Raw genomic sequence first — 72089 nt, forward strand, 5'->3', positions numbered from 1 at the left:
GTTGCCATCTGGACAGCAAAGTCGCTAACTGATCTATTCATAGTCATTTCTTTTAAACACAAACATGCATTGATTATTGACAGGAAGTGGCACAGTTACTTAAGGAATAATGTTATCAGAAGCAGCAATGGTAATATGCAAGATATATGATTTTTTCCAGTCGGATCTCAATTTAAATGGCTTTAGTGAAATATTAACTGAGACACTCCCTTATTTTCCATGCCCCTGCTTAAAACTGTATGCACACTAATAAGAGTCAATCTTAGCGTTTCTTTCTTTTGTGTTTACTGTGTTATGAGTTAAATATTATAAATTGTTTTATGCTGTTTGGGAATGGTAGAGGTTATTCATCCAAGATGCTGGAAAAAAAGCATTAAAAATAAGCACAAAACATATGGCAAAAATGTCCAATCTATTTTTTTAATCTCTAATCAAGGGCAGTGTTTACCACTAAAAGAATTCCCCAGAATCTGGAAAATGTTCTTCTAAAGAAAGTTGGTAAGGTAATTGCCTTGAAGTATTGGACCAAAGGAGCCATGTTAAGGAGATTCTTTCTTTGCTTCAGAAAGCAACAGGAATAACTTTGAATTAAATTGTTTTCAGGTATTTCTGTCAAGTATTACAAAATACTTAAAACGATGTCATCGTTTAAAAACAATGGTCATATTTGTTCTTGTTCAATGACTAGTACTTCCCCTCTATGTAATAAGGTAATGAAGACTGATACCTCGAGGAGTAGGACAAATTGAAAAGACTGTTTGGCTTCTGTGCTGTTTGATGTGTTCATTTTATAGAAAATCATTTCCCTTCCACTTCTCAACAAAAATATTTGAGTGCAAAAACCTCCATTTTGTGGAGAAAAGAATGTTCAGTATCACTTAATGTCTGATCTCATAGAATATTCTTCCACAAAAATAGCTTATATAGGAGAGAATGACATTGAAGCAAGCAAGCAAATTCAATTTAGGTGACTTAAATATTTACATAGATGTTTTGATGTTCAGTATTTTATGGACAAATAAAATGGGAAGATTTGAAATCTACTAGAATGCTTTTTGCTATTCATAATTGAGAAGCTTAATAAATAAGAATTGTTTATTTTATAAACAGAGGACAAACTATGTTACCTAATAAGTGAAACATGATTGAAGACCAGTTTGTCTATTTAAACTGTTCAGACTCATAAAGTCTACATTTTGGAAGAGCATTTAGCAATTATCTCCAGTCCTCTCCAGATTGGAATACCATTTACAACATCCTGATTGGATATTCCCAGTGCCACCAAGATGAAATCTCATTACCTACAAAACTAGCTCCTTTTAAGTTTTTAGCTAAATCTTCCCTAGTAATCTCAGCTCTTCATAGAATGAATCTCGGCTCATTTCCATTGAACAACATATCAGTTATTGACGATAAATGTCTTGAGAGATTTGCCCATTCCCACAGTTTATTTTAAGTTATTTTAAGTTATTTCCATGCACTACCTTATTAACAGTTATCAATGATGGACTTTATGAGAGAGTCTAGAAAAATATTTATGTAATACTAGACCTGTTGGCAGAAAATATATGTAACTTGATACATATCAGAAGTCCAAAGGTATTCATTCTCTATTTCACGTTATCATTTGTTTTGATACCCTCCCCATTTCAATGTTTAAAGGTCTTTTGTAATGATGAATTCTTCAAATATGATCTTTCCATGAAGTCTACATGGGGAAGACACTTTCTAATTTCTTGATTTTCTTTACCTTCTATGGTAAAATTCCCACCTTCAGAAAGAACACTAAAAGAATAAAGGCCTATTTTTTTTTTATGTATACTGCTTATTATTTTGTTCTCAATAGCATTGATACCACCAAAAAATTACTTAGAATTTATGGGGATGGTGAATTTTTTATAATTCAATTTGTTGATGACTTCTATAAAGAAGCAAGTCAATTTCAGAGCAAAGATGCCCTCATTTAAGTATGCTCACAGTGTAATTTTCAAAGCACTCCTGCAAATACTGCTCCCTTTATTCTCAAATCAAAAAATCATGCACACAAGAGTGGCTAGGGTCCTTGTGCTGTAAGAAAACTAATATCCAAGTGTGTCAGACACTCATTTAGCATTTCTACCAATTAAAGGTTGTTAGTGCGTTCTTTTTCTGTAAGATCCACAAGATTTGTGAGATGGAACAGATATTGAGGATCTTTTCCTTTTTTTGATTGAGTTCCTAAAATAGAACAAAATAAATGCCCCCTACAGACTACAAAGTATTTTTAGAACTTTAAACATAACAAAATTATCAGTGTTACCCATTTGATATGATATATTCAAGGATAGGATGAATAAAACATCAATCTCATAGGTACAATTATGGTACAATTAAATTCATATGCCCAAGCTAGATGAATGAGAAATGACATTTGTGCTTCATGAACAATTGCTTTGAAAAACTAATGAAGTTCTTTCCTTTAAAAGTCTGCATCCATAAAAAAAAGGTCTTTGAAGGTTAATGCATTTCATTTTGACTGAAGCCTAATTAAGCATTCGTGTTAAAATGGGCACATGCTACTACACCCATTGCTAGGGTATAAAAGTGTCCAGTGTGGAAGGTAACACAATCATAAACTCCTCTTTGCAGCTCAGCTGAACTCAGAACTCCTATCAACATGTCTTACAACTGCAGCTCTGCGAACTTCTCCTCTCGCTCTCTTGGAGGTTGCCTGCAATGCCCAGTTTCCTTCTACAATTCTTTCCACCCCAGCAATGTAGTTTGCTCCCCCAGTTCCTGCCAGCTGGGCTCCTCTCTCTACAGTGGCTGTCAGGAGACCTGTTGTGAGCCCACCAGCTGCCAGACACCCTATTCTGTCTCCAGACCCTGCTTCCGCCCAAAGAATTCCATCTTCTGCAACCCCTGCCAAACAAATTACACTGGATCTTCGGGATGTGGAAATATTGGCCTTGGACCTTTTGGATATGGAAGTACTGGCTTCCAATCTCCGGGCTGTGGGTCCAGCTTCTACCGCCCAACTTACTTTCCTTCCAGGAGTTGCCAGTCAACTTGTTACCAACCAGCCTTTAGCTCTCGCTGTTTTGGATCAACTTACTGAGTATCTTCAATTATCTCATGGTTATATCTACACTTTATGAAACTTTAATATTCATTCTGTCCAATATCTGCAATTATTGACTCTCTGCTTCACCAGGACTCACCACCGCAGTCCTCCTGCAAGTATGTGATTCGCTGTGGACAAAATCACCTCGGCCTGTGATCTTTTCTAAATCAGACATGTGAGATCCACCTTACTTTTTCATTCTTACGCCAATGCTCAGAATCACTTCTGTTATTTTCTTCTAATGTTTTTCTCTAGGATTCTTTCGTGTAACTGTATTTCAAATAGATATGGCATCTAAAATAAACATTTCTCTAGGATGAATTATGGCATTATGGCATTCCATTTTTTATTCGTATGGCACATTCATTGTACCTTCAACTGTCTTCACTAGGAAAACATATTTTTGTTTTGTTTCTTTCATGTTCCATTAATATTTTGCCAGTTAGAAAACAGGAAGTTTGGAGGAGAATTTATTTTTATTTTTATTTTTTAATTTTTTTTAAAGGTTTTACTGGGGAAGGGGAACAGGACTTTATTGGGGAACAGTGTGTACTTCCAGGATTTTTTCCAAGTCAAGTTGTGTCCTTTCAATCGTAGTTGTGGAAGTAGTTGTGAAAGACGCAGTTCAGCTCCAGATCCAGTTGCCATTTTTGGTTGCAGGGGGTGCAGCCCACCATCTGGGAGTTGAACTGGCAACCTTATGGTTGAGAGGACTCGCTCCAACCAACTGAGCCATCAGGAGCTCAGCAACAGCTCAGCTCAAGGTGCCATGTTCAATCTTAGTTGCAGGGGGCACTGCCCACCATCTCTTGTGGGAGTTGCAGGGTCGAACTGACAACCTTGTGGTTGAGAGCCCACTTGCCCGTGAGGGAATTGAACCGGCAGCCTTCGGTATTAGGAGCACAGAGCTCCACCACCTGAGCCACCAGACCGGCCCTAGAGGAGAATTGAAATACATGGCATATCTTATGTCTTAATTTATATTCCCTCATAGGTGCATTTGTTCATCTAATTGCTTCAGAAAATTTTGTTTTTAGTTAGGCATTCATTGAAAAAAATTTATTGAGTTCTGATTATAGAGCAGGCATTGTGCTAAACAAAGTCATAAATTCCCTGCCTTCATGGAGTTCACACACGTACAATTCTAACTCACTGTCATGGAGCAAGTGCAGTAATGGGGATAAAAACGTAAGTTTCAATGGGAACACAAATAACAGGGGCTTCAAAAAAAGTGTGAGCAAATCACATAAAACTCATAGAAAGAGTAAGTTATCACTTCATATAAAAAATAAATCTTGCTGATCTAATGTGCTAGTTGTAGTCCTTTGAAAAATAGCTGCCAAGTAGTATTTGACATGAAAGTGATTTGCTGGGGGAAATATTTGTTAGGGAAAATGTGGAAGTAGCTGGAGAATTCTGGGCGAACCATCAGACCACCATGCAGGTCTGAACTCAATGAAGGAGAGAGAGAGGGAAGGAAAGAAGGAAGGAAGATTGGGTTAGAATAATCTTCTTCAGGATAGTTCCGAGAAAGTTTTGGTAAGTCACCCATTAAAGGAATTCCCTGTCTCACAGACATGGGCCTTCCAAGCTCAGCCACTGGCCAAGTGACCTTGGCATAAATGCTGTGATAATTTCAGAGACTGGCAGCTGGAGCTGTCAGTCAATTATGCTCCCTGCAAGGGGTGATATGGCAGCCACATTTTCATAACTTCCATGTTCATGACATTTATTCTGATTTTAAATAAATCAAAATAGTAATAAATAGTGACATGATAAATGAAAACATTGAATTTACCCTGAATTAAACTCAATGTGCTTTATTTTACTTACTTTGATGAAAAAAAATTAATTACTATATCAGGTCCTACACAGAACTCATTGAGTGAAAGTCTAACCCTACCACTGTATATGAGAAAGAATTGAGAATAAATGGATGGTCATCTTTCATTTTCTGGTCAACATTATTCATGTTTTCTTTATTCATTTGTTTTTGTCACCCCCCCCCCTTTTTTCCCCACGGTCTTTTATCATTCTGCTTTGTTTCCTGCACTTAAACCAAGCATTCACATTCTTCAGAGTTTGCATACCTCTTGGCAATATTGTCGTTTGGGTGGCATACTTCTTTGTTAGGGTAGGGCTGTCTTGTGCATTGTAAGATGTTTACAGCACCCCTGGCCCTGTCCCACCAGATGCTAGCAACATGAACACCACCTCCAATCCCCCAGTTGTGACAAATATGTCTCCAGACATTACAAAATATCCTCGGAGGCAAAATTATTCCTTGTTTGGAACCATTTATTTATATGGACATCCTGGGAATGAATTGTTTGGAATAGTTCTTAACTGTGAACATTGGATATATCCCCCACTTGGGACAGGGATAGGACAGTAAAAATTCAATATTATATTACTTCATGTACGAATCAGGTGTTATGAAGTATGATGCCAATAAATATATTTATACTTTAGAAACCTAAAATGTTGAGCTACTTACTTGGCAAATATATTCCACTATCGCACATTAATATAGTAGTTGTGATTATGTTTCCAAATTATAATGGCCTATTTAGCTGCAATTAGAGAACAAAAATGATTTCATTTTTGTAACAAACTTCTCAGTTCTAGAATGTCTAAGTTGTCTGTTGGGATCAAAACCAATCTATGATAATCCTAGACTAAGAAGTACTAGTAAGACTTATGTTTTTTTTCTCACTATATTTGAAATAATCATATCCAATTGAGACCAACTGTTGGTTTGTAGACTCTGTTTTAATATATTTTGGGCATTCTGAGAGTTTTCTTTAATTTTTCTGACTCCTTCTGTGTACTCCACAAAATAAAAGACTTTAACTCTTCTACTATCTAGTGTCAGTGATGAAGCTGACCATAAACTACATTTCCTTTTAATTTTGAATATTTGAAGCTGATATCACAGGTTTTAGTCTCAACATCTCAGTTCAACTCATCATAAGAGAATTTCATTGACTATGAACTGCATCAATTGTGTCGACCAAATATTTCATGCTAACAAGCAACTACTCAAAGTCATTTATATTTCAAATATAAGAAAATGAGTTCATTTAAACAAACATTCATTTGTCCCTGCTATATGCCAGGGTTTATGCTAGCTCCTGGAGGATACAAGTTTAAGTAATAACAGAAGTGACATGCAGCTATCAACAGTATTATAAACTAACTATAACTTTAGTTAGACTGATATAATCAATCTCATGAGGAAAGAAATAAAGCTTGGGGGATTTTTCCCAAAAAGGTAAAGCTCAAGTTAGGACGTAGAGGCCAATACATTTGGACAGGCAGAGTATAAACTCACTGGAAAGGAAATAGGACAGGAAAAATGTTCAAAGCACATGTTTGAGAAAAAATGAGGATTCTTTCTTGTTTTCAACATGTGAAAAAGAGCTTGAGCTTGAACTATGAAGGTTATTTGGCCATGGATGTCGTGCTAACAAGCTTGGATCATATTATATAAGAAATGGGAGGTGAGGGTAAATTTCTTTGTAGTAATTTCATAAATTTATTCTATGGCCTAAATTTAATATGCCTTTTGGGGGCAGATTTTTAAATAAAATCTTGGATTTGATTGTTTTAACTAATATTTCATTTCAATAATATTTTCAATTCACTTTTTTTGCCATGTTTTATCATTTGGACTCCTTTTGGCCAGAAAGATATTCAAAATATTTTGTGGTTTGTGGACCATATCCTATTGTCCAACTCTTGCCAACTTGCCTGAAAGAAACCCCCAAGATAGATAGGAATTGTATCTTCTATGTAATTTATTACTTTAAGAGTACGATTTCATAAAATGTTAGCAATTGATTCATTCTTCTTTCAAAGAAGCACAGCACTTTAGATATGTTATTTATTAAATATAGAAAATTAGGTTGATATCTTCTGTCACTCAGTTGTCATGATCATTATGCTAAGCAAAAAAAGTCAGACATAAAAAGTCAAGAACCGTATGATTTCACTGATATGTAGGATATAAAACTGAAAGCAACAAAGGAACAAAGAAACAGAAACTCATAGACAGAGACAATAGTTTAGTGGTTACCAGAGGGTAACGGGGGGACGAGTGGTAGACGAGGGTAAAGGGGATCAAATACATGGTGGTGGAAGGAGAACTGACTCTGGGTGGTGAACCCACAATGTGACATACAGATGATGTATTACAGAATTGTACAACTGAAATCTATGTAACTTTACTAACCATTGTCACCCCAATAAACTTTAATTGAAAAATAAAAGTTGTGATCAGCGAAATGTCTACTTACTATTATTCTCCACTGTTTCGATCCTGTATCTTATTATGTCACACAAAGATCATGCTTTTTGATGGACAGAAGAAACCTTATGGAGATGAAGCAATCCTCTCAAAAAAGGTGAGTATCCAGCTCAAAAGCAGCAGATATTTATTAATGACAATTTCAAGCATGTTTGTGTTAAAGAAATAAAAAATATTTTGAAGAATGTGTCACAGTTAATATCAAATTATATTGTTAGGTCTTTATTGCTGGCTGAAAACAAAATCACAACATTTAAGAAGTTTCATTGTGGACAAAAATAAAAATTAGTTATGAAAATTTAAATCATTAGTCTATTCACTTTTAGGTTATTTTTAAAAAGGTAGTCAAATTGTCTGGGCTTTCATTTTTAACCATACATGTTACAGTATACTCTTATAATCTGTAAAACAACACAAAAAGTTGGATTGGATATTAGCTGGCTTGTCTTTTATTTTGCTTTTTTTTGGTTTTCTTTTGTTTTTTAAATAAGACATCTGAATGTCAACTGCGCTACATTCACTATGCTGGCTTTGAGTTTACAAAGATGTAAAGACAGAGTTCTTACTCTCAAACAACTTCATGAAAGTTTTTCTTTTTTTTTTTTTTTTAGCAGTAAAAAGAAAAACCCCCATGTGTATTTAAGTGCATTAGAAACAATTAGCTTTATCAAGCTCAAAAAGAAAATTGTTTTCCAGGGCTGTAAGATTAAAATGGACACTTTGCACAGGAATTTTATTACTTTTTCTATGTATGTGGACCCTTAAAACTGTATCCAGAACAGCTCTACTATCAGAATACCCACACCATCCATGACACAGCGGGCTTCACCATGCAGCCAGGGCAGTGGGTGCAGGGAAGGCTCTTGTACGGGCAGAACACAGGCTTTAAAATTTGTGGGAACCTGACCCACACCAGGCACACATTTTACTTCAGAGCCTAGTTTACTCTGTCTCTCTCATTCTCTCTCTCTCTCTCTCTCTCTCTCTCTCTCTCTCTCTCTCTCTCAACATTTGGGAAAAAAGAGAAGTGTGAGAAGGCTCTGAAATTTTCTATTCCATCCTTTCCCAATTTCGTCCCATTTCACTCTATTCTTTCTCATTAAAAGAAGTACAGAAGTCATCAATAAATAGATTTTGTTACCCATTAATGACGCAAGACTCACATATTGAACACTTTTGCGATGGAGAGTACCACATGGGAGTTATTAAAGCAGCTAGTTCCAGATCTTCCTGCCTGACCTGAGATAGCAAAAACGTTCTATTCCTTTGTATAACAGCCCACTGCCTTTCTCCCAGGAAGTGGAACAAAATTCTTAACAAAACCATGGTTCAGCCACAGGTCCCTATATGTCCATAGAAGACATCTTAGATTTCTGGGAACTTTTTATAAAATGAAATTGCACACCTTGGACTGAAATATAGTTGAGGACAAAATCAATGACATATCACTTCATACCTGTCAGAAAGGCTCTCACCCGTGAGAACAAAGATTTGGTGAGGATGCAGAGAAAAGGGAACCCTCATGCTGTTGGTGGGATTGTGAATGAGTGCAGTACTTTTCAACCAAAATACAAATAGTAACATCCGCACTCCATGATTATTGAGCATTATTAACAATGATCAAGACATAGAAGCAACCTAAATGCCCATCAACTAATGAAAGGATAAAGATGGTATCTACAAAAAAAAAAAAAAAAGGAATATTATTCAGCCTTAGAAAAAGAAGAAAATCTTTCCATATGTGATAACATGGATGAACCTGGAGGGCATTCAGCTAAATGAAATAATCCAGGTGCAGAAGGACAATTACTACGACACATTTAAATGAGGAATCCGGCAGAGTCAGACTCATAGAAACAGAGTAGAATGGTGGTTGCTAGGGATTGGGAGGAGGGACAAATGAGGTATCAGCCTAAGGGTACAAGTTTTAGTTCCACAAGGTGAATAAAGCCTAGAGATCTATTGTATGGCACAGTGCTGTAGTTAACAATGTAGTTTCTATTGTTTACTTAATAATTTACTAAGAGGGCAGGTCCTATGTTAAGTGTTATCATCATCCTCATCATAATCATGAAGAGGATGGAGGAAACTTTTAGAGGTGGTGAATATATTTATAGCATAGATTGTGATGATGATTTCATGAATATATACTTATCTCCAAACTCATCAAATTGCATACATTAAACATGTACAGTTTTTTTGTATTTCAGCCACACTTCAATAAAGTTATTTAAAATAAAGAAAGAAAACAGTGAAGCAGGGAAGGGCTATACTGCAACAAATAAGGGCTAACAGAGATATACAAGATTTTTCTTAGGTCTAGAAATTTATACAAATTTCTCAGCCCTGTCAGGTGACTTTGCAGTTTTACAAGAACATTGCTTATATAAACAGGAGTTTATTGAACTTACCAGAAGCTGGTTTTTAAATACTAGGTGGAAGATGAATGTTGTGATTAATTCCTGGTGAGCAATCAGGTACATATGAAAAATTAGAACACTCCTTCCTACTATGATATAGTTTCCCAAAATTTGTATGACAAGAGTGAAAGCAATTTAGCAAAACATTTCTTCTATTTTCTCAGCACTTCTCATTTTGATTTCTGAAGACTCAATTATATTCCTTCAGAGACTCAAAGAAAAGACATAGAAGGGAATGCATTTAAATTTATGTCTCCATAATTTCAGTGACACTAGCTGATGAACACTCCAGCTGAAACATTTGACTTTAACACTTTATCAACTCGTATAAAAAAGTACTTTCTCTTCATTTTTTCCTCCTTTTAGGTTTGATTTTCAAAAACCTTTCAGCCATCCAAAACTGAGTATATTCCTCTTAATATTGATACAGATTAAGATTAATACAAATTTCACAGTTAAATGGGCTGCAAGGAATGTTCTTCACAGAACTTAAAATCTAATATAATATAAATATATTTATGCATTTGTTCAAATGCAAACACATACATGATAGTTACAAAAACAGAGATACTTTTGATACTTGTAGTTTCTTTCTAATATGTCAAAGAATGTTTAAGTTGATCCTGTGTAATTTTTATCATTTCCCATTAATTTAGTAACATATCATACTGTAGAAGAATTTAAGGAGGCAAACATGTTGGAAACAAATTCTTTTTGTATGTTTCACTAAGGGAAGTGCTTAATTGAAATGTTAGAGTGAAGAATGAGAAATTTGGATAAAGGTGTTAAGATAAAGTGACCTAAAGCAGATATAGTGAAGAAAGGAATGGACAAATGGAAGAACGTTGGTGAGACCAAGAAGAGTATTCTTGACAACTATTGCCTCGTGATAGAGGGGACAAAAGCTTTAATGAGTTTTATGAAGGGAGGAGCCTTCTTGCTTACTCTTTGATACATATATATATATATATATATATATATATATGTTGCAAATGGAATGTTGCATGTGAAATTGCATGTTTAAATGGTAAACTTTTTTACAGCTTTTTTGATAGATGATTGACAAACATTTCATATATTTAAGGTATACAATGTGATGTGTTAATATACATAGATATTATGAAATGGTTACTACAATCAAGCTAATATATTCATCACCTCACTTTTTTTATGGCCAGAATACTTGAAATTTACTAAGAGAGTAAATTTCAAGTATACAATACATTGTTATTAACCATAATCATTATGCTATACATTAGGTCTTCAGAATCTATTCATTTTATAACTAAAAGTTTATACCCTTTGACCAAAAGCTTCCCATTTCCCCCACCCCCAGTCCCTGGTAGCCATTCTATTCTTTGTTACTGTAAGTTTGACATTTTTCGATTCCTCATGTAAGTCACATCATGCAGTATTTGTCTTTCTGTATCTGCCTTATTTCACTTAACATAGTGTTTTCCAGGTTTATACATGTTGTTGCAAATTATTCGGTATTAAATGGTAGAGGTTTTATTTTAAATTGAAATAAATTGATCCCAGGGGATTAAATCTGAGGCCAGGCAGCCTAATTGTTAAACAGTATAACTCAAACTCATCAAAAAACATATGTTCACCTGTTTTATTTTTAACAACAAACATCACTTCATGAATGGAAAGAAACTATCTTCAAAATAAATGTTAGTTAACCCAAGTTACTGCCAGTCATGAATTTAAATACTCACTAGATTCTTCAGTAAATACTGAAGACAGTATTTTTACAGCTCTGTACTTTATATAAAGCTAGAGACATATTTGGCTTGAAAATTGTGGCATTTTTCTTACAGATTTTACAGGTTTCCTATCAGAACATCAGACAACTAATACAGATAGCTAATCAACATTTAAGGAAATTCTATTACGATAAAAATTTTAAAATATGGAAACATTATTATATAATAATTTGTAGTAGTCATAAGATTTTTAGCCATTTGTCTTAAACCAAAAGTACGTATTTTTAAAAGGTATTTGGCCTTTTATATATAAAAAATATATAAACTGTGAAATATAAAAATATATTCTATATTATATAAAACATAATATAACTGTGAAATAACTCACATGAAAGAATCCACCAGAAGAATTATGTCCTTTGAATAACTCCATCACACCTCATCTAAGGCATGAGGGTACCTCATGAGTTTTTTATTTTGTTTTTTTTCTAAATAAAATTTTAGCATTGAACAAGAAACTACTCAGTAGTAATGGTAAACCAGGGCATAGGTTGTGAAAATACCTTGGTAGTACCTTATTTTGCAGATGTAGAGAGTGAGGTTCAGTGAACTATGAAGGTAGTATACAAGACATGAGCACAACAGGTAAATGATGCATGATTGTGCTATGCTACCCTTTGGAATAAAGGTTGAAAAAAAATAACTCCACAGCTAAAGTCACAACTAAAGTCACCTTAGACTATCTATTGGTGGTTCTAAAAGGAACAAAGAGACACGTTTCTGTTAAGAGTAAAAGGAGTTTTATGTCTGCTACATCATTAAAATTGGCTTTCAAAAACAATTGTGTCTACCCACTCATTATAATCGGGTGTCTATGGGAACACCATATATTAGTACTAAAAATAAGAAATCAATTGATCATATGGAAGGTCCAATCAATACAAAAGAAGCATAATACTTACAAAACATTGTTCTTTGCAACAATAAGTAGATTCAGTGTGAACATACAGAAAGAAAAATAATATCTCACACAGTCATTATAAAAAATATAAACTAAATATTGGGGTCAAGCAGATGTTAAAAAGTTACTGCAAAAGTGCAACCACAAAGGTAAGTGAGGTAAAACTGACTTTCTAAATTGAAAAATTAATGTAATCAAATAGGTCGACTATGTTGTATATGGTGTCATAAGCTTGATTTATTTATTTATTTTTTTTGCTGTTAAATCTTTATTGAGATGAGGTTGCAATTTGTTCTTATAAGTCTTTTGTCATAAATAAAGATTTTTGGCCCAGACACTGAAGATTTAATGCATCAAAAATATTAGAGAAAATTTTAAAAATAAATGAGTACTGCTCTACATGTTGCAAAATCAACTTATTTGGTTGTTTGCTTGGACTGAGTTGTTTTAATTGCTATAGACTGAATTTTTCACTGCATCTTATGCTCCTAAGTACTAGTAATACATTTGCTTTTTGGGGCTTTAAATATCCTGGTGTTTCTATATTTCCTGCCAGTCAAAATAAAAATAAAAAAAATAAAAAATACTGTCCATAGCAACCAAATGCCTCATTAGAAAAAATATAACTGTGAAATAACTCACATGAAAGAATCCACCAAAAGAATTATGTCCTTTGAATAACTCCATCACATCTCATCTAAGGCATGAGGGTACCTCATGAGTTTGTGTGTGTGTGTGTGTGTGTGTGTGTGTGTGTGTGTGTTTTCTCATAAAAATTTTCTTCCACACGATATATCTGAGGGAGAAATTAAGCAGCCTGGAAGATTGCAATGTGATCTGTAAAGTATTAAGTTGAAATTTGTTCTACAACAGTTAAATAGTGAACTAGTCACTCACTGAATCATTTAGGGGAAAAAAATGTCTATTTTTAAAGATCCCAGTCTATAAATGTCAAAATAGTCCCCAGCGATGGGACAAAAAAAGTATTCACTCAATGAATGCAAAACCTTAGCCTCTTGTTATGGGTGTTGAAGTGATTACTGAGAACATATACCTTTCATGACCAGACAGAAGCCAGAATATTATTTTTCTCTGTCTCCCAAAGTCCTCATTTCCACAGCCAAAATAAGAACAGTGAGGTTACAATACCCATCGCAAAGCTTCCGCGGAAGCCTGGATTGTCTATGACCACAGCTTACTGTCTACGCAGGAATGAATTCAGGTGGTAATAAAAGCTGACTTACTTGGACTCAAACATCACTCTGCACAGTGACTTCACAAATCCTCAGAAGTGGGACTGGCAAAGCCCGCAGCCTTTACATCTCAAATGGCATTGGAGCCACCCAAACCCTTTAATATTCCCTTGATTCCAGGAAGGCAAGGCCTTCTTACATGTTAATATGTTTTAATTTAGTATTCCTTTAATCAGCCTGGTGCCTATTAGAGGTAATTTTTCGATCCTCAAAGCATAGGCTTTTATCTGACTCTGGTTAAGATTCCCATAAACTCACCCCACGACATGAGGTAATATCCCAACTGTATTTTGTGAAGATTATTTTGGTTCACTAATTATACATGACTGTTTCTGACGTTCTCTTGAAGAAGATGTTTTAAGTAAACTTCATGATGTGTCCACTATATTTCAAACCAACCCCTCTTACAGGGTTAACCACTTCAACTCAGTCCCTGTGACACGCACTTCTCTCAACTTGGCAGTAATAATGGTAAAAATTGTAAGTGTTTATTCATACTTATGATGTAGTACAAACTTTAAATGTATTAATTCATTTGATACAATCATCTCGTGAGGTAAATACTATTATCACCCTCATTTTACAAATGGCTTAGCGAGCTTAAGTAATAACATACCCCAAAGTATCACAGCTTTTAAATGTGCAAGCTGAATTTTTGAATTTAGGTAAGCAAACTCCAGAATTTTCCACTTGCCTGCACTGCTGATTTAGAGAACTTTCCAAGAGGGGAATAAGGTAGACACTTCTTTTTGATGTTTCTACAACACATTTATATCAACTAAAAGCTTGGGGCATAATTTTTACAGAGGTGATTGATCTTCGCTGACTTCTCATCCATTTCCTTTTGGTCTCTGCCCCTCACCCCTGACAGATCTATTCTTAGGAGCTCACTCACTACATGCTCCCTCCTGGGTTCCAGGTCTCTCACTGTGTCACTCCACATGATCCTGTCCTCTTGACACTACATGTTGTGCTCCAGATTTGTCCCTTCATTTTCTTTTCCTCTCAACATTTGTGTGTCTAGTATGTCAGGAAGAGGTTATGAGTAATTTACAGCCTGTCCGCTTCTCAAAACCCAGGAAATAAATTTTATCACATGTCATAACCCTAAATGTTAAGTTGTGATTTGATTTGATTTGATTTGATTTGATATAGGGGAATTTTCATCATCTATAGAAAACTGTAGGGATTCTTTGGCAGGAGTACCCATCAGGGTTTTCCAGATAAACTAAATCAATAGTACACACACACACACACACACACACACACACACTCATTTTCTCTCTCTCTCTCTCTCATATATATATATATGTATATGAGAGAATATATATATGTACATATATATATATATATACATATATATGTATGAGAAAGAATGAATATATATATATATATATATATATATATATATATATATATATATACACTGTGATGATGGCTTACTAACTTTTTCCTTTAACTACGCTCTTGCTTTTTAAATAGGGCTGTCCTAACATTTCCAAACAGAGCCTTGGAGTAAACCGGTGGAGAGAACTTGGGTTTGGGCCTCTTCATATGGTACAAACAATTGTTGAGATGGGGGTTCTAATAATTTATTGTACCTACAAAGTTCATGTACAATCTGCCTAGGAAGAAACCTGGTCTTCCAAATAAGCTGTTTAAATTTTTTTAGAAAACTATATCAGTTATCATTTTAACATAAATTATAGCATAAAAATATAACTCATGATAGGAACATGTCAAGTTTAATAGCCATCTACTAATCCAGCCACGAGTAAAGTAAGAAAGTAAGACATTGTGCTATATCAATCTGTGATGAATTTCAGCAGAGATGCATTAAGTTGAGTAATTCTAGATTTCACTGGAGGAACTCACTGTGGAGTAGAGGAGAAAGATAAGCAAACATCACGTTATATAATAAGTGTGGTTGTGGAAAAAAGAAAACATGAAAAAAGAACATATAGTTGAGCACAGGCTGGCTTTTTTCTTTCTTTTTCTTTCTGAAACATGATGTAACACTAGTTTTATATGCTAAGCCTTATAGGATAAGAAGGTGTTTCTATAAAATGAAATAGAGAAAAAAAAGTTACTATAAAGAGATAAAAGGATTAAGGTAATAATAATAGCAGTTAAAGTTAATGCCTATTATTTACATAGTATCTGGCCATTCTTTTGTGCTTTGCAAACATTAGCTCATTTAATCCTCATTATATTACAGAAAAAAATTAAAAGATCTTCACTTTGCAGGTAACAAAATGAGATTTAAGGTGGTAAAATAAATTGTCCCAAATCATGCATTTAATCAGCAGTTGAGTTGCTATTGCAACCGAAGCAGTCTGACTTCAAACTTTGGGTTACTAACCAATAAAATGCACATGAAGGAGAGTGGCACCTTAAGATATGAATGGAGTAAAAACTGAATTGGGAAGACCCATAATAGAGTATCTTTTGATGAGATGAAAAGACTTGAAATAGAGGAGAATGGGTGATAAAGAAGATGGGATGTCTTTGAGGAAGATTTAAATGGCAGAATTAAAGATAACTAGTAATTAACTAATGAGGAGAGGAGACAAATTAAGAATTATTTTTTGACTGATTTTTCAATCTTGGAATACTAGGTGGTTGGAAATGCCAGATGAAGTTCAGGAAAGAGAAAGGATACATGTGTGAGAAGAAAAATCTATTGATCAGAACATGTTGAGATTCAGTTGCCTACAGAGACACATTTGGAAACATTCTTCAAACAGAAAACTATCAGGAGGAAGGCCATATTGGGAGGCATGCTGTACTGTGCAAAAAAAATAAAAAATAAAAATAAATAAATAAATAAATAAATAAATAAATAAATAAATCCAGTTTAATTTAAATTTCAGATAAGTGAAATGCTTTTCAGTATAAAACATTTTACATATTCTCATTTTAAAAACGCATTTTTTATCTTATATTCAAATTTCATAAGTTGTCCGGTATTTGATCTGAAATCTCTCCAGACTAGAGATGTAAATTTGAGAGACATCAACTTACAGAAAGGAGAATGGCTTGAGTCGATGGCATTACCTAAGAAAAAGAAGTTCCAAAAGCAGAGTCTAGACAGTGGGGTCTATGACAGAATGCATAGCTCTGGCCCTTTCCTGATTTTCTTTCGTTGCCTTACAACTCTGTAGTGTTCTCCCACTCTGACTCCTGGCTCAGCCATACACCGTGCTTTGACCAGTAAAACAAGGTAGAATTTATGGTGTGCCTGTTCTCGTTATGGGTGTCCAATATCCTTACAGGTATCTGTTTCGTTCTCATACCCCTGCCATCTCCATGAGAACACATCTGGTTTCGCCTATTGGCAAGTGAGAAACATGGAATAGAGCCTAGTCACCCGCTTACCTAAGCCAACAATCAGTCAACTTCAGTCATGTAAGTGAACCCAGCAAAGCCGTTTTACTCCCCTCAGCAACTGAATGGGTAAACATTATGGTTGTATAGCAGTGAGGTTCATGGTTGCTTGGTATGCAGCAATGTAACAGAAGCATTCACGTAGAATTTTATAACCATCTTGATTACATGCGCTCAGGTATACGAATGTATACTTAGATTGAAAACTCTTCACTTTTTAATTTATCATTGGTTATTATTATTTCACAACTCACTAATGTAGGATTTGGAATAGGAATTTAAGCTTTCCAAACTGCAATTTTCTCATTCATTCACTGCAATACCAGTATCTATCTCTTAAATTCTGAAGTGTAGCTGTGATGATGTATGTGAAGCAAAGTAAGTATGTAATAAATATGTTATTATTATTAGCTACACTGAAGTTGGCTTATAGTTATACTTTTATACCAAGCAGAGGGCCTAGCATATCATACATAAATATCTACGAAAAAGATTAATATGACATTTAAAATAAAAATAAATGCTTATTTTTTCATTAATAGAATCATATAATTAAAAGGACTCTTAATTTAATGGAGAATCTGGGGTATAAATAAATAATAGATTGGTGCTATCATAAATGTATTCAGTACGTATTCTATGAAATACTTCCTGTGGATCAGGCATTGCTCTAGGCACTGTGGAAACATTAGTAAGTAAAACAGATTAAGTCCCTGCCCATATGGAGTTTACAATCCCTGGGGAAGACACATAATATGTGAGTAAACAATGAAATATATAACACTCATTGGTGGTAAGTGCTATGAGAGAAAAAAAAAAGCTATGTAAGGGACTAGACGCCAATGGGATAGTCAGGAAGTAGCATTTGTACATGATGCTGTCAGATGCTTTGTGGAATAAGGCAAGGCACCCCAACATAAATGATAGGTTGACTTTTGAAGATAAGTAGGAGCTCATCATAAAAGGGAAGAGCATATCATCTGAGGTGAGAAAGGAGCTAGTATAAAGTCAAATATTTGGGAAAGATTATGGATTATTTAGGTAATTACACTTATTAAATAAGTTAGTGTTTACTGAGCTTCATGTCTGGTGGACCAACGTTATGGACATACTCTTTGGCAAAGTTATTTTTTAACTGAATTCTATTTTATTTATTTTCATATCAGAATACGGAGAGTTGTATAATTTTCTCAATAGTAGCAGCATATGTGTCACCCCAAGAAGACACATAGGGAGCCATTTTAAACAAAAAACTTTTAAACTAAGGAACTAAAAGGTGATGGAGGCTTTGAGTCCTGGAAACCAGGTAAGAATAGATGAGAAGGTATAGCCATAGGCCCAGTGACAGATGATGACTATAGTCATTAAAAATGAGAATATTTATAAGGAGATAGCACAAAACGGTTATATTTTTGGATATGTTATTGGATATGGAAATGATAGGAGAGACATGGAAAGCCTTTCCAAATTAAGACCTGTGTGATTTTATGGATTATGGTGACATTATCGACCAATGTGACAATAGAATCCATATGGTCTGTATAGTCCATAGCAAGGAGCTTGGCAGAAACATAATTAACTATATAACAGTATTAAGCCTCAAAATGTCCAAGTTCATTTCTAGAGTCGTAGATAGATCCATAGCTTCACCCTAGTAATCCAAATTTTGGAGATCAGCAATTATATCTGTTCGATAGATGATAGATAGATAGATAGATAGATAGATAGATAGATAGATAGATAGATAGATAGATAGATGATAGATAGATAGATAGATACATACATACATACATACTTACATACATACATATTTAAAATTAAAAAAAATTATTCTTCAGACTTGGGAAGTTGATCAGGTATACATATATGATAAAATATTCACTAAACTGTCCTTTCATAGCAATAGAGCATTTTTGATTGTTTAAAGCGTTTTTATATTGATTTGCATCAGTAGATTGCTTGTGACCAATTTGAGCTCAGTAACGAGATGTGATTATAATTATTATGTCCCTAAAACTCTTTTACTATTATGTCCCTAAGTTTCAAGAAATTATTCTCCTTCCAATTTTACCCTTTAACATTAATACTGGGTCCTAAATTATGCAATCTCTATTCAATAACATACCAGGGGTACACTTAACATGACTATACCTTCATCAAAATCAAGACCTATATCTTTAATTAGAAGATTTCTCCCCTACTTCCATTGAAAAGAAATATATGTTCTAATGTCTTACTGATATAATAAACATAAAATTCTCCCAACAGAATTATTTAGTGACCAAAAATTAGAAATATGTTTTATGCTCCCAGCTTCCAATTCTTTAACTATCAAACTAAGAACATAAACATAACTTTTACAATATGCTTCTAAAAGCCATGACATTCAGGAGAATCACTAATTATATTTGGGCACAAGTCAATTTTAGTAGCTCCTGGAGAGTTCAGATAAAAAAATACAGAAGACCTTCAAATAAAACCAAATTTAAACTTAATATGCATGGTAGATAGGGTTATACTTAGTAGGGTGTACTGTCTATCTGGGGAAAATTATTTTGAATAATCACATATTATATATTCCAAGTAATGGTGATCTGAAAGACCCACAGAATAATTTTTATATGTTTATCAGGGCAAGCTATAAATACTACAAACTGTATATATACTTACACCCATAAGAGCACATGTAAATGAACAAATCAGTTCACATATTATTAAATTTTAGACAGTGAAAACTAAAAAAAATAAAATTAAAGATATAAATCATATAGAATAGTAACTATAGTTACCCTACAGGGATTATTCTACTGAACTTTTTGGTTAACGTATAAAATAACAATCTGAAGAACTATTCTATTATATCCCAGGGATTTAGAACATACCAAACTCTACATTTCAAAACCACCCTAGCAAGAGTAAAAGCCTGTGAAGGGGATTTGCTGGAGATTCTTTGAATTGATGTCTTCCAATTTAAGAGCACTTGGACATGTATACACTCTGGTTCTCATATCATCCTTACAAAATCATGTCAGGAATATTCCATGTAAGTGCCTGGGCCCTTGGTCTATACATTCTTCTCTTTTATTTGATTTTATATTTCTCTTGCTTCCCTTGTTCGCTTTTCTGATGTGAAATCAAAACTACAGTATAGGTAAAGAGGTAACAGTTTTTCTCTAGGAAATTGTTTATACAGTACTGTTTCTGCTTTAGGTTTATAGAAGGATAAAAAGAATTTCTCAAGAGATAAGTAGTCGGGGACCAAGTATGAATTTAAGTGAATTCAGACATGTCTGATCATGTCAGACAAACTAGTGAGACAGGTTGCTCTGATACTTTAAAAGTTGGCTAGGAAACCTTCTATAGGGCGATTTATTCTGTGTTCATTGCTGATGTTCCAAGAGACTTGTTTCAAGTAGTGAACCAGTGAAATAAGCCGAAAAGAAAGTCCCTTTGGAAAAATTGAGGAATTTCTGGGAGAGAATAAATTTTTATGGAAGAGTCAGTTTCCTTGACCTTGACTGTTGACAGCCATGAGAGACTCTTATCAGTAAAGCATCTTGTGTTACTAAGGTTTCACTTTGTACCTTCATCCATTCATGAGATCTATAGAATATTAAGAGCCCTCTAATGAAGTGTAAAAAGAAATCAGAAAAGACTCCCCACCCTATTATCCATAATACACTGTACCACTGTGTTCCATGTCATGGCAGTGGTAGGTGGATCAGCCCTCTGAGGGACAGTGGCCAACATAGATGCCAACAATAGAGTGCAGTCCCTGCCCAGGAAACGAGTGATGCTTCTCAATATCCTCCTCTACTTCAAGACAAAGGTTGTAAGAAAGCAAAGGCACATCTGGCCGGAGCAGTGGTCCCAAGAAGATTTTCAGTGGGGAAACGGATAAATAAGAGGAGTATAGAGGTTATTTTGGACAGTGAAAATACTCTGCATATCATAATGATGGATGCACATCATTATACATTTTTCCAAACCCACAGAATGTACAACACCATGAATGAACCCTCAGGTAAACTACGAACTTTGGGTGACGATGTATCAATGTAGGTTCATCAGTTGTACCAAGTCTACCACTCTGGTGGGTGATAGTGAGGGAGGCTGTGCAAGTGGGGAAGAATAGGGAACATGGGAAATCTCAGTACCTTCCTTTCAATTTTTCTGTGAACCTAAAACTGCTCTAAAAAGAAGATATTTAACAAACATCACTGTGACACACAAGCATGCACTTGAATGTAATATGAGAATGACAAAATCTTTAGCAATTCCAGCAACACTTGAGGGACATTTGAGAGGCTGATATCCTGAGTGGCCAGGGGCCACTTATTTTCGTTTGGTGTTAATATGACATCGTATATGTTCTCAAGCTTGTATAATGTGGTGAACTAGAAATATTTGCATTATACTATACCACATAGCCACAGACCTCATTGCTTCCTAAGTAAATTGTTTATATTAGTTGCAGAATAAGACGTTAAAATAATAAAAATAGAAACATGACAACAAGCCAATATATTTACATTTTAAGTAATCAATTATTAGACAAAAGCAAAATATAAGTTTTCTCTCTCTCGTCTTGCTAGAAAGATAACATCATGGTAATTCATGGTGGCAAGAAGAGTAGACCCAAATGACGAGATCAAGCTAGAATAGTTATACATATTAAATATGCATTTAGATGATGGGTTTCTAGCTGAAAAGTCACCAAATATTCATAGAAGCAGTTTAACCATTTATAAATAGTTATCAACTTATCCTGGGGAAAATAGGATGGATGTTTTGGGAATGAAACAAACAAGATAAGACCAAACATATTTGGAGATTTTCCAAATGCATCCGCTTTAAGCAATTTTTTAGTAGAAGCCAGAGAATCCATATTCTCCGTAGCACCATGGGCGACAGCAGCCAGATTCATAGCCTCTAGAGCCACAGCCATAGGCCAGTCTGTGGAAACTGCTACATCCACAGCCATAGCCAGAGCCCAGGCCACACAATTGAGTTAAATGACGCCCCCTCCCAAAAAAAAGGCCATATTTTCTACATCAAATTAGGTCATTTATTAGGTATTCAGCATAAATCATTTGTTACTGCCCAAGTTGATGATACCAGGAGACATGATACAGATACGCTTAATTCTTGGAAATTCTGAGAGTTCTTTTGATAATAGGCCTAGGGTAACTCAGTCCACTGACAGAAGATGTTTTGGCAAATCCACTCATGGCATCGGATGTCAGGTTACTAGGGAAGTTTAGTAGAAGCCAGAGAATCCGTATCTTCCATAGGACCATGGGCGGCCCCAGCCATATCCGTAGCCGCCATAGCCGTAGCCCAGGCCACCGAAGCCTCCATAGCCGTAGCCCAGGCCTCCGTAGTAGCTGCCGTAGTAGTGCATGGTGTCAGTGATGGTACGTGCTTTGCTGTTCAAGGCAAGATCCTGAGTGTGAATGTCAGCATGTGTAGGAGGATGCTTATATACCCTGAGCAGAGCATGTGATAAAACATGTGCCCCTGCTCTGGTGTCATTCCATGAATTATACTTGCCTGAGACAACTCATTAAATCTATGGTCCCCTGACCACATTCATTAAGAATGTCTGAACTGGCTTCGCCACCTTCTTAGGTTGTTCCTGAGCTTGTTGCTTTAATTTTGTTAGAAGCAATTGCTGTTTCTTCAAATTGCTATTTTTTTATAGATGTAACAAACTTAAATCAAATTCTTTATTACCAGCCACTTAACATCAGTCTCATTAAATATTACTGAATTTCTAATCAAATATCTTTTCATTTGGGGGAACTGTTATCATTATCTTTTCCAGGCATTTTGGGGAATTGTTACAATTGATATTACTAAATATCAAAAAACAAAGTCAAAACTCTTAAATTTATCAAAAAGCACACACTTTGCATCATGAGAAGCAAAGGATGCACCTCTCTTCAGAAAAACAAAAACATATCAAGTCAAGAAATACTTTGTTTACCTGCTGTGTATACCAGAAAACCACAACAAACGCTCACCTGATTTCTGTCTAGAGTCTCAGAACTTTTACCATAAACAATTGATAGATTTATTTTTGGCTTTACACACTGGCATACTATTTTTGATCTAGAAAATATAGCACAATTGGAGTCAGAAGTGGAGAGACGATGGCAGTGACCAAAAATCCATCTTGCGGGAAGCTTTTCCACATTGCTCTTTTTTATGTCCTCAGCCCTTTCTCCAAAATAACTTCTAGCTTCCAGCTACCACAAATGCAGATTATATTTGCCTCCATACACCATTTTTTCCTCTTTCCCTACCCTTCACCATTTTATCCAGGTATCTTATGTCATTTTCAAATTGCACTTCAAACATCACCCAGCTTCCTTCTTCCATGATTCATTAACTGTATCCAGGCAAAAATGTGAAATGGCTAAATGGTTTTGGCTCCAACCTACATATTCAAGTCAATGCTACACTGCTTCCATCACCCATCTCCTTAGTCAATGTATGTTTGCCCCTGTCTTCTCTGCCTAATCTCTGGCCATTTTTTTTGTCTTCGGGCAATTTTTAACTAAACCTTTCCTAAAATATCATCAGACCTTTCTAAAATATTGATAATGTTACTTGCTTAAAATATATTTCAACTCCTAAAATTATCTGAAAATTTTAAAAGACGTGTACAACCTGGAATACTTAAGAAATTATCTAAATGTATGACACAAATGTGAAAAAGACAGAATAAAAAAAATACTCTTTGGAGATATTTGGCCTGGTATTCACAAAGTCCCTCACCTGAGCCCAGGGAGTTACTCACCAACACCCAAAGCTAATCCCACACCTGATTAAGCCCAATGCAAATGTGCCCATGTCTTGAAAATAGTTGTTTTAGACGACTATGCCCATATGATCACATATATTTGTGTGTGTGTTCGCTGACTTGACTGAGTAGTCTAAATAAAACCTAGCATTCAGTTTGAACTAAACAATACATTTTGAAAAAATTATATGACTTTAGTAACCTTAATAAAATAAGGACCATGTATATCACAATCTGAGCAACTGATTGGCTCTTCTAGGAAATGTTTGAAGGCTGACCTAAGTGCCAACAGGCTTCTCTGGGTTTACAGTAGCATTTAAACCAATATTGGCTTTTCATCCATGCAACTCCAACCTAACTTCATTTCATTTTTATTTCTCATTTCAGGAAACCTATCAATTGATAAAATGAATTATTTTCATGTTTAATGAATCATTTACAATTATAAATAAATTACATCATATTAAGACTTTCACACTCTTTCTGTGTAGCTCTGTCAGAGCATGTGACCATGATTAAGGGCTAGTTTTTGTTTTTAATGCATAAGACTCTCTCTACTTTATATATAGAAACAATGTGGGACACAGAAAAAACTTCAATAATACAACACAAAATTGTTTTCAAAGAAGAAGACATATGACTACGATATGCATAACTTATAAATGTCCTTTAGCTAAAAAAAACAAGAAAAAAATCAGTGAAAAATATGGGACAAATTTGTATGCTTTTTGTTTTTATATGCAGAAGTAAAAAAGTCACATTGGAAATTTCTTTGGGGAGGAGGATTATTTTTCTGTCTATTCAGTGGACCAAGAATACATATCGTTTTTTCATTATTTTTTTATAAAGTTCAATCTCATGACCCAAGTTTCTATTCATGTTGATGGATAAAGGAGCAAAAACAGTTTTAACATTTTCCATGGAGGAACTCTTTTTGTTATAAATTAAAAACATTTTCTCTCACCTCAGATATAAATCAATACAATCTTAAATAGAATAAAATTATGATAATATTGATTATACTAAGAATGTCAACAGCAGTAATAATTATATTGATTTCTGTTTGTCAGCCCCATGGAACCTGTCCCTGGAGATATTAGCCAAATGAGAGGAAAATAGAAATCCTGTTCTACTGGATCAAATGATATAGCTACCCTTCAATAGAGTTAATTGGCTCTGTATCCCTTGCTCAGCCTACTGTGATGTTATGTATATACATTAGCCTCTAGAAGCTTTGATTGAAAGAAGAGTTCTGGATAGTTGTTTTTATTCAGTATTGTTTTGGCTTTGTTTGTTTGTTGTTTTGACCTAGAGTTGAGTTATAACATTGTTTATTATCTAGTTATATTCAAAAGCAGATAAACTAAAAATTGATAAGTATAATTCTTGTTGTCAAAACAGTAAAAATGTTAGAAAAACATAGGTGTTAACCTAAGTAAAGGGACCAATCTCCATTTAATCAGTTGTGACAATCTAGCTTTTCTTACAACCAGGAACAGAACTTACAAAATGGTTTATGTGACAACATTCAAAGAGAAAGGCAGCATAGTATAGTTGAATACCTGGGACTCTACTCTTGACTAATTATCAGGGAAAATCACATAATCTGAGTTTTCCTGCCTGTAAGACCATGGGACAGCATTACAGAGGTTTTTTTTGTTTTGTTTTTTTTTTTTTTTTTTTTTTGGTGTTTGACCATGTTGGGGAGGGCAATTTCCCCCTCTTTTTTATTTCAGTTCTTCTGGCTTATCTAAGAATCAAATTGACATGAGACAGATTAACAGGAGAAAATCATATGTCATTACATATGTACATACAGAGGTCCTGTAAGAATATGGGACCTGGACAAATCAGGCAGTTGAGGTTTATATGCCATTCTGGACTAAAGAGGAAGAAGTAGTGATTTGAACTTCAAAAGGAAGTTAGGCAGTTCACATGTAGACGAGAAGAAGCAAACATTTGGTGAACAAATTCCTTCCTGGCCACCCAGAAACAATGGGACACAGAAGGGAGTCAAACAAACAGACTTCCCTAGGTTCCTCCCTGTCTGCCATAGTAGCATTACAGAGTTTTAATGTACCCTTTCAGGTATTTAATTCTATGATTTCATTTTTCCCCTTGTTTTATTTCATTTACCCAGCTTATTATACCAGATATCACTAGGATGATATCATTACCTTTAAATATCATTCAGTTTTAGAAAAACAATATTGTTGCAGCTATTTTTCAATTCCTTCTTTCTTATACTGCCAATAAAGTGGTTATTTTTAAAGGGATAATATTTTACTGAAACTCAGCTTTATATAATTAAAAAGAAAAAAAATTGAGTGGTATTTTTAGTCACTTGAAGCCCCACGACATTTTGCTTCAGATGATATTTTTGTTTGTTTATTGTTCTACCTGATGTCCTTACTTCAACCTGATAAGGAGGAGGAAGAGAATGCTGAAGAAAAGTGCAACTGTGTTGCTTTAAGAGGCCAAGTGAGATGAATGAGTTGAATGACCAAAGATTATATTTTAGCATCAAGTTAATTAATGACTTTAAGTCACTCTTACTTTATATGCATAACACACTAAAAAAAAAACCCAGAAAATTATGAATAAAGGAAGGTAATATATAATTCAAAGATTCATGGAAAAACAGAGCTTACTTTCTCTAAAAATTTATGAATATGGATTATAAGATTTGTGGAAAGTTGGCTATGATTGCTGTTTTAATGATATGAATGTCTAGCAACTACAGTAGATATATCTAACACTACCTGTTTTTATGAAAAAATATAAAAGGAGACAATCAAAATTTTGGAAGTAGGCAGGGTATTAGTTCCAAATTTTGAACTCCATTAAGTAATATAAATAGATAAAATATGAACTATGTAAAATAATTATATTTCTTAAATACTTATATATTTATAACTCCATAGTTGATATTTGCTGTGAAATTCAATTCTGAATGTTATATAACTAAAATGAAGAAAAGGAATAACAGTCTATTGTTTTGAGTTACTAATTCTCAAGCTACAGTTTTTTACGATATAATTATATACATATATATATATGTAAACATGCATATATAACCATGTGTGTATTGCATTTCTAATTGACAAAGGGTAAACCTTACATATAAGAATGTACACATACTTGAGTTACATGAACCAAAAAAAAAAGGCCATATTTTCTACATCAAATTAGGTCATTTATTAGGTATTTAGCATAAATTATTTGTTACAGCCCAAGTTGATGATACCAGGAGACATGATATAGATATGATTATAAATAGTAAATTCTCTGGAATTTTGAGAGTTCTTTTGATAATAGGCCTAGGGTAACTCAGTCCGCTGACAGAAGAATGTTTTGGCAAATCCATTCATGATAACGGATGCCAGGTTACTAGAGAAGTTTAGTAGAAGCCAGAGAATCCATATCTTCCATAGGACCATGGGCGGCCCCAGCCATATCCGTAACCGCCATAGCCGTAGCCCAGGCCACCGAAGCCTCCATAGCCATAGCCTAGGCCTCCGTAGTAGCTGCCATAGTAGTGCATGGTGTCAGTGATGGTACGTGCTTTGCTGTTCAAGCAAGATCTTGAGTGTGAATGTCAGCATGTGTAGGAGGATGCTTATATACCCTGAGCAGAGCATGTGATAAAACATGTGACCATTCTTTTGTATCATTCCAAATTATTCCTTTACACGAGGCAACTCATTAATTTGTTTGCTGACACAAAGAGAGGCTCAGACTCATTAAAATTTTTGAGCTTGCATAGCTGCCTAGTTAGAACACCCTTGAACTCATTACATTTTTTAATGAGAAAAAAAATCTGTCTTCAAAGTTACAAAATAAAATTGCCCCAAACAGAATTTTTTCATTGCTAAGCATATTGCATCATTAAAATTTGATGGTGTCCTCTCATTAAATATTTTATAATTTCTAATGTTCATATCTTTCTTTGGGTTATTGTCTTACTTCCCCTAGATTTAAGTACCCTGATCAAGTCTAAAATTCTGAAATCTATCAAATTCTTTAAATGTCAAATTTATTTCTTAAGCTGAAAATACACACGTGCACGCGCACACACGCACACACACACACAAGAAAACTATTTTGGAGTTATATATCCTTTTGCAAAATATCCTTCTGGTTTATCAACATAGGAAAATTTATTTTAACAACTGAAGGACAAACTCACACTCATAACCAATCTGAACACCTGTTCAAAAATATTTTCTTTAAATCATTCACCTATTTTCCAGAATAGAAAAGTATGATCTAAAAATATAGATGATCTTGGCACCCTGCTTTACAGTTACCATTTTTCTTCCTTCTCTACTCTCCCTGCAAATGCATACATCATTTATCAAACCTCTCTTTAAGACTTCATTCTGCACTATTCCCAATACAGAGTTCCACCAGCGAGGTCGTTCGCTCCTATCCATTTTTTCCCCAAACATTATTTCATCCCTCTACTCACATTTTTCATTTTAGCATGATATTTTTTTCCTTACAATTTCTTTACCAATTCTTGATGACTCACACCTTATTTTCTCTTAGGCAATCAGCAATTGTTTTAAAAAGATAATCTAATTCATTAAGTTTTTAAAATTTGATGGTGTACTCTTAAGAGTATGTGATATTTTTAACAGAGTCCCCTAAACTCTTGATGCCCGAAAATCTGCAAAATAAATGTGCAGTGGGGAAATGACTGAGACAAAAAACAAAGATATGAAGGTTAGTTGGCCAGTCTTTGTGGATTTCTTTGGCTCACTCTGGGAAGATAGTAAAGGAAACCCAAGATTAAGACCTACTGGAATGTGAGCATATCTTGGGCTTGGGTCTTTACACTTTTGTTTGCTTTACATGACTTAAACATGTAACTGAGAGTTTTGTTTTGCTGCTGTTATTTTTGTTTCATTTCATTTTTGAGTGTTATAAGTAATATTTTTGATAATACATTTCCCAACTGAATTTATCCACTGTCCTTCCAAACAAAACATATTTGTTGAATTAATGAAAGAATGAATTTGGCTTGCCACAATTTGTAGTAAACTTTAAGAAGGAATAAGGACTCAAAGGCTTTCATATTTTAAAGAAATATTTAACCCAATATTTGCCTTGGCTGTTAAATCTCTTTTCCTCCTTTATCAAAATTTATTCCATCTTTACATTTCTTTATATTTTATTCTGAAAAAAAAAGTTGGCAAAATTTTTCATTCTCAATGAGCCATATATACATATTTTTGGAGGGTATATGAGTGTTTATTGTACTGTTTCAAATTCTCTTTTTTATTTATTTTTTAATTAAATTTATTGGGATGACATTGATTAGTAAAATTATATATATTTCAAGCGTACAATTCTATGATCCATTATCTATATATTGCATGGTGTGTTCACCACCCAAGTTAAATCTCCTTCCATCACCACGTATTTACCCCCATTACCCATTTCTACCTCTTTCCTCCCCAACTTACCCTCTGGTAACCTCTACATTATTGTCTGTCTATGAGTTTTTGCTTTTTTTTTTTTTCCTCGTTTTTTGTTGCTTTCAGTTTTATATCCCACATATGAGTGAAATCATTTGGTTCTTGACTTTTTTCTGTCTCACTTATTTTACTTATTTTACTTACTCACTTATTTTATTTTAATCTCAAGATCAATGAGTCATATTGAAACCAAACAATCACAAATAAACCTAACAAATTTAAGAATCTCATGAATCACAGAAGTCTGCTAGATTGTTTGACTGTAATAAAGGCTAGTTTATGTTGTTTCTGATACAAACACCTATGTCCACATGACATAAAAACTAATAAATTTTACCATTTTTTAAAAAAGCTTCATAATGAAATATACTGATTTATTTATTTTCAAAGAAGAAATAGTAAAATATACATATTTCACAGATATATACACACATATACATACACACTGTTGTGATATATATATATATATATATATATATATATATATATATACAGATAACTACATATACAAAATACATACATATGTAAGATTGAAAGCACTAAGTTGTGAAATACATGAGCCAAATATTTATATTGATTTTTTTCTGGGTTGAAAAAATTGAACAATGATGATATCCTTTGGACATTAATCATTTTTGGAAATTAAGAAATGTATTTTTTTCTTAAATTAGTGAACTGAAAAACTTGACAATTCTTTCTTTGTCATTATGTTTTTGAGAGCTTTCTGTAAGAAGACAATGAGTTGATTATGATATTCAGATCTCATGTTGATGTATGAAATAATGAAAATATATTTTTCTGTTGATCAAATAATAGTTTTTTATGAAATGATAACTGATGGCTCAGCAATTTATTATTATGTAGAATAAACAAGCCTGTAGCTTTCAAATGTAGAGTTTTAGCTTTTTATATATACATATATATATATAGAGAGAGAGACACACACAAATGCAGAAATATATAGGTGAAATTTAGATAAAACTAACATTGAAATTAAAAGTTTTCTATATCATAACAATAAATGCTGTAGAAATGGTGAATCTATCTAAAAAAGAGAATGCTCCTTCACATTCCCCATAAATCAATTATATTTAAGGAAGCTGATGAGATCGTTCAAGATACTCTATTAGGCTGAAGTAGGGAGAAAAATACACTGAAAAGAGGCTGCATTGTGGCATGCAGTGTCAGAAAACCTTGGCTCTGGTTCTGATTCTGTTACTAAAGCCAATATAATTCTATAGAAGCCAATTAATTCTCTGAGATTTCTTTTTCTGCAATATAAGGTTCGTGGCACTGCTGCAACTTAATATCTGTTCTAGATCTGAAAATGTACGATACTATTATTTGACTGAATTAAACATATTTAACAAATTGTGACCAATTTAAGCAAATTATATTAATTGTATATTATCACCTGAATATATCATTTGATTTTAGGAAAATATATTGATATTTGATTACATTATTTTTTAAATTTCATAAAATACCTTGCCCTGCCCATTTTTATAGGGGAAATTCAGATTTAACTGAAATTTAGATTCAGAAGAAAGTTCTTTGGAGTCACCTCTGTTTGTCATCAGTTTAAGCTAAACAGTTCACAATTCTGTCTTATTGTTTCTTTCCTTTGTTGGATTGGATACAATTTTTGAGTATGATGATGATGGTAAAGAAAATATCATGTCAAATCCTGAATATACAGTAAGATATAAGACAGCTAACAGAAAAATTTTAGTTAAAATTTGAGTTAAATGACCTCATATGAAACAAATTTACTCCAATTCATTATAGACTTATAGAGCAGCTGCTTGATGAAAATGTCCAGTGAAATAATGTGCACATGGGTATAATACACAGGATGAGATTATACAAAATAAAAATTATTGGAAATGTGGTTTACTTTCATAATAAGCCTATGATATGGTTTGATCTATTACCATTTGCTTGTACTTACAATAAAAATACCAAATAAATAAATTTTGAATAAATGGAAAAATACATTACGCACTAGGACTAAATTGAGAAATGTGAGTTGAGTTAAATAAAACACATATTTGGTAAGTAAATATATAGGTATGTTAAATTACCATGTCTTTTTTTGTTGAGTTAAATCTGAGTATTATCTAAATAAAAGCAAGAGATTGAAAAATATTAAATCACTAACCATTTTGAAACCATTTTTTCATCTCAGTCCAGAATTATTAATTTTCATATCTTTCTTTTGATCTCTGTGCGTGCTTGTGAGGTATTGAAAATAACAGTTTCTTAGCCAAGGAGATAACTTCCCACATTGACAATTGAGTAGACTATAACCATCGTCATTTCTACATAACTGAGTTTCTTAAACAAAACAACAACCATGTTGTGTTTTCAAATTTAATGTTTTATTGGAAGGAGAACAGATAACATGATCAATTATAAAAGGGAAAGTAGAGGATTCTAGGATTATGATGGAGATACAGGCATATGGAAAAATTATCCATAATTCTGAGATGCTAAATACTTTTGTGCAAATAACTTCAGCATGATATTGGTTATCCAAATATCGAGCTCACATCTGGGAAGTTTCTTATAATTTCAGATGTTGAGTTCCTGGGGCAGTAGTTTAGTAGAAGCGGGAGAATCCATATCCTCCATAGCATAATGGACGGCAGCAGCCATATCCATAGCCTCCATAGCCACAGCCATAGCCATAGCCTAGGCCACCGAAGCCTCCGTAGCCATAGTCCAGGCCACTGTAGTAACTCATGAAGTCAGTGGTGGTGATTTGGTTTACTGTTCAAAGCAAGATCCTGAGGGTGAATATCAGCCTCTGTACTGGTATACTTTTACACCCTCTTCAGAACATGTGATAAAGCACATGCCACCTGTTTTTGTTTTGCATCATTCTATGTGTTACCCTTAGTTGACACAATCCTAATATCATTGGTGACCCTCCTGCTCATTAAAGTGTTTGAGGCGCATTGTTGACTAGTCAGGGTGCCTCTCAAACATACTGCATCTTTTTTATGAGAAGAAATTGCTGTATCTTCAAAATCTGGACATATTAGACTAATTAAAGTTCTTCATAGCCTAGTATATTACATAACACATTTGATAGTGTTGTGTTTTAAAATTATTGCTTTATCTCTGGCTTTCCTTGAATGATTATTCTTCACTTACCACTAAATGAAAGAAATTGGTTAAATCAAGTTTACAGTTTACCATATACTTTCAAATACTGCATGGTGAAGTCTCTTTTCAAAGCTAAAGAATTTTTTGAAAACCTGTAAGCATCAGCTCACCTGCTGTGAAAAGTAATATGGAACTTCAGGAAAAAAAAAAAGTTGAAATAGAACCATGCTTTTTCTGTTATTTTATAGCATTAGCTATCACAAACAATATTCTTTTCTTTTCATGTTGCATACTAGTTTGCAAAATAAAAATATTTGGATTAATAACATCGGGTTATATTGTTCAAATAGCAAAGGAAAATTACAGTAATCAAAAATCTACTTTATAAGCAGTCTTAAAAACTCTTCAAAATTCTTTTTTCACATCCTGACTCCCTTTCTGGCATATCATCTGTTCAAAGTACTACCAAAAATGGAGATTACATCTGCTTCGCTGTCATTATAGACACCATATCCTCCGTTTCCTCTAATCCATATATCGGCCCTCTTATTTAATCTATTTTCAAACATCACTTCGCCTCAGTTCCTCCCAATACCCATTAGGATTGGGAGTAGGTGAAACAGTGAAATATATACAATTTCTCTTTTGATCCCATACATTTTTATCCAATCCTTACTTAAATTCTTCCATATATATCTTCACTATTACCACAATATTTTTGCCTTGGTATTCTCTTTGACCACTGAGTTCATTTCTTTTTTCCTTTCAGAAAATAGCTAACTAGCCTCTACTAAAACGTTAAATATTTGGTAAGATCTTTGATGTTGAGAATATATGCCATCTCCAAAAACCCAGGAAAATTTCATAAGAGACTGTTAACACTGGAAATATCATCCGAATCTCAAAAAAACAAAACAAACAAAAACCAAACTGTGTATATAATATAAAAAGGGAGGGTGGAGAAAAATACTAATTGAAGACAGAAATTCCTTCATGACCTAAAGGAGCTTACTCCATGAATTAAATCACCCGTACCAAGACTGACCGGAACCCTGTCCAGTCCCTCCAGATATGCTCTTAACTTGAATTAAGCATCTAAATTCTTGTTAGCTTTTTATGAGTTCAAATACACCGTTCATCTTTTGTTGAGTTTCTAAGCAATTATCAAATGATGCATTTTCCCAACTGGACTTACATAACTGCTGTTCAATGACTAGCAGGCAGTAGAAACTCAATAAATAAAGAAGAGTTGGCTGGATGAATGCATTCCAAGATCCTTACCTATGAGGATCACATCTTTCATAGACATAGATAACATTATAAGTGCATCTAAGAATTTAAAGGAGGAACTGGCTCAAATAGCTTTCTTGTTTTAAAGAAACATACAACCCATTGTTTCATTTATTTGCTGTAGTTCAAAGCATATTGTGAAAGACACACATTTTCAGTGTAAAAGCTAATGATATTTTGCATGTATTCCCAGATCACCTAGATCAATCATGTTCAAGTTCCCCCAGTTTTTCGCTTGACCCTATCCATTAGCATTATTCCCTAGACGTTTGCCTGGTCTATATGTCACATGAATGGAATCAGACCAGATACCAACACTTTCCCCTATACATCCCTGCTGCTGTAAGATACATCTTTGTTGCTCATAGCATTAGTTTATTGTGTTCGTTGCTAGAAAAGAGCCTACTCTAGTAAAATCTATATTTGAGCAGTTTCTGTTTTCTTTCTCTCTTTCCCTCTCTCTTCTTTCCTTTTTTTTAATTAAAATTTATTGGGGTGACAATTGTTATTAAAGTTACATAGATTTCAGGTATACAATTCTGTATTACATCATCTATAAATCACATTGTGTGTTCACCACCCAGAGTCAGTTCTTCCATCACCAAATGTTTGATCCCTTTTACACTCATCTACCACCCTCCTCCCCCCTTACCCTCTGGTAACCACTAAACTATTGTCTGTGTCTATGAGTTTTTGTTTCTCATTTGTCTGTCTTGTTCTTTTGTTGTTTTTGGTTTATATACCACATATCAGTGAAATCATATGGTTCTCTGCTTTTTCTGTCTGACTTATTTCGCTTAGCATTATAATCTCAAGAACCATCCATGTTGTCCATCCATCCATAGGACAAATGGTCCTATTTCATCATTTCTTACCACCGAATAGTATTCCATTGTAGTATTCCAATAGTATTCCACAACTTCTTTATCCATTCATCTATCGAAGGACATTTTGGTTGTTTCCATGTCTTGGCCTCCGTAAATAAAGCTGCAAAGAACATTGGAGCACACTTGTCTTTATGGATAAATGTTTTCAGACTTTTTGGGTAGGTGCCCAGGAGAGGGATTGCTGGGTCATATGGTAATTCTATTCGTAGTTTTTTTTGTTGTTTTTTTTTTTAAGGATTTTATTGGGGAAGGGGAACAGGACTTTATTGGGGAAGAGTGTGCACTTCCAGGACTTTTTTCCAAGTCAAGCTGTTGTCCTTTCAATCCTAGTTGTGGAGGGTGCCGTTCAGCTTCAAGTTGTTGTCCTTTCAGTCTTAGTTGTGGAGGGCGCAGCTCAGCTCCAGGTCCAGTTGCAGTTGCTAGTTGCGGGGGGCGGGAGGGGTCGGGGGTGTGTGCAGACCACCATCCCTTGAGGGAGTCGAACTGGCAACCTTGTGGTTGAGAGGACGTACTCCAACCAACTGAGCCATCCAGGAGCTGCCGGCTCAAGGTGCCGTGTTCAATCTTAGTTGCAGGGGGCGCTGCCCACCATCCCTTGCAGGACTCGAGGAATTGAACCAACAACATTGTGGTTGAAAGCCCACTGGCCCATGTGTGAATCGAACTGGCAGCCTTCGGAGTTAGGAGCATGGAGCTTTAACTGCCTGAGCCACTGGGGCCGGCCGTATTCTTAGTTTTTTGAGGAACCTCCACACTGCTTTCCATAGCGGCTGCACCAATCTGCATTCCTACCAAAGTGTATGAGGGTTCCTTTTTCTCCACAGCCTCTCCAACACTTGTTACTATTCGTCTTGTTGATGTCTAGCCGGGGTGAGGTAATATCTCATTGTGGTTTTTATTTGCATTTCTCTGATGATTAGTGATGGTGAGCATTTTTTCATATGTGTATTTGCCATTTGTATGTCCTCTTTGGAGAAATGTCTCTTCAGGTCCTCTGCCCATTTTTCAATTAGGTTGTTTGTTTTTTTGTTGTTGAGTTGTATGAGTTCTTTGTATATTTTCGATATTAGCTCGTTATCAGAGAAACTGTTTGCAAAAATCTTCTCCCATTCAGTTGGTTGCCTCTTTACTTTGTCGACGGTTTCCTTTGCTGTGCAGAAGCTTTTAAGTTTGATTTAGTCCCATTCATTTATTTTAGCTTTTACTTCCCTTGCCTTTGGAGTTTTTCTTTCTTTTTTTTCTCTTTCTTTCTTTCTTTCTTTCTTTCTTTCTTTCTTTCTTTCTTTCTTTCTTTCTTTCTTTCTTTCTTTCTTTCTTTCTTTCTTTCTCTCTCTCTCTCTCTCTCTCTCTTTCTTTCTTTTTTCTTTCTTTCTTTCTTTCTTTCTTTTTTTCTTTCTTTCTTTGTTTCTTTCTTTCTCCCTCTTTTTTTATGGCTAATGTGTATGAATAACACTGATGTGTGTCTTTTAATAGAGATGTTTTTGTAGATTCAGTTATGCTTTGCCTTTGGTATACATTATACATAGCCCATGGATTGCAAATATATCTTCAGTAGATTCTGCCAAACAATTTTCCAATACACTTGTTAAATTTATAGTACCAGCAGCAATCTATAAAAGTTCCAGTTGTTCCAGGTCCTTAATCACATAGGTCATTTCAGATTCCTTAATTTAATCATTCTTCTAGGTATCACTGATATCTGAATATTGTTTTAATTTGGTTTGACAATGACATTGGATCCTTTACATGTTTATAGGCCATGCTTCTCTTTGAAGTGTCTGTTCATGTATTTGGTCCATTTTTAATGGAATGTGTTTGATCAGTATTTTTATTATTGATTAATATGAGCACATTACATTTGTGGGTACCAGTGTTTTGTCAGATTTATGTAATGAAAATATTTTCACCCAGTACTTGGTTTGGTATTTTTTTCAACTTTAAGATGCTATTTATATATAAAAAGAACATTGTAATATGATGAAATCCAATTTATACATCTTTTCTTCTATGTTTAATTTTTTGTTCTAATTAAGACATTTTACTCTCTCACACATTAGTTACTTTTGTCTCCTCTCTTCAGAACTTGTTCCATTTTAATTGATCCTTTTAAAAATAAAAGACAGTTGATAATTTGAGTATTTCATTTTCATTAAGCCAAGCTGAAGACATAAAATTACAAATAAACCAAACTGGTTTCAGTATGTCACATTCTGCCTATTTAAGTCTGCCAGATATACATCAGTTTTGGGGTTGATGAACCTGTTGTGACGTGTTCTCCCTAAGATAAGCAGTAGTTTTTTTCCTGGAAGTAAAGATATGATTCAGTTTTTCCTCTATATTCAGCAGAGATCCATAAAAGCAGTAATGTCAAATTCTATTATATGCTAATACTGCTTTACATTAGGAGTGTCCAACACTTTCTCCAAATGTATTGATTATTATCCTTCTTTGAGGCTTTTCCTCAAATTATGGAGAAATGCAATTAACCGTTAAAAATAGAACCATATGGTTTCACTCATATGTGGGATATAAAACTGAAAGCAACAAATGAACAAGACAAGCAAACAAACAAAAACTCATAGACACAGACAACAGTTTAGTGGTTACCTGAGGGTAAGGGGAGAGAAGGGAGGTAGAAAAGGAAAAAGGGGATCAAATATATGGTAACGGAAGGAGAATTGACTTTGAGTGGAGAACACACAATGCAATATATAGATGATGTGTTATAATTGCACACTTGAAACCTATATAATTTTACTAACCAATATCACCCCAATAAATTTAATAAAGCAATAAATAGAATAGTTATAGTTGTACTCTGTCAAAGTAAGTAGTATTGTTGTCCAATGGAGTCATGGCAGATCTAGTCTATGTAAAGCTAATATACTATGTATGACACACAGGATTGGTAAAGAATATATGTCAATGTAAAGATAATATACTACTACTAGATTGACTGAAAGGGTAGGTTTTACTAACTGACTGAACAACTTTATTCTTATGTTTACTAAACAAGCCTGAGTCTTTAAAATGCATTTTAATATTTTAATAGCATTTAGTAAACGTTGTTTACTAGTTTGTTTTTTTTCAGATCCAGCTAAACTATAAATTAATAGGTTGAATATTCTAAATAAGAAATAAATGAAAACACTGCTAAGCAAAATGAGGTAATTAATGGGTAAAGTGAAGTAGTCCTTATAAACTTTTTATAGTGCGATAATAATTATAGGGACATATAACCAAAACATCAGGACTGTTTCTTTGGAAGGATTCCAAAAAGGAAATACACCAGGAAAAGGAAAAGTAAAAATTAAATGAAATAAACAAATAATTAAAGCTGTGTGTACCGTTTTGAATAAGAATAATTTATTGCAAAGGGAACAGGAAAAATTCACATTAATGAAAGTACAAATAGAGGAGACATGACAGGTAAATATAATATTAGATGATGGATATTCTTAAAATCTAAGAGGCTAAATGTTCTTGATCTTGGCTTGATCCCAGTGATCTTGTTTGGTTCAATTTTTTGTTAATTAGACTAATCATCTCATAGCCTCAGATGTTGGGCTCTTGGGGCAGGATTTCAGTAGAAGCCAGAGAATCCATATCCGCCATAGGACCATGGACGACAACAGCCATAGCCATAGCCTCCATAACCACAGCCATAGCCCAGTCTGCGGAAGCTGCCACATCCGCAGCCATAGCCATAGCCCAGGCCACCAAAGCCTCCATAGCCATAGCCCAGGCCTCCGTAGTAGCTGCCGTAGTAGCGCATGGTGTCAGCGGTGGTAAGTGCTTTGCTGTTCAAGGCAAGATCCTGAGTGTGAATGTCAGCATGTGTTGAAGGATGCTTATATACCCTGAGCAGAGCATGTGATAAAACATGTGACCATTCTTTTGCATCATTCCAAATTATTCCTTTACACGAGGCAACTCATTGATCTGTTTGCTGACACAAGCAGAGGCTCAGACTCATTAAAATTTTTGAGCTTACATAGCTGCCTAGTTAGAACACCCTTGAATACATTACATTCCTTCTTTTTTAATGACAAAAGCATCTGTCTTCAAAGTTACAAAATAAAAATTTGTTAAATAAAATTCTTCATTACTAATCATATTGCATTATTGTTATTTGATGGAGTTTACTCATTAAACATTTTGTCATTTCTAATGTTCATATCGATTTTTAGGTTGTTGTATCTTACTTCCACCTAGATTTAAATACATTGATCAAATTTAAAATTCTTAATCTATCAAATTTTAAATGTCAAATGTGTTTCCCAAGTTGAAAATACACACACACACAAACACACACACACACACACACAAAACTATTTTGAATTTATATATCCTTTTGTAAAATATCCTTCTGGTTTACCAACATAGTAAAATTTATTTTAAAAGCTGAGGGACTATCCAAACGAACAAACTCACACTCATAACCAATCCGAACACCTGTTCAAAAATATTTTCTTTACATCATTAATCTATTTTCCAGAATAGAAAAGTATTATCTAAAAACATAGATGATCTTGTTGCCCTGCTTTACAGTTACCATTTTTTTTCCTTCTCTGCTCTTCCTGATAATGCATATACATTTCTCTTATCACACTTCTCTTTAAATCTGCACTCATCCTCAATACATACTTAGACCAGTTAGGTCTTTTGCTCTTATCCGTTTTTCCAAACAATATTTCATCCCTCTACTCATATTTTTAATGTTATCATGATATTTTTATCCTTATATGTTCTTTACCAGGCTTGTGTTTCATACCCTTTATTTTCTCTTAGGCAATCAGCAAACATTTTTTTTTTTCAGAAGCTATTACTTATTGATTAAGGCTTAAATTTCAAAAAAGTTCTATACTTTTAAGGTCATATAATATTTTTAACAGTGTCTCATAATGTCCTCATGCCTTAAAACTCTCCAGAACTAAATGTGGAGAAATGACTGAGACAAAAAACAAGGATAAGATTAGTTGGTCCTGTCATACATAGTATATTAGCTTTACATAAACTAGATCAAGACTTTGTGGATTTCCTCAACTCACTCGGTGATGATAGTAAACCAGATTCAAGTTTAAGCCCGTAGTCCAAGTTAAAGCCCCAGTAAAATGTGACCATATCTTGGGTTTGGGTCTTTATCATTATGTTTACTTTACATGACTGTAACATGTAACTGAGTGTTTTATTTTGTTGTTACTGTTGTGTTTTGTTTTGTTTTGAAGTTTGTAAGCTGTATTTTTGATAATACATTTTCCCATCTGAATTTGTTCACTGTTCTGCAAAACAAACATATTTGTCATGTGAATGAAGGAATGGATTCTGCCTGCCACAACTTATAGTAAGTCTTTAAGAAGGAATATGGACTCAAAAGGCTTTCAGGTTTTAAAAGAATACTAAATCCAATGTTTGCCTTGGATGTTAAATCTCTTATTCTCCTTTATCAAAATTTATTCCATCTTTACTTTTCATTCTGAAAAAAATGGCAAGATATTTCAACCTCAATAAGTCATTTTGAAACCAAACAATCATGAATTAATCTAATAAGTTTAAGAATCTCATGAATGGTTAAGTAAATTTGCTAGATTGCTTGACTGTGATAAGGGCTAATTTTGTTGTTGTTTCTGATGCAAATAGCTATGCCCATATGAGATAAAAACGAATAGATTTTACAATTTTTTAAAAAACTTAATAATAAAATATACCTTGTTTATTTATGTATTTTAAAAAAAATAGTATAAAATAGTACTTCTCTGATATATATCACAGAAGTAGATACGCACATATACATACATATATATCTCTATGATATATACTCACATATACATACACACATGTATATACCTATAATATATATGATTAAGAACAAAAAATTGTGAACTACATAAACCAAATATATTTTATTAATTTTTTCTGCATCAAAAAAATAGAACAATAGTAATATCTTTTGGATACTAATTATTTTTGGAAATTAAGAAATGTATATTTCTTTTTATTTTTAATTTAGTGAACTCATAGACTATGACAATTCTTTCCCTGTCATTCTGTTTTTCAACACTTTTTACAAAAGAAAAGGAGTTGATTATGAAACTCAGATCCTGTGTTGATGTGTGAAATAATGAAAATATATTCTGTTATTGGGCAATGATCGCTTTTTGTGAAATAAGGACACTTCTGCTATAAATTCAAATGTTCCTTCTTTACTCAGACAAAAAATAATGAAATCATAAAATAAGATGTAATAAAACACACTAATGTATTTTATTAAGAGTGTCATATTCAATGCTACTCCACCTAATGACATTAATGGCAATTTTTATTTTTAGCGCTATAGGGCATGTCCATAGATTGTAGAGCTATTATGATTATGTATGAAATAATGGAGCTATACCTTGTCTGCTCTGGACAGTGAGATTCTATAAGACCCAGTCGGATTGACTCAAAGTTAGGTGACAACTGATAGCTGAGCAAATTTATCGTTATGTAGACTAAATAAATTTGTATCTTTCAAATGAAGACTTTGACTTTTTGATACAGATATGCATAGATATATGGATATAGAGAGGGAAAAGCATGTAAATATAGGTGAAATTTAGATAAAGCTAACATTGAAATTAAGTTTCAATTCTCTATATCAAAACAATAAGTGTTATAGAAATGGTAATTCTAAGAAAGGGAATCCTCCTTCATATCCTGCGTAATTCACTTATATTCATGGAAGTTGAGGAGAACTTTCAAGATACTCTATTAGGCTGCATGAAGGGAGAAAATACACCAAAAAGAGGCTGCATTGTGGCATGTAGATGCAGAAAACCATGGCTCTTGTTCTGATTCTGTCACTGAAGCCAATATAATTCTATAGAAGCCAATTAATTCTCTGAATTTTTTTTTTTTTTTTTTTTTTTTGCAATATAAGGTGCACGGCACTACTCCCATTTAATATCTATTCTAAATCTGCAAGTTTATGAGACTGTTACTTGGCTGAATCAAACATATTTGATCAATTTTGACCTATTTAAACAAAACATCTTAATTGTATATTATCACCTGAATATATCATTTGATTTTAGGAAAAATAATGGTATTTATTTACATCTTTTTTTATTTCATCAAAAAATACCTTGTCCTGCCTATTTTTATCAGGGGAAATTCAGATCTAACTGAAATTTAGATTTATAAGAAAGCTTTTTAGAGTCAGCTCTGTTTGTCATAGCTTAAGCTAAATAGTTCACAATTACGTCTTTTTGTTTCTTTCCTTTGTTGGATTGGAAAAAATTTTGAATATGATGATGGTGGTGAAGAAAAATGTCATGTCAAATCATGAATATATGGTAAGATATAAGAAAGCTAACAGAAAATTTTAGTTAAAATGTTTTGAGTTAAAAGACCTCATATGAAATAAATTTACCCTGATTCATTATTGACTTATAGATCAGCTGCTTGATGAAAATGTCCAGTGAAATAATGTGCACATGGGTATAATACACAGGATGAGATTATACAAAATAAAAATTATTGGAAATGTGGTTTACTTTCATAATCAGCCTATCATATGGTTTGATCTATTACCATTTGCTTGTACTTACAATAAAAATACCAAATAAACAAATTTTGAATAAATGGAAAAATACATTATGCACTAGGACTGAATTGAGAAATGTAAGTTGAGTTAAATAAAACACATATTTGGTAAATAAATATAATATATATTTTAAAATGCCATGTTTTTTTCTGTTATTGAGTTAAATCTGAGTATTATTTAAATGAAAGCAAAAGATTGAAAAATATTAACTTACTAACCATTTGAAACTTTTTTTTCATTTCAGTCTAGAATTATTAATCTTCATATCTATCTTTTGATCTCTGTGCATGCTTGTGAGGTATTGAAATTTTTAGCCAAGGAGATAACTTCCCACATTGACAATTGAGTAGAATATAACCATCATCATTTCCACATAATTGAGTTTCTTGAACAAAACAAAAACCATGCTGTGTTTTCAAATTTAATGTTTTATTGGAAGGAGAACAGATAACACAATCAGTTATAAAAGGAAAAGTAGAGGATTCTAGGATTATGATGGAGATATAGGCATATTAAAAAATTATCCATAATTCTGAGATGCTAAATACTTTTGTGCAAATAACTTCAGCATGATCTTGGTTGTCCAATTACTGAGCTCAAATTTGGAAGTCCCTTATAATTCAGATGTTGAGTTGCTGGGACAGTACTTTAGTAGAAGCTGGAGAAGCCATATCCCCCATAACAACAAGGACGGGAGAAACCATATCTGTAGCCTCCATAACAGGAGGGACGACAGCAGCCGTATCCGTAGCCGCCATAGCCATAGCCCAGGCCACCAAAGCCTCCATAGCCATAGCCCAGGCCTCCGTAGTAGCTGCCGTAGTAGCGCATGGTGTCAGGAATGGTGAGTTGGTTTGTTGTTCAAGGCGAGATCGTGAGTGTGAATGTTAGCCTGTGCAGAAGGATGCTTATATACCCTGAGCAGAGAATGTAATAAATCACGTGCATGTTGTTTGTGTTTTTCTTTTTTATTATCACACCTACATAACTCATTAATTCTTTGTTCCCTGACTCAGAGAGAGGCACTCACACTCATTAAAATGCTTGAGATCACTCTGTTGTCTAGTCAGGATGGCCCTTAAAGGTTATTGTATCATTTTATCAAATTGTTACTTTAAATATATGATTTTATTTGTCAATTATACCTCAAGAAAGCAGGATAAAGAAGTTATTGTATCACTTTATAAGAAGGAATGCTATATCTTCAAAGTGTGGGTATACCAGTCCCCAAAGAGAATTTTTTCATATCCAGACATACCAATCATATCTGATTATGTTTTTCAATCAAATATTTCTTCATCTCTAGTTTCCTTTACATTGCTATACTTCACTTACAAATTAAAAAAAAGATACGGATCAAATTCAAAGCTCTACAATCTATCACATCTTTTCATAGCACTTTTTCTTCAGTTTAAAAAGTGAATCATATCTCTTTTAGAGATAAGAAAACAAAAACATTTGAGAGACAGAAACAATCTGGTTCACTATTGTGAACACCAGGAAGGAACTTTAGGAAGAAACAAAAAGATCTATTTGGTCTTTAAATTTAGAAAATTGACCATTATACCTGGCATACTTTTTACTCTTCATACTACCTTGAAAAATACAAACTACTTTTCTTGTTACAATTAATGAATTGATATCAATATGCAATTATTAACTAAAATCCATAGTTTACTATTTGGGTTATACAGTTCTGTGGGTGCTGACAAGTGTGGGATAAAATTATTCAGAAACTATGAGCAAATGACAGTAATCAAAAATGTGTTTCAGTGTGTGAGGGTTCCTTTTTCTCCATGGCCTCTCCGACACTTGTTACTATTTGTCTTGTTGATGATAGCCATTCTAACTGGTGTGAGGCGATATCTCATTGTTTTTTATTTGCATTTCTCTGATGATTAATGATGTTGAACATTTTTTCCTATGTCTATTTGCCATTTGTATGTACTCTTTGAAGAAATATCTCTTCAGGTCCTCTGCCCATTTTTAATTGGATTGTTTGTTTTGTTGTTGTTGAATTGTATGAGTTCCTTATATATTTTGGATATCAGCTCATTATTGGAGGCATTGTTTGCAAAAATCTTCTCCCATTCAGTTGGTTGCCTCTTTATTTTGTCGATGGTTTCCTTTGCTGTGCAGAAGCTTTTTAGTTTGATATAGTCACATTCATTTATTTTAACTTTTACTTCACTTGCTTTGCGATCAATTTCATAAAATGTTCTTTGAACCCAAGGTCCATAAATTTAGTATCTATGATTTCTTCTATGCATTTTATTGTTTCAGGTCTTATGTTTAGGTCTTTGATCCATTTTGAGTTAATTTTGGTACACTAGACCGATAGCAGTCTAGTTTCATTCTTTTACACATGGCTTTCCAATTCCCCCAGCATCATTTATTGAAGTAGCTGTCTTTTCTTCATTGTATGTTTTTTGCTTCTTTGTCAAAAATTATCTGTCCATATTTATGTGGTTTTATTTCTGGGTTCTCAATTCTGTTCCATTGGTCTGTGTGTCTGTTTTTCTGCCAATACCATGCTGTTTTGATTATTGTTGCCTTGAAGTACAAGCTGAAGTCAGAGAATGTGATACCTCCAGCATTGTTCTTTCTTCTTAGGATTGCTTTGGCTATTCAGGGTCTTTTGTGGTTCCATACAAATCTGATGATTTTTTGTTGTTCTATTTCTTTAAAAAATGCCATTGGGATTTTGATGGGGATTGCATTAAATCTGTATATTGCTTCGGGTATTATGGCCATTTTAACTATGCTGATTCTTCCAATCCATGAGCATAGAATGTCTTTCCATTTCTTTGTGTCTTCTTCAATTTCTTTTAAAAATGTCTTACAGTTTTCAGTATATAAGTCTTTCACATCCTTGGTTAAGGCATCAACAAGAAAATAACAAGTGTTGGAGAGGCTATGGAGAAAAAGCAACCCTCATATACTGATGGTGGGAATCAGATTGGAAGACAGTGTGGGGGTTCCTCAAAAAATTAAGAATTGTCATATGACCCAGCAATCCCTCTCCTGCGTATCTACCCAAAAAATCTGAAAACATTTATCTGTAAAGATATATGTGCTCCAATGTTCATTGCAGCTTTATTTACAGTGGCTAAGACATGGAAACAACCAATATGTCCTTTGATAGATGATTGGATAAAAAAGCTGTGGTATATATACACAATGGAATACTATTCTGTCATGAGAAAAGATGAAATAGTACCATTTGCAACAATATGGACGGATCTTGAGATTATTATGCTGAGCAAAATAAGTCAGACAGAAATTGTCGAGAACCATATGATTTCACTGCTATGTGGAATATAAAACTGAAAACAACAAAAGGACAACACAAACAAATGAAGAAACAAAAAGTCATAGACACAGACAATAGTTTAGTGGTTACCAGAGGGTAAAGGGAAAGAGGGGTGGTAGATGAAAGTAAAGGGGGTCAAATACATGGCGATGGAAGGAGAACTGATTCTGGGTGATGAACACACAATGTGATATATATAGATGATGTAATACAGAATTGTACACCTAAAATCTATGTAATTTTACTAACCATTGTCACCCAATAAACTTTAATTTTAAAAAAAAGGTTTCAGATGTTGAAAGATAATCCAAATCCAAAGGCTCTTTTGAATTAATAAGATACCATTAACATTGGAAATGTTTTCAGAATCTCCGAAAGTAACTAGAACGTTAAAATATGAGGGAGGAAAAAGATAATTGAGGGCAAAAGTCTCCCAGTTGACACTAAGAGGTTAGTCACTTATAGACAAAGCTGATCCCAAACTTGGTTAATCTCTTCCAGTTGTGGCCTTTAGGTTTGAACTTTTAAGTTTTTGTTAACTCTGTGTATGTAACCTCAACTACAGAGTTCAGGTTCTTTCAGTCTTATAAGTAATTTTCAAATGATGTATGTTCCCAACTGGGTTTGTTTAAATGTCTTTAATAATTATCACATTGTATGAAACACACACACACACAAAAATGTTGAAAGGATGAATAAATTCTAAGATCTTCAAAAGTTAGCATAATATTTCTCTTAGGATTGGATATCCCACTGATTGCTTCTAAACAATAAGGATTTAAAGTAGGTATAAGTTCACATGGCTTCTTGGCTTTAAAAGAACATATAACTATTATTTCATTTAGATTTTTAAGCAAAATAATGAATTTTGTTACATATAAATTGAAGCATAGAATTTGAGGAATTTTTGCAAATACTCCACATAATAGTCTTGCTTCATATAACCACATGACAATGGTTTGGTCAACGACAAACAGCATATATGATGGTGGCCCCATAAGACTATAAAGAGGCTAAAAAATTTCTATCATCTAGCAACGTTGTATCCATCATAACACTGCAGAGCAATTCACATGTTTGTGGTGATTCTGGTATAAACAAACCTGCTGTGCTGCCAGCAATATAAAAGTATAACATGTACAATTATGGACAGTACCTAATACTTGATGATGATAATAAGCAACTATGTTACTGGCTTATGTATTTACTGTACTTTTTAATCATTATTTTAGAATGTACTCTTTCTACTTATAAAAAGTTTGTTGTAAGACAGTATGCCATGTTATGCTGGCAGCAGCCTCATACATATCATGTTTACTACGTCTCTTGACTGTTTATTATTTCTCAACCTGAACTAGAACAGTTGATAAGCTGAATTATATTTTATTCTCAATGAGTACTTTTGAAGACATAGAATCACAAATAACTCAAACTGGATTAAGGATATCACATTTTGCCCATACAACAGAGTGCTTTGTGGATAATATTTGTTTGTTTGGGGTAGAAAAGGATGCATCCACCAGAGATAGAACATTAAAAATATATAAATGGAAAACCTCAACAGTCAAAAAATAATCAATATAGTTTTAAGGAATAAAACACAATAGTGTTACACAAAACCTTTTAGTAATCATTAGCAGTAAAATGTCAATACTAAAATTTTATAAAACATACACAATAAATTTTTGTCTTGTTTTGTCTTAAGTGGGGGAAAAAAGGAAATATAGATTGGAAAATGAGAGACATATTTCTTTTGAAAGTATTGGTTTTAGGCTCAGTTATTAGATCCAAAGTAGATTGAACAATGATCTTGTTATTTTTTCCATCTTTTCACTTTTAAGAAGTTTTCTTTGAACTGCTAAATGATCTATGATAATGGGTAGGAAAGAAGAAAAATGTGTTTTCATTTGTGATAAGTAATAGCCTTTATCTATGTAAAATGGAAACTTTTGTTATAAATTCCAAAGATTTTCCTCTAACTCAGACACAAATCAATAAAATATGAAAATATAGACCACAAAAATATATTATATTATACTAGGAGTGTCACACATGCTTTTTTCTCATTTTAATTATGCTTATAACTCTTTTTACGTGCAACTTTGTAATACCTTCTTCAGCCTGTGAAGATACCAACCTGTGTGAGAATAGATGTTTCAAATAATGTTTAGTTACATGGGTCAAAGTTCCTTTAATGGAGTTACCAATTTTTATCTACCTACCATATCCTCTCCAGTGAAAGTACGTCTGAAAAGACAAATGACAAGAGCTGGCTGAGTTTTATTCTTTCTATCTTCATATTGTGTAAACAAATCCAAATCTTTGTAATAAAAAGTCATGATCTTGAGAACTGAGTTTTAACATTAGTCATTCTTTTTTGCTTTGCTTTGTTTTTTGCCTTGAAGTACAACTAAATTGGAAACTGAGAAGTAAGGTATTATATATAATAAAATGTTAATGTAATATAAAATAAAATATTATATAAAATAAAATGTTAACAATAAAAACGTTTAAGAAAACATAGTAAGCGAAGCTAGTTAATCTCACAGAGGGAACTATAAACTTGTAGCTGTTCATGGAAACTTGATAAAAACTTTCCAGATGGTATTTAAATTTGTAAATAAACAATAAAAGAGAATCAGCATAGTGGAATACAGTTTCAGGATTCAGATGAAATACTTTCTTCTTTCTTTAAATTAAATATATTGGGGTGACTGGTTAGTAAAACTACATAGGTTCCAAGTATACATTTCTATAATACATCATCTATATATTGCATTGTTCTTTCTGATTTTGGTTCTGACACGTAATGCTTGTGACTCAAAGGCATCACGTATTAGTAGGAGTTTCCTTATATGTACGATACAGGACAGCACACACAGTCTTTAATGTAAGGTCCAGCTCTGGGGTCCTTGCATCATTGGATTTCACCAACTCAAACAAACTAACAAAAGACTTCAATTTATACCATTACCTGTCTATGCCATTCAAATGTTAAAAGGCAATATATTTTATTACATCTTTCATACCTTCTATTATGTGAAATACCAACAATAAATGCTTGCTTTTCAGTGATTGGCTATTGATTGATATTCAACTTAAAAAAAAAACACAACTCTTTTGGATGAATGGTGATTCCCAACAAATAAAGCTGCATAGTGATCTAATTCTTGATGTCTAGGTATTTACTTTCCATTTACAGTTGCAAAAGGCTTTAATGTCATGATGATGATGATGATAATGGTAGTAAAAAAAAAAAAGCATCATTGCATACCACAAAGGAACAATGACATAAGAAAAACTAAACCAATTAACATTTTAATACTACATGTACTTTAATAACTTAATTTGAAATACTTTTAGTAAGTTTATAAAATAACTATTTTCATGAGAATGTTGAGTGAAATGACAGGAAATAAAGGTTAAATGTAATCATGAAATTCATTTAAAAATAGCTTTCTGGAAGTTTAGAGAAATATTTTGGTCTAGTACTGTTCTTTTCTTATCACAAAAGGGCTAAATGAGGACAAATTTTGAAAGAAGGTATGGATTATTTATGTATTTTTGGACTGCACTGATAATAGAATTTGATAAATAGAATTGTGTAAAATGTAAACTATGTATATTTTTATTTATTACCATAAATATGAAGCTTAAAACTGTTAAAGCTGATTTTTTATTGTAGCATTTAAATCTAAACATTAGCTGATTAAAATTAAAGAAATAAAAAACCAACAGTTATATTTGAGAAACTATTATTTCAGTCTAAATGTACTGTTTTTAACATGTTTATATCTATGTATGACATAAATATTTAATGCATAAGAAAGTACACTGACTTTCTTATTGAAAGTGAAGAAGTATTTACACAGGGTCTGACAAGTTCACGAACTCATCCTAGAAAAAGTGCTACACACCTCATTGCTGAATATCACTATGGTCACCTTTGAAGTACTCCCCTTGGGAAGCTATGCACTGATACCAGTGCCTAGTACTCTTCAAAGCAATTTTGGAACTCTTTTACTGGAATGGCCATCAGAGCTGTCATCGTATTACCCTTGATGTCCTGAATGTCATGAAAATGTCTTCCTTTCAATATTTCCTTTATCTTTGGGTAAAGAAAGAAGTCACTGGGGGCCAGATCAGTGAGTAGGGAGAGTGTTCCAACACAGTTATTTGTTTACTGGCTAAAAACTCCCTCACAGACAGTGCTGTGTGAGCTGGTGCATTGTCATTGTGCAAGAGACATGAATTGGTGAAAAGTTCAAGTCGTCTAACTTTATCACGCAGCTTTTTCAGCACTTCCAAATCGCAAACTTGGTTAACTGTTTGTCCATTTGGAACAGATTTATAATGAATAATCCCTCTGATATCAAAATATGTTAGCAACATCATTGCAACATGTTGGTGAACTTGTCAGACCTTTGGTTACATATATAATTGAAAATAAATGAATTAAACAAAGCTATATTTGCAATTCCAAATTAAGAACTTTATTGAAGAAATCGAGGAGATATGATGGAAAAAAAAGTGTGTAATTATAAATATCCTTAAAGTTTTAGGTGCTAATTATTTGGAACAAAGAGACCCAGCATAATCTTGGTTGGCCAAATAGTTGAACTCAGTTATAGCAAGGCTACTCATGAAACAAGATATTAGATTCACAAAGAATTGTACTAGAAGCTAGGAATCCATATCTCCCATAAAAAGAGGATGGCAGCAACTATTTCCATAGCCGCCATATCCACAGCTATAGCCGAGTCTGTGAAAGCTGCCACATCCACAGACATAGCCATAGCCCAGGCCACCAAAGCTTCCATAGCTGTAGCCCAGGCTTCCATAGTGGTTGCCATAGTAGCTCACAGTGTCAGGAGCTGCAGGTTTGGTTTGATATGGAAGATGTTTTCTGCATATGAATCTCAACACCTGTGCAAAGGTTTTTATACCCTAAGTTATGGTGTGGTAAGTCACTCAGACCTACCCATTTTCATTCGTCAGAAAAATTTTATGAAACAAATATTATTGTGGTTTTTTGTTTTGTTTTGTTTAATATGCATGGAGTAAACTTCCATCTCACTAAAACTCTTAAATCAATTTTTTAGCTCATTATGATTCCTCTGATTAAATTGTGTCTATAGTGAGAAATATTATTTGCAATGTCAAAGACTCTTCTTATAGGACTGTAATAAATTCCACCTCATTTAGACTTCGACGCATATCTGTGGTCCCTTCAAGTGGCTGTCTGACAACTTCATTAAGATGACAATCCTTTGTTGCGTATACTCTCTATTTTTCCATGATCATTACTAACTCTTATTATTTGAGATAAGCAGGACATTAATTTTACTCTTAAATCCATGATTGATTTGAATCTATGATCATTTAGATGTCCAATATCTAAAAATATTGAGATACACACAACTTTTACTTGACTTCTGTTGAAGGCAACATGGAAACAATCTTGTTGACAGTTCTCTCTCATATTTTCTCTAGCTTATTTTTTATTTTCTAACAGACCATATTTAGAATCCTGATGCCTCCTTAAAGAAGACATTTCCAAACTTGAGACAGAAAGAAGGAAAGAGACAGAGCATACAACAAATAAATGTTCCTTGCCCCTGTATTTAAGCATAGTCAAAATTGATGGCTCCCAAGTTAAACAAATGGCAATAGTTTTTTACAATGAAAAACTCAAAAAGGTCAAGAGAGCATCTTGACAATTTAGGACTGCTTTCTGGGATCCAGGATTATAATACCAGGATATAAATGTCTCTAAATCTATAAATGTCTCTAAATCTTCTTGTGCAGGAATAGAGGAGAGAAAAAAAATGTAGACAATGGGAATTATAGTGATTTCTCTTAGAGATTAACCTAAGTATATCTTTAACATTGTGAATTTTTTTTTTTTTTTAATTTGGACATCTTTTTAAAAACTCATCACCACCAAAGGATGAGCAAATTAAATAAATATTTGTTAAGGTCTTACACATATTACTAATAGGGTGTTGATATTCCATAGCCCTTTATCCATGTGTTTCAATTTTGAGAACCTGCTGCGTAATGACTAGAGGCATATTTGAAGTTCTGTTGAGTAGAGACCACTACATAGCATCCAGATAAGTATGGTGATTTTAAAAATCAGAAAATATTTCGTGCCATTGATTTATTCTATTATCTCAATTTTGTTTCTATTGAGCTCTATCAATAGTATTTTTATATGGATATGGACCAATCAATCAAAACATTAATACTAATTCTACCCTAGACCGGACTAATACAATAAAAATAAATAAATAAACTAACTCCAAAGCCTCCCTTAATATCAAATAAGATAAAAATCAAATTCTCCATACTGACTTTTGTACTGAAATATAAGGTTACTTGGGACTAGGAATCTGGATTCTGAGTCACAAATACAAAATAGGGAAGAACAGGAAACCGGAAAGGCCAGCAATCTCTCTCTCAACCTAATCTATGATGTTTGCTTTTCACTGATTTAATAATATGAATAAATGGTATCCTCAGCAAGGGAAACAGTTACCTTCCTTTAAAATATCATAAACGAAGGAAACTTATTACGATAAATGACTAATGTTAAGACCATATTGTAATGCTATATTAAACACGTTTATTGGAAAATGATTATAGTACTCTCTCCCAGTGTAAAACACACTAAAGAAATTTCAGCTGAAAAATTAGTATCTTGAGAGTGAAAGGAGAAATAACAGTTGTGATAAAATATCCAATAGTTATATAATATGTCCAAATTGCTATTGAACAGCTGTACATATAAAGACAGCTCTTAAATCTTATGCCAACAAGTTTGTAAGCCTGCAATTCATCTTCTCTGATTATTATAAGCTGGAAATAGATTCAGCAGGATGAAACACTTGAAAAGTTGGATGTTGTTGTTGGATTATTCTCCCAAGAATCGAAGGTCCTAAAACTTAGTAAAAAACAGAGCTCCAGCATTGTCCACAACAAATCAGATGGCAGCATTCACATCTACAATCACCATGACTAGAGTCATATCCAGACCCTGTCCTCAAAAGCTGCCACATCCATACACATAGCAACAGCCCTGACCACTAAAGCCAGAGTCCAGCCCAGATAGTTGCCAGTTAGCTCATTGTGTAAAGAGTTGAGGTTTGATGTTAAAGACATTTCATGTCTTCAGTGGTAAGTGTGACAAGTCTGAGGTACTCTAAGTGTAATATTTACATTGAATAATATACATGATAAAACCTCAGTAATTTGTTTTCTCTTATGGAAGGACAGAGCATCACATCTATTAAAACTAGGCTTGCTTTCATGGATCAAAAACATTTCCCAATTGGTTCTACTAGGTTTTACGACTGTTTACCATATTCACCTTGAGTACAGATTTCATGCTTATGCCTTCAAGAGCTTTTAAATAATATATATATTTTTTCCTGATATCTTCAGCATGTCTCAACAGATAGCAAGAATACTAGGCTGCTAGCAATCCTGAATTTATGTGTTGAGGAGATTTTGGACTCACTGCATGAATGATAATATCACTTTTCTTTTAGAAAAAAAAGTCTATGGTTCATTTAAACTCCCATTTCAAACTCTGTTTCTACCTCTCTTCTATCATTGATTATATCATGTTTTGTTGTAGTTACTTGATGACAGGTCAGCCTCTACTACATATTTGGAAGCACTAGAGAAGATCTGTTAAGAGTCCATATAGTATTTATCTTTGATCCATTGAATGCCCAGCACATAAAGTCTACGTTCAACAAGTATTATTGAATGAATGTACCTTCCTTTGATTTGATTATATACACAGATCTTCATCAGCATGGCTGTATTTGGCACTCTTAGAAACAATAAGTTTCTGCTTTTCACTCTGAAGTTCACTAGGCCCACTTTGGAAAAGTCAAACTTCTTTCTCTGGCATTCCAATAATAATGTCTTCATCCAAACCCAAAGGTGCTCTCCTCTTTCCTACTCTAAACCTCAAACTAATTTACTAGGGGAAAAAAAAAAAAAAAATATATATATATATATATATATATATATATATATATATATGAAATGTTTCCTCGAATCAGCTAAGAATGCATCAAAAATTGAATTCTTTTAGTGCCACAATTTTCACATTTACCCTTATTTCACATTGGGGGAAAAAAATCAACTGAAACCTAAGGTGCATTTGTAAGAGTAGATATCATTATTACTTTTATCACAAAGAAGTAAAAATGTTAACACTCAGTCTGTAATTCTTTTTAAAAATTAAGCACCACAAAATAAACAAAGTATAAATACTCCTTGGAATATCTTGACTCAGTCTCTTGAAAGGGTCATAGCCAAGGAAGCAATCATGAGGTAAAAAAAATCCTACTCCAGAAAGAAAGTTTATTTTTCTGATTGGATGTGTTCTTCATTTTTAATCAGTTGTGGGTAGTGGAGGTGCAGAGAAGAGGAGAATTTGTGGTGTCACAAAAACCTTATTGAAAAATCAATACAGAAATGGAAGCAATGACTATATATGAGTAACTTAATGGTTCAGAGATGAATCCCAGTTTCAACCATGAAACCCTCAATCTTGCTGGTGATGCTGTTGCCACTGTAGCTGTTGCCACTCCTAGTTTTTGTGGAACATCCCCTCAGGGCTATGAGAGCTTTTGATAGCCTCAAAGAAGAACATATTAGAAAACCCTTTGGGGTAAAGAATCTAGAAGTTGAATTTTCTGGTTCTAAGACCCAAATAATCAATAGGTTTTCCGTAGAAGTTAAATCCATATCTCCTGGGACCATAATCAGGACCAAGACCTCCACAGCTGGAGCCAAAGCCAAGGACCGGGCCACGGATTCTTGCATGACACAGCCAGAACCAGAATCCAGAACGCTATTGTCAAAGCCCACGTTCCCATAACAGCTCACAGTGCAGGACTTGGACTTGTGGGTTTGTTTGAATGTCGTCTAAGTCCTCTGTGTGTGAACTAACATATGCGGACAGGCTTACAGACACCCTCAGCAGTAGGTATGGCAAACGACGCTAATTTACTTCAAGTTTATTCAAAACCAAGACTATTCTGCTATAGAAATCCAATTAAACTACTCTTTTCTTAATTAGAAGAGACCCAATTAAAGAAGCTTAAATTTTTAATTTGATTTTCCTGCTGAGCTTGCTTTCCACAAAACCTATTGTGTCCATAATGAGAAGAGTTGATGGGCCCTGCAAAGTCAACCATGACTTAATTCTCCAAGTCAAATCTATGCCAGGCTGTGAGGCATCAGACAGTCAGTCCTTTGATGACATCACCTGAGTTAGTGTCTCCCAATTCAGTCCATTTCCTTGGCCACTTATTTTCACCAAATTAAATGGTGTATATTATTTCTAACTCTCCAATGGTCAAGATATCTCTTTGACCTACTATGTAGACATTGAAGATGTAACACTATAATTATAATAAACTTATAATGAATTGAACATGACAAGAGGACAACTGTTCAGTAACAAATATATTTTCCAAAACTTTTATCACTCAAATTTTATAAACTATCTCATTTTATATTTAAGCATTTCCTAAATCATGTTTTAATCTTTTGGTAACATAAAAGTAGTTTAACAGTGAGGATTTTTGAGCTTGGCATTCTAGTAGGCAATTAATAAGACCAATATTTAATGTTTATAATTTATGTTTAGGTAATAGCAAGAAATGGTATATTTTCATATTCTTCTGTCAAAACTACTTCAATTTCTTATAACAAAAAATAATAAATAATTGAAGTGTTTCTACTGATATATTTCTTTATATTTGCAAGGCCAAAACAATTTTGTATTTTAATAAGTCTTATTTGTTTATTAAAGCAAAAATTATATTTCATTCATAGAAAGAAAGATTTTCCTTCCTTCCTTCTTTCCTTCCTTTACTCTGTTCTTTCTTTTCCTTCTTCCTTTTTTCCATCCTTGCTCTAAACCTCATTCTAATAACATATTATATATGTGTGATATGTAATATATGTATAGATATTACACATATATATGCATACACATATTTCTTACGATGTTTAGGAACTATATAATATTTTTGAACAATAAAAGATAAATAATCCCTACTTCTTACTGTTATAGTATTTACTATTATTGAAAATAAATAGAAAATAAAATGTGTGTTGTAATTCAATATTGTCATAGTTGTAGTAGAATTTAAAATCTTAAATTTTACAGTATTAAATCTAAGTAAGAAATCTGAAGGTGGAAAGGGCTAAGGTCACCAATTGTCCTGGTTTTCCTGGGACTGTGCCAGTTTGGGCACTGAATGTACCAAATGCGGGAAAAACCCTCAGTCACAAGTAAACCGGGATGGTGTGTCTCCCCAGAAGTAATCTAATAGGCTCAAACCAGCAGACCTCCTATAAACATGATTACGCATGAATCATATCTTTAAGAAAGAGTACATAATAATTTAACAGGTAGGAATAAAAAGGAAAAATAAACTTTTTATACTGAAGGAATGTTAAGTGGCATGCTATAGAACCACAATAGTACATTGTATGTAGAATAGAGTTAAATGATGCTGGAATAAAAAGGCTGGGGGATTGGTATAAGGTGAGGCAAAAAAAAAAAAAAAGTCTGCATTTCTAAAAATCTTATATGCCTACTAAAGAAAAGATTTTCCTCTTAAATACAGTGTGGAAAGTACCTGTGAAAATCATTGGAGTCTCATGAATGTCCACAGGACTCACACAGTTGATTCGGAGTGATGTCAGGGAATATCTTTGTGTGAAGGCTAGTATCCAAGGAAACCAAGACTCAGGCAGATGTCAATGAGCCATCTCTGGAATAGAATTGTGATCAAGGTAGAAATAAAGAACAGAAACAAATACCGGACAAAATTTGGAAAATAGAAACACTAATTGAGAGTCAATTTTTACGTTTCAAGTGAGTGTAAAGTTATGAGAGTCTGGTCTCAAAGAAGAATTTGTACATGCTACAATAATGAGATAACCTAAAGTGGTAACCATGATGAATTCTCAGGTTTTCTCTCTGTTACAAAGCAGAAGACTAACAAGTAACAAGTTTTTCCACATTTGAATTACATAATGAAGAAAGTGGCACAGAAATAGTCAGAATAATGAGCTACAAGACAAGGACATTGCTTTCTTGATGAGTTCAGAAAAAATAGCAATATCTATTGGGTAAGTGTAACTCTAAGATTAAAGAACTTCTTCATACAGTGTTGAAAGTATCACTAACTTTTTATTATACAAAGGAGAGAATGGATGTTCCATCAGACGTTACATATCATCGTTGAGGGACGTGATGTTCATAATTATTAGAAATATCTGAATTTATTTGGCTCTATGGGATGCCATCTAAAAAAGGAGGCATCAGTTTAGCAAAACAAATCATCTGAATGAGTTGTGTGCTTAAGCTAACTGTGAAGAAAATTTCTAAGAAAACATGAATAAAAAGTAAATACATTCCATGGAAAAATATTTTTCAACGGAAAAATACTAATAAATTTTGTAAAATATAATTATTTAGTGCTTTGAAATGGTTGAAAGAAATAAAGCTTAACATTTAATGTTTGCAAAGAAAGTTTATTCAAGAATAAGTCCAAAAAAAAAAATCACAGAAGCAGAAAGGAAAGAAACATAGGCTATTTTCCAGAAAAATTGATTGTGTCTGAGCGGAGCATTCAAATCATTCATCAGAGACATGAATGTCTACTGATCCAGTGTGTTGCAAGTGCATGGTGATGCCTTCTTTGAAGAATGAAAGTATTAGATAAAGAAAATTAGACAAACATTCTGAGTTTCAAAATAATGATCGACTTCAGAAGAATCAGATGAACAGTATCATCCATAGAAAGAGGAATGAGAGTAGCCACAGCCATTGTCACATCCACAGCTGAAATCATAGCAATAGCCCAGGCCACGGAAACCACCAAGGTCCATAGCCAAGACCACCATAGATAGTACTTGCCGTAGTAGTAGCTCATTGTGTCAATGTTGAAGATTTGGTTGGATGTTAAAGGTAAGTTTCCTGAGAATTATTCCCACCTACACCTAGACTTTATGCTCCACGTTTAAAGGGATGGCAAACAACAATACATGAGCTTCATGTATTGTGAATTCTCTTTGAAAAATCCTCTTTGGTGAAATGTATTATGAATTCTCTTTGAAAATTCATCTTTGGTGAAAAACAGTACTACTGAGCCATATCTTTCTTACTAAGGATAACTTCAAATATACATGAAGAAAATTTTCCTTTGAATTTTTATTTGAATTTCTCAGAACCAGTTTTTATAATAAGTATTTTTTTAACTTCAAAGCTAATGTTTACATATATCTTTTATATCTAAATCTTAATATTTAGACTCATTTCACACCAAGGTTTTTAAGCACTGTCAAATTACGTCTCTGTCTCTTTGTCTTAGACTGGGTTTTAATTAAACACAATATTTTCTCTTTCAATTAATTAGTAAGTCAATTAACTAGTGTAATGATTATGGAAAAAAAAATCCTCTATGGCTATTCTTACTTTAATAATACAAAAATGTATTTATATTGTAAAAACATAAGTACTTATATTTTATAACTCATTCATTCGTAACTGACGGTTAAAGAGCTTGTTGTTCATTTATATCCTGTTATAACTATGTACAGTCAAACAGCCTCATCAACACATCTTTTGGAAAATGTAACTGGAGTGATGTATCCATTTACCATTGTGTGCTACTTGTCTGGGACGTGTTGGATTTGTTTGAGCCAAAGGAAATAGAAATCAGTGAAATAGCCTCAGTGTCAGTGAGAACAGCCAGGTTTCCTATGCTAATAGCCTACATGTGAGACCAGAGCCCTAAATTCATTTTATAATAAAAGCATCGCCAAAACAAGGACCTGAATTATTTAGTGGATATTAATCATTAGTACTAGAAAAGTAAAACAGCAATTTCATTGTTGATGGGTCCACAGGAATCATATTTATATTCAAATAATAAAATGTGATGTTTTGTGCCAGTCTCAGTGCACCAATAACCAGTGTTGTGGCTGGACCAGCCCTTGTGGTTCTTATGATTACAAGACGCACTTCAAGAATAACCATCAGGCAACTTTGAAAAAATAAAGGTTTATTACTTATAGGACCTGGAATTACACAACACACCTAGAGCCACACAGTGGAGGTTGCAGGAGGTACAGAAGGGGGGGTGGAGAAGACAGAGAGAGAGAGAGAGAGAGAGAGAGAGAGAGAGAGAGAGAGAGAGAGAATGCACCTGAGGTTCTGCTTTTATTGGGGTCTAGGGGTGGAGGCCTAGAGTTTTGTGGGCTTCCACTTTTTTGTTGAATTTAAAACATAAGAGTAGGAATTTAAAGCGCAGGAAGAGAAAAAAAGAAGTGGTCCAAATAGTCAGTTATTGAAATTAACCATCTCTAAAACAAAGGAGGTTCAGGAGGGGGAGGCAGCCAGGCTCTTTATCTAGTCCTATGGCTGGCAACATGTTTATTTGAGACAGCCATCTTTGAAGTATATATCTCAGCAACCAAACCATAAATCAGGCATTTACAATAAAAAAATAGGGGGAAAAAAAAACAAAAAAACACACATGCACAAGAAAACACTGTCTGGACTTACTCTACATGTGAATTTAAATTAGGCAATTATTTCATAAGTGCAATGAATGTTCATTGTTTTGTAAATGGTAGAAGAGTTAGTATTATATAGCTTCATCTATTTAAGACATCCAGAAATAAGCCCTCAAGCAAATTTGACCTTTTGAGCCTCTAATGTGAAATGTCCTAAAAAAAGATACCAATTATATCATTTCCTGCAGGAGCTCTCAAACACCGGATTAACCCAAGGTGGAAATAAAGCACAAATCTCTTTGATCTACTAGGAAACACAGAGATCAGAATTTTAACTGTTAAAGGTAACAAAGTTTCATTTGAAAGATATAATCAGTACAAGTTTGATTTTTTGTATGTTTAACAACTACATAATTTTATGAATAAGCTCCACTAAAAAGGCTTTTACCAAATAATTTATTTACAATGAAACTAGTAATTTGAAAATGCTCTCACATACATTCTTCCTCTGGTCCTGTCAACAACTCTGAGTTTTTGCTGTGAAATATTTTCTTCATTTTATAAATGTACTTTGAATTTGGACGGAGAATAATGCAACTCAGAATCATTTATGAAAAGTTTTATTTAGTGCTATTTGTCACTGTATTAAATATGCTCATTGGTTAAAACAACTTTATTTAATGTTATTTTTCACTGAAACAGAAGAATAGGAGTTGTACCCACTGAATATATTTATTGGTTGGATATTACTAAAAATCCTGATATCGTGTCAAATTTGAACAGGACAAAATTGATATATTTATTCTTTGATTAATTTTAGTCCTAAGTATTTTATTGTTTTTATGCTACTATAAATGGGATCAATTTATGTCTTTTTTTTCCAGAAAACAGTTAGTTTGTAGAGAGACACAACGGATTTTTTTAATGTTAATTTCGTATCCTGAAATTTTACTGAATTTATTGATTACATCTAAAAGCTTTTTGGTTGAGTGTTTAGGATTTCTTATATATAAAATTATGTCATTTGCAAATAGAGACAATTTTACTTTTTCCTTTTCAATTCTGATACCTTTTATTTGTTTTTCTTACCTGGTTGCTCTTAGATAGGGCTTCCAGTACTGAGGGGAGCTAATGCAGTGCTGATACATAAAGAGTTAAAATGAATAGAAGAAGTCTAAGCAGGGACTTGGTTAATCAGGAGGCACAAATAGAGAATTCCCAAGGGGAACTTATCTAAACTAAAGAAACAAGTAGAAACCATCTGTCCTGGGACCAGGGAGTTATCTAAAGCTTGGAGGACAGTCAAGGCCTAACATTAGACACTACAAGGTTACTTTACATTTACTGTCTCAGTCTTCTGATGTAACCTCCCTGTCTTTGTGCACATAAAAGAGAGCTGTAAACTAAAGCAGGGGCAGCAGTCTAATGAGAACTGCTAGCCCTCCCGATCCCATCTTTGTCTCTTGTCTTCTTTTTTCTCAATCCTCGCTCCCCACTTCAGGACCGTTCGTCTCGTCGGCAGGCTCCGACACAGTACCATGTTGAATTGGAGAGTTCCTGATTATAGAGGAAAAGCTTTCAACTTTTCATTATTGAGTGTAAGGTTAGCTGTTGGTTTGTCATATATGGTCTTTATTATGTTGATATCAGTTCAAACTATTCCTAATGTGTTAAAAATTTTATCATAAATGGATGTTGAATTTTGTTAAATGCTTTTTCTGCATCTATTGAGGTGATCACGTGATTCTTTTCTTTCATTCTATTTATATGATGTATTACAGTGATTGATTGGTGGTTGTTGAACTATCCTTGCATCCCAGGGATAAATTCCACTTGATCATGGTGAGTGATACTTTTAATGTGCTGCAGAATTTGGTTTGTTAGTGTTGTACTGAGAATTTCTGCATCTATATTTACCACAGATAATGGCCGATAGTTTGCTTTCCTGTTAAGTGTGTCTTTCTGGTTAAGGTATTAGGATTATACTGGTCTTGTAAAATGAGTTTGGGAGTGCTCCCTCCTGTTTGACTTTTTGGAAGTGTTTGAAAAGAATTGGTTTAACTCTTCTTGAAATGTTTGGTAAAATTCACTAGTGAAACCATCTGGTCCTGAGGTTTTCTTTGTTATAAGGTTTTTGATTACCGATCCAATCTCCTTACTAATAATTGGTCTATTCAAATTTTCTATTTCTTCCTGATTCAGTCTTGGAAAGTTGTATGTTTCTAAGAATTTTTTTTATTTCTTCTAGGTTATCAAGTTTGTCAGTAGATAGTTGTTCATAGTAGTGTCTTATGATCCTTTATATTTCTGTGGTATGAGTTGTAATGTTTCCTTTTCCATCTCATCTGTGTCTTCTCTCTTTCTTTCTTGGTTAGTCTAGCTAAGAGTTTGTCAATTTTGTTTATCTTTTCAAAAAACCAACTCTTAGTTTGGTTAATCTTTTCCATTGTTTTTCTGTTCTCTATTTAATTTATTTCTGCTCTAATCTTTATAATTTCCTTTTTTTCCTGACAACTTTAGGCTCAGTTTGTTCTTCATGTTTCTAGTTTCTTAGGGTGTAAAGTTAGGTTGTTTACTTGGAATTATTCTTGCTTCTTAATGTAGGTGTTTATTGTTATGAAGTTCCTCTTTTTAAACAACGTTTGCTTTTGCTACATTCCATAAGTTCTGATATGTTGTTTTTCCATTTTTGTTTGTCTCAACAAACTTTCATTTCCCCTTTTATGTCTTTTTTTATCCATTGATTTTTTCAGGAGACTGTTATTTAATTTTCATGTGTTCATGAATTTTAGTTTTTCTCTTGTAATTGATTTCTACTTTCACACTGCTACGATCAGAGAAGATGGTATGATTTCAATCTTCTTGAATTTGCTATAACTTGTTTTGCAGTCTAACATATGGTCTATCCTAGAAAATGTTCCATGTGCACTTGAGAAGAATGTGTATAGTGCTATTGTTGAATACAATGCAGTTCTGGTCAGGTGGGGCTGAGAGTAACAGGAGGTGTATGGAGCCATGTCTCAGCTTCCTTGCTTGGGCAGGAAGGAGAAAGATCACTCCAGGCAACTCTCAATTTCCCAAAGAGGCTCTCCAGTTTGGAGGGGTGGGAGCTACCCTCAGCCTTGGCTAAAAATTCATCCTCCTATCTTTAAATACATGAGAACCCTTCACATCTAGAGCTTGCTTTTGTCTGGGGGCAATCAGTTCTGCCTGCCCACCTCTCAGCTCAAGTTTTGCTGGCTACATGGCTTCCAGGTGTTCCTGCCAGCCTCTCTGGTCAGATGCGGCTGCGGGACACTCTCTACGGCAAGTGGAACTGTTACTTAGCTCCTTACCTGGGCATGGCAAACCAGGTTCAAGGGCTGACAAAACTCTTTGTTTGAGGATCCAAATTAAGCAGATCTACACCTCACCATGTTTGCAATATGGTTCTGCAGATGAACAAAACCGCTGGTCGGGATTATTACTTGTGCACTGCAGATACCAACTCTGCCAAGATCCATGTGCTAGTGTGGCAAGCCCTTCCCCCTTCTCCATCAGGGTCAAATTCCTAGTGGTTGAGCCCCACAGATTCACCTGCAATCTCTGTGCAGCAAGATCAAAGTAATGGCTCTCAGAAAGCAAACCACAAGGCTGGGTGTGGGAGCTAGTTGTCCCCCATGGGTTTTCTTTTCCCTCTAGAAAACCCAGAAGCTCAGGGGACACGTCTCCATGTGGTTTTGCACTAACCTTGGGGATGAGCAATGTGGTCAACATATAGCCACTTCTCTTACCCTTATAATGCAGTCTGTCTGTGGTACTGGGGGTGCTTCAGCCCTATCCCCATGTTCTAGGATTCTCTCAGTGGTATCTTGTTCCTAAACAGTTGTTAGTTGTTTCTTTTTGTGAGGAAGAGCAAAGTTAGGAATGACTTATGTTGCCATTTTGATGATGTCATTTTCCAATAGATTTTCTTATAGTTTATATAACTTAAAAGTTACATAAGAGGACAACCAAGATGGCGCAGTAGGTAAAGACCAGAAAGACTGCGCCACTGAACCCCACAGCACACCTACTGCGTAAGGCCATTCTACTAAGACCAGAAGACATAGCAGCCCTACCTAATACATAGAAACAAACACAGGGAGGCAGCCAAAATGGGGAGACAAAGAAACATGTCCCAAATGAAAGAACAGAACAAAGCTCCAGAAAAAGAACTGAGTGAAATGGAGACAAGCAATCTATCAGACGCAGAGTTACAAACACTGGTAATAAGAATGCTCAATGATCTCATAAAAAAGGAGTTGGAAACGAAAAAAAGAACCAGTCAGAAATAAAGGATACAATAATTGAAATGAAGAATATATTACAGGGAATCAACAGATTAGATGAAGTAGGGGATCCAACCAGCAATGTAGAAGATAAGGTATTAGAAAACAACCAACCAGAACAGCAAAAAGGAAAAAAAAAACTGAGGAGAGTTTAAGGGGTCTCTGGGACAATATCGAACATACCAATATTTGCATTATAGGGGTACCAGAAGGAAAAGAGAGAGAGCAAAGAATTGAAAACCTACTTGAAGAAATAATGACAGAAAACTTCCCTAACCTGGAAGGCAATGGATATACAAGCCCAGGAAGCACAGAGAGTCCCAAATAAGATAAACCCAAAGAGGCCCACACCAAGACACATCATAACTAAAATGCCAAAGGTTAAATACAGAGAAAGAATCTTAAAAGCAGCAAGAGAAAAGCAGTTAGTTGCATACAAGGGAGCCCCCATGAGACTGTCAGCTGATTTCTCAACAGAAACTTTGCAGACAAGAAGAGAGTGACAGGAAATAGTCTAAGTGATGAAAAGCAATGACATACAATCAGGATTGCTCTAGCCAGCAAGGCTGTCATTTACAATTGAAGGACAGATAAGGAGTTTCCCAGACAAGAAAAAGATGAAGGAGTTCATCACCTCCAAACCAGTATTACAAGGACTCTTAGAGTGACTTCTTTAAGATGGGAGTGGGGTTAAGGTCAGGTGAAAGGGGAAGGGACTAAGAAGAACAAATTGGGTGTTATACAGTAGTCATGGGGATGTAGGTTTTAGCATAAGGAATATAATCAGCAATATTGTGATAACTAGGTATGGTGCCAGATAGGTAGTAGATCTATCAGGGTGATAGACGGGAATGGGTTTGGGGTCAGGGTGAAAAAGGTGACGGCATTAGGAAATATATATTGATAGTTAATACAGTGGAGAATATAATCAACAATGTTGTAAAGATCATGTAAGGTGCCAGATGGCCACTGGACTTATCAGGGGGATCACATCATAGACTGTGTAGATGCCTGACCATTGCACTATACATCTGAAGCTGAAGTAGAATAATATTGAATGTCAACTACAATTAAATATATAGGTATATATAATCACGGCACGTGGAGTACAACATAGGGAAGATAGTCGATGCTATTGTAACAGCTATATGAGATGTCAGAGGGGTAGTTGCTTGGGGAGTGGGTTATCACTTTATGAGAGGTTTAAATGTCTAACTATTACATTGCTTTGTACACTTGACCCTAATAAAAAAAAGTTAAAAAAAGTTACATAAACAAATAAAGAGGATGTAGAGCAATTAATATTACTTCGCTCCTAATTCAGAATATATACAGTGAATGTATGAAAAATCAACTTTCAAGAATCAAAATATAGTACTTAAAATACAATTTGGTTTCTAAGAGAATTTGGAATTCAATTGTCAGTGCCTCGCCCCTTATTCACCTTCTTTAGTTGTCATTGACGATCCCAAACAATCCTAATCAATAACTTCTTTGAGTAACAAAAATATATTGAGATAATAATATTTTTTCTTCTAACAAATATACATTGAACACATCTCTGTGTTGGGTAGTGTATTAATACAAGGAATACAGACCCCGACCTCAAATCCTGTACAATGACAGAGACACTAATCATCCACACTACCAACCCACAATCACTAACTGTGATGGGCACTCACAGGTCTGTTCCGTATTTCTCCAAACCAGCAAGTAAATATAGGACGGTTCATTTTAGATACAAGCTAATTTTCTTAATAAAAAGTGACAATTTTATTTCATAATTTGACACACTTATCTATTAATTTAAAAAGTAGCATACATTTTTCATCATCTAAAGGTTTAGAGAAAGTGCTTGTTTATTTTATTCAAGATGATTTCCTTTCTTTTTAATTGGAAAGAAAACAACCAGCAGTTAACATGAAGCCTTGTTGATGAATGTATAATTATTTTAAATTTTATTTTATTTAAAATTGTTAAGACTAAAGGACTTGCAAGTTTCCCTGGAACCCAGTTTCCCCAGGAAGAGTGTTCATGTTACAAACGACTATCAGGCAGATGCCTACAAAAGCTTGTCAAATGGCCATATTGTACGAAAAAGCAGATAAATAAGAAACCATAATAATATTAATATATAATGTAAACTGATCAGTACCATTCCTGTCTTTACTAACAACTTGTTGATATAAACACACCATAAACTATTCAGAGGAATATGGTATAATTTCAGTTTACTGTATTGTCTTTTGATGTATTTTGTCACATCAGATCTCCTCCAGATTTTCTTCCAGGTGTACAAATTCCTTGTACTAACTTTTAGATGACACAATCTTGAAAAGAAATGCATGTAAAAGCTACCACAGAAACACTTCACTGGAATCAGACAGGGGTACAAAGTGGTATCGAGCCCTTCTATAACAAGAAATTGAAGAGACCTTGGGTACCATTTAAAACCGTAATTTTACAAGGAAGTTTTGACCAATAGAAAGTCTAGGGACCTAAAATAAACCTATTAAAAACAAATTATTTAAGTCAATGCCTCAGAAAACTAAAGCAGAAAATTCACTCTGGGTGTTTTATTTCAGAAAGTCCTCAGACTTACTTGAGAAACAATACCTTTTGAGAAGCAAGTCCCTCACTCTACAGGTGGGAAAGCAGGGGAGACAAGCAATTTAACTTGTAAAGGATGCAAAAGGTGTGTGTGTGTGGTTGTGTGTGGTTGTGTGTCTGTAAAATTGACTTGATTATATATAAAGAACATTAGATTTTTTTTCCATGCAGAAGCTTACTTCTTACTCATGGGTGAATAGGGCGAGGAAGAGGCAGAGAAACAGATCATTTAATTTGCCATCTCATCCCATTAGATTTTATTTTTATTTTTGAAAAACACTAAAGTATTATTTTACTGAGCTATGATTTAAATAGGACAATGATATATGGAGTAATTTGAATTTTAAAAGTTCTTGTTTTGCCTTCCTGTCAAAAATTAAAGCAAATAATATGTGAAGAAGAACAAGGAGGAGGAGGCAGAGGAGGAGGAGGAGAAGAACAGAAATTTGAAAATTCATTGCTGGGTACAGGTTTTTGTACTTTGTTTTTTGGTTTTTTTTATAGTATTCTTTGTACCTTACATATCATACATATTATTTTTTACCAGCTTAATTTTTTTTCCTGATCATCTTAGATTCCCTGTCCCATTATAAACCTCAGAATACAAACCATGTTTCTTGGAATAAAGTTTATAATTAGTTATTTTTTAATGTCATAAAAATAATAGTGTAGACTGATTTTATAAAAGTGAAATCATACACAGAAAATACTGAAAACAAATGAAAGTTAGGACACATGAATGTGTCTGTGTTTTCTCCCCTTGTTGTCCCATACCCTTAAGACTTATAATAGTGCCCAGCACATGGAGACATGCAGTGAATCTTTGTGGAATCAAGTTCATTACTGAATCAAAACATTATTGCATCAAAACACCAACTTAGAGAAAAGAAGGGTAACATCCTGATTGAAATCTCATATACCCATTAGAGACGTACTGAAATGAACTGATAAAGCCACATTCCCTATGCCAGTTAAATGTTTATTTAACAATATTTGTTAATAATGAAATTTCAGAAAAAGAAATGAAAAAAAATTATTTTTGCAATTGCAACAAAAAGAATAAATACCTAAGAATAAACTTAACAAAGGATGTGAAGGACCTATCCTAAAAACTGTAAGACACTCTTAAAAGAAATTGAAGAAGACACAAAGAAATGGAAAAGATATTCCATGTCCATGAACTGGAAGAATCAACATAATTAAAATGGCCATATTACCCAAAGCAATGTACAGATTTAATGCAATCCCCATCAAAATCCCAATGGCATTTTTTTCAAGAGATAGAATAAAAGATCATCAGATTTGTATGGAATCTCAAAAGACCCCAACTAGCCAAAGCAATCCTAAGAAAAAAGAACAAGACTGAGATATCACACTCCCTGACTTCAGCTTGTACTACACAGTGACAATAATCAAAACAGCATGGTATTGACACAAAAACAGACACTCAGACCAATGGAATAGAATTGAAAGCCCAGAAATAAAATCAGATATACCTATATGGGCAGATAATTTTCAACAAAAGAGCCAAAAACATACAATGGAGAAAATAAAGCCTCTTCAATAAATGGTGCTGGGAAAATTGAAAAGCCACATGCAAAAGAATGAAACTAGACTGCTATCTGTCACCATGTACCAAAATTAACTCAAAATGGATCAAAGGCCTAGACATAAGACCTGAAACAATAAACTGCATAGAAGAAAGCATAAATACTAAACTTATGGACCTTGGTTTCAAAGAAGATTTTATGAATTTGACCTCAAAAGCAAGGGAAGAATAATACAGTGGTACCTTGGTTTTCGAATGTAATCCGTCCGGAAGACCATTCGAATTCTGAAACGTTGGAAAGCAGCTGACAGCTAGGCCTCAGGATCTTGCACTCAGCAGAAGCCATGTGACATGTTTGACTTCTGAGTCGTGTTCAAAAACTGAAGCACAATGAGATAACGTCTCACACCTGTTAGAATGGCTATAATCAACAAGACAAATAATAAGTGTCAGAGAAGCTGTGGAGAAAAAGAAACCCTCTTACACTGTTGGTGGGAATGTAAATTGGGACAGCCACTATGGAAAACAGTATGGAGGTTCCTCAAAAAACTAAGAATAGAATTACCATATGATCCAGCAATCCCTCTTCTGAGCATCTACCCAAAAAACCTGAAAACATTTATATGTAAAGATATATGGACACTGATGTTCATTGCAGCATTGTTTATGGTGGCCAAGACATGGAAACAACCAAAGTGTCCTTCCATAGGTGACTGGATAAAAAAGATGCGGTACATATATACAATGGAATACTACTTGGCCATAATAAAAGATGCAAATGGATGGATCTTGAGATTATTATGCTAAGTGAAATAAGTCAGACAGAAAAAGTTAAGAATCATATGTCTTCACTCATATGTAGGATATAAAACTGAAAGCAACACAAGAGAAACAAAGAAAGAAACAAAAACTCAGAGACAGACAACAGTTTAGTGGTTACCAGAGGGTAAGGGGGGAGGAGGGTGGTAGAAGAGGTAAAAGGGGGTCAAATATATGGTGATGAAAGGAGAACTGACTCTGCGTGCTGAACACACTATGTGATATATAGATGATGTATTACAGAATTGTACACCTCAAACCTATATAACTTTACTAATTAATGTCACTACAACAAATTTAATAAAAAAACAATATCTTAAAATACAGGTTACAAATAATCACAACAGATGTTACTGACTAAATAATAAGAAGTGAAATTCTGATTCAATGGAAGGTTTCCAGATTCTTCCAGAGAAAGGAATGACTAGCTCCTGTTGGAGCATGAAGCCAATAAATTATGGCTATTTTGTTTACATCAAGAAGCGTATTGACATCACTGAAGCACATAGGCAACAGCATGGGGATAGAAAGAGTCTGAGGATCTGTAAGTTTTCAGTAGAAGCGGGAGAATCCATATCCTCCATAGAATCATGGACAGCACCAGCCAGATCCGTAGCCTCCGTAGGCACAGCCATAGCCCCGTGTGCAGAAGCTGCCACACCGACAGCCAGAGCCAGAGCCCAGGCCTCCGTAGTAGTTATCGTAGCAGCTCATGGTGTCGTGGGTTAGAGGTTTGGTTTGGTGCCGAAGATGATTTTCCTGCATGTAAGTGTCCTTAGCTTCCCAGAATGATTTTATCCCCCAGTAGTGGGTGTATTCAATCACAATGACAGGTGATCTCATTTCCCTAGAATAGAATAATTTAAAGTTTAAAAATTATTTTGAATTGTTTTCTTACCAAAGGATTAAGCTTCTTATTAAAAGATTTTTTAGTAATAATTGTTATTTTTAATAGATTGCATTCTTAAGAACAAAATATTTCCAAGACGAAAAATGACGATAGCTTCTTCAAAGGCCACGCTGATGCTGTAATTAAAATGGTCCAATCTGATTAATGGCTCCCAGTAGCCCTGTAATGCCGTAACCTCAGATGGCTTTACTTTTTCAGTTGCATTCCATTGTCTGAACTACTGAGCATTCCCAGAACCCAGGGTCTTTTCTCCATGATGGTCAGGGTAGTCACAAATTCATTAGTGATTACCAGATTGTCAATTTAAAGAAAATTTTCTTGGTTTCCAAGTTTGGATTGTTGTTGTTGCTGTTGTTTGTTTTTTTAAATTTTTCGGGTCATTTGGCATTGCTGCCCTCCTCATCTATTTATTCTTTTTGTAAAGGTTTCTGCGACATTTTCTATGACAAATGTTCAGTTAGCACTGTCTCACAATTCTTTGCTAGTCTTCTTCCCAATTCTTTATTCCTCCATTAACTCTAAAAGTGTCCTTGCGTCTCTACATTCAGTGTATACATGTTTCTCATGGAATTCATTAAATGCTGCATTTATTAACAGTGCTTATACTTATGACTTTCAAAAAGCTTCTCTAAACATCTATTTGACTATTTATTGGGTATTTCCCATGTGAATTACACTCAAATTCTAAGTTTCATAGTAAACTCTTCCCACAGATCTGCCTCTTTTCTGTATATCAGTCATTCATGCCACACACCAGATGTGATCTTTGAATTCTCTTTCCTACTTCAGGAACATCTCCCCTAGTCTGACCACCAACATTATGCACTCAGTTGGTCACCAACTAAACCACAGAAATAATATTTCATTAATATTACTCATAACTCTATTTATTGTCATTAATTAACATAGCCCTGTACCACTTTCTCCTGGATTAACGTATGAGCCTCCCAACTGGCCACACTGGCATGAGAGGGTCCTCATCTCATCTGTTCTCCAAATGAACATTCTGAAATTCAGATTAGATCATTTTGCTTTACAGCCATTGCATCTTTAAGTCGTTAAGGAAAAGATTAAACTCCTAAATTTACAAACAAGATTTTTCATCGCCACACTTACTTTTCTTTATCCTGGTCACTTACAATCTACCATATACTTCCCTTTACGCCATAGGTAAGGAACAGAGATAGTGACCTAGTGAATTCTTTTGAGACTTGGCAAGAGCTGCACCTTCATCGTGGAATCCACTTTTGTACTTCTTTACCCATCTTATTCCAACCCAGCCTTCCATACATAGATCAAGTGTCACCTTCTCCAAGGACATCCTGAGAAGCTACTTCTGTCTCTGCCTGATTTAGAGTGTCCTTCAGAGGACTGCCAAATGCCCTGGAGAAAAGTCTGTCTTTGCGTTTCATCAGATTTTAGTATACTAATTAGTTTTTTACTATCTTTTTCATTATTCTACCTACTCCTTGAGGGCAAGAACGTTTATAGTAATCACATTTTATAACTTTTGTGGATGGAATAGAGTGAGCAATATATCGTGAGTTGTAGGACTTCATTATTAAATGGACAGATTCAGATTCACAGAGAACAAATTCTGTGCAATCTCTGCCTTTTGAATCTTATAGGTCTTCCATTCTTCAGCTGTAAACAACACTCCTGAACACCAATAAAATTTATTTACTTAAATGTGTTTATAATCTTCTGCTCTATCAAGTGACCTAAATTGAAATTAATGAATAATTCTGAACAAATTTTTTTCTGTTAATAGTTGGCATCTTAGATTGCCTAGGTAGGTGAAGTAGCAATGCCATAAGTTTAAACCTCCTAATATATCACCAATAAATATACAGACCAAAAAAAAGAAAATTAAAAAAAACCACACAATTTTATTCTTTGAACATAAGTACAAAATGGAAAGTACTACGAATTTCAAATTATTATTAAAAGAAGTAGAGGAAAATCCACTTCCAGGGGAGATAGTTCTTGATTTCTTCCCCTAATCCTTTGTGAAGAGCAAAGCAACATCAGCAGAGTAATAGTGTCAAAGACTGAACAACAAAATTGTCTCAAGAAAGAGAAAACTTGTCTCCTTAAAGGGAAATACTACTTTAAAAAATTGGTAGATCAAGGCAAACTACAACGAAGTGCTTAAAAGACTGCAGAAATAGATTATTGATCAGTTTGTTTTTCTTTTAAGTGCAAAATGGGGTTTTGTCTTTTTTTAAATTAGTTTCAGGTGTACAAAACAAAGTAATAGTTAGACATTTACACCGATCTGTTTTGAAAAGGCAATGTTTCTGGAAAGGATAATGTAAGAAAGGAGGAGAGTTTAGGAAACTTTACAGTGAAGAAAACAAAGTGTGAGGGGAGAATACAGAGCCCTAGGAGACAGAAAAAACAAAAAAACAAAAACTGAGGGACAAACTACTAAATCCCCTCCAAATAAAGCCATGCAATTATTCAGCAATGCTTGATACACTGTAACAAGAGAACAAGGGTAAACTAGAAATGTCATAACGAATCTCCAACCAACAGCCCTATCCACAAATTCAGAGCTGCAAGCAATCTTCATATTATAAAAACAACAGAAACTGATTATCAAAGCATTTAGCTGATAACTTCCCCCACACAGAAAACAAACAACAACAAAAAACAAATTAAAACAAAAGAAACTTTAACAAAGCAATTAAATTGAATACTAAAAAG

The 72089-nt window shown here is 34.0% G+C and overlaps 3 protein-coding genes across 4 annotated transcripts; 1 reads left to right on the plus strand and 2 right to left on the minus strand.

Annotated features, from left to right (window-relative positions):
- Nucleotides 1-2656: 2656 nt before the first annotated feature.
- On the plus strand, nt 2657-3097 carry LOC117032987 (keratin-associated protein 15-1). The gene has a single exon (XM_033124815.1). It carries the CDS (start codon nt 2657-2659, stop codon nt 3095-3097), a length of 441 nt encoding a protein of 146 aa, XP_032980706.1.
- A 19305-nt stretch (nt 3098-22402) lies between these two features.
- Nucleotides 22403-27494, minus strand: LOC117032993 (keratin-associated protein 19-3-like). Its single transcript, XM_033124828.1, has 2 exons — nt 27388-27494; nt 22403-22631 (listed from the first exon to the last, which is right to left on the minus strand). Exons 1-2 carry the CDS (start codon nt 27492-27494, stop codon nt 22403-22405), a joined length of 336 nt encoding a protein of 111 aa, XP_032980719.1.
- Nucleotides 27495-31981: 4487 nt separating this feature from the next.
- LOC117014487 (keratin-associated protein 19-8-like) lies at nt 31982-38516 on the minus strand. Of its 2 annotated transcripts, XM_033092445.1 has the most exons (2): nt 38352-38516; nt 31982-32142 (listed from the first exon to the last, which is right to left on the minus strand). In XM_033092445.1, exons 1-2 carry the CDS (start codon nt 38494-38496, stop codon nt 32036-32038), a joined length of 252 nt encoding a protein of 83 aa, XP_032948336.1. In that variant the 5' UTR covers nt 38497-38516; the 3' UTR covers nt 31982-32035. The 2 variants fall into 2 exon arrangements, with proteins under 2 accessions (XP_032948336.1, XP_032948346.1); XM_033092455.1 differs by lacking the exon at nt 31982-32142 and having other exon boundaries at nt 38305-38496.
- Nucleotides 38517-72089: the final 33573 nt, after the last annotated feature.

Source organism: Rhinolophus ferrumequinum, chromosome 2 (genome assembly GCF_004115265.2).
Source record: "Rhinolophus ferrumequinum isolate MPI-CBG mRhiFer1 chromosome 2, mRhiFer1_v1.p, whole genome shotgun sequence".
In the NCBI taxonomy this organism is placed as follows: Eukaryota; Metazoa; Chordata; class Mammalia; order Chiroptera; family Rhinolophidae; genus Rhinolophus; species Rhinolophus ferrumequinum.

Bases quoted from the DNA above. Each gene is read 5' to 3' on its own strand.
- LOC117032987 (XM_033124815.1), top strand. From the start codon at position 2,657: ATGTCTTACAACTGCAGCTCTGCGAACTTCTCCTCTCGCTCTCTTGGA.
- LOC117032993 (XM_033124828.1), bottom strand. From the start codon at position 27,494: ATGCACTACTATGGCAGCTACTACGGAGGCCTAGGCTATGGCTATGGA. The intron at 22,632-27,387 runs GTCCTATGGAAG...TGCTCTGCTCAG, and splicing joins TATGGCTGGGGCCGCCCATG to GGTATATAAGCATCCTCCTA.
- LOC117014487 (XM_033092445.1), bottom strand. From the start codon at position 38,496: ATGCGCTACTACGGCAGCTACTACGGAGGCCTGGGCTATGGCTATGGA. The intron at 32,143-38,351 runs GTCGTCCATGGT...ATGGCTACGGAG, and splicing joins AGGCTATGGCTATGGCTGTT to GCTTCGGTGGCCTAGGCTAT.